Source organism: Lytechinus variegatus, chromosome 2 (assembly GCF_018143015.1).
Source record: "Lytechinus variegatus isolate NC3 chromosome 2, Lvar_3.0, whole genome shotgun sequence".
NCBI classification, from domain to species: Eukaryota; Metazoa; Echinodermata; class Echinoidea; order Temnopleuroida; family Toxopneustidae; genus Lytechinus; species Lytechinus variegatus.
Window position 1 is genome coordinate 56,119,417 of NC_054741.1, and position 60,948 is coordinate 56,180,364.

Here is a 60,948-nt window from a genome sequence, read left to right on the forward strand (position 1 = left end):
CCTCAAAAGCTGCTGTGGCTGTGATGTGAGAGTCCAAGAAATTAGCCTCGTCCTTGACAATATGATGCAAAGCCAAATGTTGTCTTATTCATTAGTACACAGCCCCGGGATCCTGCCTGACGGCTGCCTTGGTGTGAGATATGTGCCAGAGATCGAGACCGACCCTCAAAAGACTCAGGCAGACAGAAGAATAAACTGAACAGCTGATATTGTGATCAGAGATCATTTGCATACAATACACGTTCCTTGTACTATCAGTTCGGGCCACCTCGCCTCCGCGCTGGCTACATATCCTTCGCGACGTCCGGAGTGTTTGGAAGATGGGGAATTCCCTAAATAGTACAAAGGAGCTGTTGGAAGGGTACAGCTCCTTGCGCTTTGCTAGTACTTTCTTACGTCACGGTCTGTCGGGAAGGAGGCTGGGGGGGGGGTGCTCTTTTTCCATTTTGTGTAGTTCGTACCCGGGGGGGCCACTTCCATTCACGAGTGGATACCATGCGCGACCATGGGGTCTCGAAAAGCACCCTAAACACGTAATTTCCATATTCTGAAAATGCACCCCTTAACAAGTATTGGCGTGTGAAAACCTACCCTTAACAAGTATTGGAAACAAAACGATACTATTGAAAAATAATCCCTGAAATGAACCCCTAAACAAATACAGGAATGTTTTATTGTTACGGGTCCTTCGACGGGTCGTCGGCTTTACCTTATTTGGTTTAGTACGACCCCACCTTCTACACCTCGCGCAAATCGGACTCTAAACACGAAGTGTTGGGACAAAAAGGCAAAAAGGACATCCTTTATAAAACATTTTAATTTTGTTTTATCATCCCCGCAAATTAGACCCTAAACACGTAATTTTCCTAACGAAATAGATACCCTTTTTTCATTATTTTTGCGTTTTTGACACCCTTATCACGTTACGTACGTAACGTGCCCTATCGTGAAAAGGACATCCTTTTTACGTGTTTTTTTGGTCGCGCATGGTATCCACTCGTCAATGTAAGTGGCCCCCCCGGGAGTTCGTACGTGTGTGGGATGTGCGGTGTGTTTATTATTTCCTTTTCCTCCACTTTTTGTATCAGATTTCTTAACTTCTTTCAGTAAATTGGAAAAATGAATGGATCAATTGAATTTATTCATAAATAATGTAGGGCCTATAGGACGATGTTATATCGATTTTATTTTGTATTAGTTATGAAGTTAAACCTATAATGTAGGCCTATTATTTAGGAAGTTATGAAGTCAGTTTGTTTGTATTCACTGGAAGAAGCCATACAAAATACTTTTTAAAAAAGAATGTAGAATCTTTGTTCTAATAATCTATGTGTGGGTTTTTGTCTTTTTTTTTACTATACATAATTATGATCAGGCGCGCCGGAACACTTTCAGTTTTGGGGGGGCAAAATCCCGAAGGGGGCACATTATTTTTGACAGTGTGAGATACCGAAGCGATCGAGCGGGAGAGGCTGTGGGACCCCCCCCCCCACGGTAAGGACTTTGTGTAAAAATGGAGTATAAAAGTTGCGTTTCTAAGAGCAATCAAAAATAAATTTCTTGAGAATTACAGTATTGGAGTTCCTTTTGCTCCTTTTTTTTACCCCCTCTTCTGACCCAGACTGGTGTTTCTTCATGATCAGGGTCGCAGTTCCAAGCCTTATTGCAAACGAAATTGTTCAAACCAATGTAATATAGACCTTCAAAATGACTGTACGCAGCCGAGGGCCGCCGATCGAGAGAGCAAAATTCACCAAAATTGTGCACGAAATCCTTCAATTTTATTCTAGAAAATGCAAAAGCTCCCCCATCACAAGCCCCCTCGCTTTTAAGTTTCTTCGAAAATTTAGGTCTTGCAGCCCCACCCACTCCCGGATTTTTTTTTTTTTTTTGCAAACGTCCATGAATAACAAAAGCTGGGATGAACCAGAGCTAGCTGCCATCTCGATCTGATTAGTAACAGGTAATGGGAAGAAGTTTTGGAATCTAAAATACATAAGTGCTATATCATATGAGCTGAAATAATATCAGACAAAACGCTTTCCAATAATGCCAATGAAAAGGAATAGAGGAAAATACGGGGCTGTGAAAATATCTTAAGATTTTGTTTTATAGTTGAGCAGTACTGTAACGCTTATTTTTTTCTTTTATATTCTTTATTTACATTTTTATTCATATCTCGGATATTATGAGTCCGGTTAAGGTGACACTTTCACAGATGATTTTATTTTTTCATGTCTAAACATTATTTCTAAGTTGCTTTCGAGTGGGATTCACCATTTTCGTAATATGAATTATAATCCTCTACACATGATTATTCTGTGTATAATTTTCTGATAACATGTCCAATATTGAGTTGAAATGACCTTGGTATTTTCTTTAGGGCACTGTCTTGTTATCACTATCAACTCAATTTATATTTAGTTGAAAATGAAATAATTGAAACAAGTTTCTCGAGATGTTATGGTTTCTGGGCTTGACAGCTATGACATAGATCTCGGGGGGGGGGGGGGGGGGCACTTCCATTCACGAGTGGATACCTTGCGCGACCATGGGGTCTCGAAAAGCACCCTAAACACGTAATTTCCATATTCTGAAAATGCACCCCTTAACAAGTATTGGCGTGTGAAACCCTACCCTTAACAAGTATTGGAAACAAAACGATACTCTTAGTAAATATTCTCTGAAATGAACCCCTAAACAAGTACAGGAATGTTTGTTGTTACGGGTCCTTCGGTCGTCTGCTTTACCTTATTTGGTTCGGACCCCCACCTTCTAAACCTTGAGCAAATCGGACTCTAAACACGAAGTGTTGGGCCAAAAAGGACATCCTTTATAAAACATTTTAATTTTGTTTTATCATCCCCACAAATTCGACCCAAAACACGTAATTTTCCTAGCGAAATAGATACCCTTTTTTCATTATTTTTGTGTTTTTGACACCCTTATCACGTTACGTACGTAACGTGCCATATCGTGAAAAAGACATCCTTTATACGTGTTTTTTTTGTGGTCGCGCATGGTATCCACTCGTCAATGTAAGTGCCCCCCCCCCCCCCCCCCCCCCGGGACATAGATTCCATTATGTTGCTCGAGTAACTAGTGTTCACGCGCGTTAGTGATATCGGGTCCGGTCTGAGCGTTTCTGGGCGACCGCGCGTTTGTTAGACGATACAGCCAGCATCATAGAGTTATCAACCTAATCATTGGTGGACCACTATCAATTTTTTAGTCTGAAATGTATTTATTAAAATGTTGAATGTTATCACACTGTAATAAGATGGAAAAGGGGCTTATCAAAGGAACACTGTTCGTCAAAAGACGCGAGGCTTACTATGATAATGTATTCGCCCCGTCAGGGGCAAATTTTTTTCATTTTCGACAATTGAAATGACAATTATCAGGCAGAAAAGTGCCTTCGTTTACTTTTGTCCTTAAATAATTTATCATTTTTCTACTTTCAGGGGGGCACATTGGGGGGGGGGGGGGGAAATCTCGTTTTGCCCCCAAAAATTTTATTTGGGGGGGGGGGGCAAGTGCCCCCCTGCCCCCTGCTTCCGGCGCCCTTGATTATGATAATAATCCACAAGTTTGTTCAATGTTTAAAATGAAGACGTTTTACAGGCGATTGTTGAATTTGTTGGCTATCAGCCATTGTGAAAACAATGTTTAATGATTTACTTTAAAAGGAACTTGTTTATTTCCCAGCTCCTTTTCTGCATTGAGGTATCAAACTAAACAGAACTTGCCTTTTAGAAATTTACTTTTCTTTTTGTAACTAAAATCCTATCCGCCAAGTGATTTTTGGTATCTTTTCTCTTCAGATTATTTTTTACTAACTCAAGCATAAATTAGCTAGTTGAACGAGGAGACTTGAGCTAGTCTCTGGCATTTTTAACTGCCTGACAATATTTCTCACTTACATACTTTTTTGTTGTGTTTTTTTTTTGTGTGGGAAACTTTGTATGATTATATACCTCCACTGGTAATGCTACATATCAACTAGTCCTTGAAGTTCGAAACAATGAGATTTTTTTGTCTAAATGTTCTAACGTCCATTTCGGTCTAATGTCCGAATTTTATCAAACATCAAATAACTTTGTCAATATTCATTTTGTCTTAAAATGTACCTAGGTATAGGGCTTTTTTTCAGCCACAAAGCATTCATGAGTTTGACTAATGTACATACAATTTTCAGGTAGGCCTATGCACATGACTCACAATTATGATAGGCCTTATTTCCCCCCCCCCCCTCCTCCCGGGGCAGGGGGGCAGTCAAATATATTGCTGTACACACCCGTGACCCCAAAACGCGTTTAAAGGGGTGTTTTCAGTTTTGGACTCGGTCCGAGCGTGGACTCCTAAAACACTGATTTTCAAGAAAAAGGGTGGTTTTGAAAGGCTAGTCAATGGTCATTCGCGGGGTCAAACGTATTTTGGGGTATGTTTTTCCTCCAAAACTTTTTTTCTAAGACTAGCCAAACGTGTTTAGGGTATTTTTTCCCCAAGCTTTAATTTTCCCCGAGGTCGTATTGGCGACAACTTGTTTGGGGGCAAAATGTGTAAATAAAGCCCGCGAAAAACTTGTTTAGGAGGTAATTTTGAGCACAGAGAAAAACTCGTTTAGGGGGTGTTTGGAAATTCCTTGGTGACGCGTGTGTACAGCAATTTATTTGACTGCCCCCCCTCCCCGGGTTATTTTCCTATATTATTATTAGGCCTATGTACAAATGAATACTTAATCTTGGCTGAAATTGGTTGCTTTCTTCTGAATTACTCTAGACAACTGGCGCTCGTAATAGTATTCCTTCCTCCTTCTCTCATTATCTATCTACTTCAGCCCCCCGGGCCAAAATAAATAAATGAGGAAAAGTAAATCTAAAAACATGCAGAAAACAGAAAAACTCGATAGAGCCAAATGTCATCTGTCATTTTTGGCAATTTTCAAAGTTTTTATTTACAAGTATATACACTCTAAAAACAAATCAGTCAAAAATGACTAATTAATAGGGTCAGCTGGGTGCAACTCTTATACTAGTCATATTTTACTAGAACAGAGTTATTTCTGACTGGAATATATGTCAGAATGGACTATCAATGATTGCCATATAAACTGTTGCTCCCAGCTGACTACTGGTCTAGTCAATTTTGACTAATCTGTTTTAAGAGTGTATATTTCAATATTAAATAAAAACACAAATATAGCTTTATAGGAATATCCCCAAAGTGAAAAACGTGATACTTTCTTAATTGTAAAATGTGCCGATGTCGTACGAAAAGCTGTTGTTCTCACTAAAAATCAAACTGGTTCACCGTATGCGTGTAACGGGCAAGTAAGAAACCGAAATTTAACTTATAAGAAAAAAAAAATTCTTTATGTTTTCTTCATCTACTCGTTGTTGTTAATGTTATTTTCCCTCTCTATAATGAAATGAACGATTTTATTGTTTTTACTTTCTTCCTCATATAATCTCTCTTCCTTTCTGTCTCCTCTCCTCCTTAACATTCTCCGGTCCTCTTCCTTTCCTTTTTTTCTCTTTTTTCAATTGCCGCCGCTAATGGGGGGGGGGGAGGGGCTAATTTGCCCTTGGACCCGTCTATGATTTCTTTAGCTACTTCTTTTTCTTTTCAAAGTGAAATTCCTATTCTGCAGTGTGCCCCTTTTCACCAGTCCTATGATCATGTGCCCGGTGTCTTGTTTTAGTTTATCTATTTTTATTATAAAAGTTAATTAATTTTCTAAAGAAACGTTTCTTTTTTTCTAGTTTGTTCGAAGTTTTTTTCCTTTCTAGAGGGGCAGCTGACCGAGGGGAGGGGCAGAGGGGGGGAAAGCATAGGGGAAAAATGAAACAAGTCCAGGAATCGTTATTTGTTCACTCCTTCACTCGGATAAATGATGAAATTTTCTTTTGATTGTGGTTTTCTCTTTTTTTTCAAGTTTTTTTTTCCAATATAATATTTATTTCTATGATTATAGCAGTTATAGCCAGAGTTATCAATAGACAGCAGTAGACCGCCATCTCGCAGTGACATTTAGATAGTGGCTAGACTCTCACGCTTTGCAACATGGCGTTAGTTTGTTCAAGTAAGCAAATGTTTTATTTAATTATTTCACCGTCCTCAAGCCGATTCCGTAGATTTTTAAAGGATTCTTTTGGATTGATTTATTAGATTTGTATGATAATAATGATGTTATACGGTTTGCTTTGAATGGGAAATTGTGGGGAATGCGATGTTTTGGATTCTTGGTCATGTTGCCGGTCGTAGTTTTTATCTCGGTCCCATCAATGCTTTTTAACGTATGGTCGTGTTGATGTTTAGGCGCCAATGCAGTTTCGCACCGGCCGACTTCGAGATAATTTCCCCACCAGTAATTGTTCGAAAATATCTTAGCACTGTCTCTCAATCACATTTCACCTTCAAGATCAATATGTCCAGCGCTTTTCTGGTTTTACGGGAGAGTAAAGTGCCCATATATATATCAATAATTTTGATATCTAAATCTAGGCCTATATAGATTCTAGGCCTAAATATAATTATTTACTTACCAAACGGACCTCGTTCGGCTTTATGTGTGTCCATTCAGAACAACGCATTTACTACATATATTTGCAATTTGTTGGCTGAGATGTCCGATATTTGGGGGAGTGCCAAATTCGGGAATGGTGTCAAAATCAGATGTAAAAAAAATAAGAAAGTTATGACATTTTAAAGTTTTGCTTAATTTCACAAATACAGGCAGTTATGCACATCCCAGCCAATATGCAAATGAGGAAACTGATGAGTGATGGCATCACTCACTATTTCTTTTGTATTTAATTATATGAAATATAATGAAATATTTCTAATTTTCTTATTGTCCTGTGAAACAAGGTTTTATTTCCCCCTGAACATGTGAAATTGTACCTTTGTTTAACATTTTATGGGTTAGTCAATTTGGTCCTTATTGTTAAATCTGTAAAAATTGAAATATATATAATTCAAAAAAGAAATATTGAGTGAGGGACATCATCGATTCTCTCATTTGCATGTGACTAAATTGTGCAGATAACTAGTTTGTATGACATAAGCAAAATTTTAAAATGTCATATAAGATTTTCGTTAAAATATTCAGCATTATGCTTGTCTGATTTTTCGCTATTGACATTTTTCTGAGGTAGACTTGACCTATAAGGCTTAACATCACTTGTTCACTGCAACCATCCTGCCTGTGGGGAATCTACAGGTAGGACTATGGTATGCCAATGCTGTACATAAACACACACATTGAAAAATCATTAAAGACCCAGACGGACCCAAAAATGAAATTGACAAATTATATACCAATCGAAAGCTTATAAGCTACTAAATACAGCAATATATGCTTTATGCATTTTCACCGCTTCCCAGCTGAGTATTTTGCTTAAAAATTTTTCAATTATCAGGCTTCGAACCCTGCTTAGAAAATAGGCTTTATTGTGCTTTTCACCTGCCTCGAGACCGTGATGTCATGTTGTGTAAGAGGCCTCGTGATTCCATAGGTTTGTACACAGAAAAACTGGGTGATTTTTTTTGCTTTTCAGATAACGCATTTCATTCTCTTCACTTCTATCACAGAGGGATATCACTTATATTTTTTCCCACAAGCTTGAATTTATGAAATCTACCGTTTTGAACTAGTTTTTGCCTATTTTATTTCCTGCTTATTTGGTGCATATTTCAATTCTATCTGCATAGATTATGTATAACAACTTTTCCTGACATAGCAATTTAGGCCCAATTAGAGCCAAAAAAATTCACAAAAAAGGTAGTGAATAGTTGTAGGTTTACATCAATTTGAACAGTGAATAAGTTTGAGTGCCATTTTCATCTGAAAACGAAAAAAAAAATGGATTCATAACATGGAAATGGAAGAAAACACCCAATGCTTTTGTACACAAACCTATGGAATCACAACCCTCCAGACACAACGTGACATCATCATTTCCAGGCAACTTGGAGGTGCTCAATCGAAGCGTACTTTGGAGGAGAAGTTTCTTTGATTTTTATTTAATTTTTTAAGAAATGGAAGGAGATACGTGTAATATTTTTTTGGTACATTTGTATTCTATGAATCATTACCTTTCTTTTGATATATGATTGTTTTTATACCGATCAGGGTCTTTAAAATGTCACTTTTGTGACCAAAATTACTAATTTCCATACAATTGCAATGTATTTTCCATGAGTAACTTGGGAATAATTTTTTTATTCACCAGAGCGCTCAAAAACTTGAATTTTGGGCATATTTTTGTGTACGCCCTCTATTGGTGGAAAGTAATATGGCAAGAAAATTTTCATTTTTCAATCTCTATTTTTAATTAAGAAAAAATAATTTAAAGAATTAAATTTACATAAGTGCCAAGTTATATGATAAATAGCTGTAATGAAAACTGACAGTGTAAGAAAATCAAGCATTTGTCCCATATAAAAAGAGAAATTAAGCCAAACATTGCCACCATTATTTTGCCACACATGGGGATGTAACTGAGAACAAGGTTATATCATAACCTTGTTCATTGAATGAGTGCTTAACATCTGAATCATGCAACATCTGAAAGGATAAAACAAATTCTATAGATTCACATAGCCCTTGACAGGACTGTTCCTAGACAGCTGGTAGCTGTCTGTTTCAAGGAGTTTTTTTTTTTTAATTATTTTTTAAATTTCTCCTCGTACACAGATGGCTCGCTATCGTGCAGCCACCATTAGGGGACTTACAATGCAAAATCTCCCTGTAAGGGCTCTTCAATTTTGTCTTTAATGAATCAAACTTTTTAAAATTAATGCGACCAAAATGCAAATTAATATTCCCTCTTGGCATTAATTGCCAAAAAAAGGGGAAAAAATCAAGTTAAAAGGAACAAAAACAGTGACTTACCTCGTCTGTCGCACAACTTCACTTCCCTGTTTTACCCGAACTAGTACATAAATATATGGCCATTGAGTCCTCTGTACAGATCGCGCTAGAACTTCGGTCTCTGTGTTTGGTGAGTGAAGCCAACAGAGTTCAGCTGAACAACCAAGATAACAGAGACCGAAGCTTTTGGTCTAGACTGTTCCATGCTGATATTTCACAACCACACACAGTAACTATTCAAGTTTCAACAATAAAAAGCTGACATTTATCAAAAAGCAAACCCTGAAATGAATTAAGAATGTGGCCAAACATGGGAAGAGCTTTCAAAATCTTCAAATTATCAACAGATTTGAGCAGATTTTTTTGCATTTGGGAGATAAATCAGGTTGAAATCGAGTTGGATTTGAGCTAAGTTTACAATGTAGATTCTTCTGTACAAACCTGTAGTAACCTAAGTTATTGTAAATTTTGACGATGCTACAATTCGTTATGTGAAGATAAGGCATTGGCTGGACAGATAAATCTGTTTCGTCAGAGTTTTTCAACATTTTCTGATTTTTTTTGTTTGTCCTCGTACACAGACGGATAACGGCCATTGGGCTCGTAGGGGTGGAGCTCTACCGACGCCCTAACTACAGCGTCTATTTAGAAAAGGGTGCAATTTTGCACCCTCCTCGATTACTCCTAAATTTTGCTTTTTGACGGGGGGGTAGGGGTAGCAAGAAATGATAAAGATAAATTTATATCAAATACAATTAGCTTACCAAGGTGGTGAGCGGAGCCAGACGATGTCTCAGTGGAGCATATCTCTGACAGAAATAGACCTATTTATCGGTCTAGGAATTGCCTTTCATTTTATTATATCCAACAGAAAGCCTTTTTGAAGTCTTCGTTTCACCTTTGTTCCAAGCAAACATCCTTCTACATTTTAATAGAATTTTCTTTTTCTTTTTAGGTTGTATCCTAATTTCCTAAAAAAACTCCATCAATTTCACACTGTTACCAATTTTTTTTATAATCTCTTTAAGTCTCTAATGAGGTGCCTGAGGTTCCTGTCGTATCACCAGCATCAGGTCGAGTTTTTGAGAAGAGACTGATTGAGAAGTTCATCTCCGAGAATGGCACTGATCCTGTCAATGGAGAACCTCTTTCTGAAGATCAGCTGATCGAGGTCAAAGGTTAGTTACTGTAAAATCTTTGAGATTTCTCAAGAGGGTTCTTACAGATCAGCAAACCATGTGACTCTACTTTTTCTCCTGTTTTAATTTTCACTTCAGCTTAGAGTTGAAGTTGTAGTAGGGCTTTTTATGTAAAATGATGTATAGGTTACAGTAAGGTTTCAGTAGGAATGAGTTGTTTGATGAGACTTTTGCTTTGTGTTGAAATTGTGGTCTCAGGCTGTTTTTGTTAACTTGATGTGAGGATTATAAGTTTTGTGTAAACGTAGGAGTGAGTTTTCTAAGACTATATTGATGTGAGGTTCCTGTTGTATCACCAGCGTCAGGTCGAGTCTTTGAGAAAAGACTAATTGAGAATCCAGAATTGGGCTGCCCGTATTATTTTCGAAGTCCGCTGTGACACACCTCCTGAATCCCTGTTATATAATTTACACTGGCTCCCGATTAGACAACGTATTATTTTTAAGTTACTTCTCCTGAAGACCCATTTAAATTAACATATCCAACAAAAAGGAAACAGACTGGAGATAAAACGTTCACCGTTGCGTCCTCAATGGAATGGAACAAGCTCCCTCTCACAATAAGACAATCCCCAACAATCAAGTCCTTTAAGATTGTTCTAGGCAATTGCTTTCATTATAATATATCCTGATTTTTGTTTGTATAAATATGTTAATTGAAATTGTAAGCGCTTTGGGCCATTTGGGAAAAGCGCGTTATAAATATTGAGTATTATTATTATGTGCAGATGCCAATGTACAGCAGATGTCGCCAGAGCATAATGATGGAATACATGCATACATCATGTATATTTTGCCACTATGCAAAGTGGATTGACGTTTTAAGTCACATTGTTTATCATTTTTGTACTAAAATATGTTTCTTTCCCCCACCTAGTGAATCCATTGGTGAAACCTAGACCTCCTACAGCAACCAGTATCCCTGCGATCCTCAAACTCCTCCAGGATGAATGGGATGCTTGCATGTTGCACAGCTTTACACTCCGCCAGCAGCTTCAGACGGCCCGTCAGGAGTTGTCTCACGCCCTCTATCAGCACGATGCAGCCTGCCGTGTCATTGCCAGGCTCACCAAAGAGGTTACAGCTGCTCGTGAAGGTAAGCGCTTTGTTCTCCATGTAGAATATTGTACACAGCGAAATCGGGTATCCCAGGAAAGCAGAACATTTATTTATTTGTATTGGGGAAGGAATTTCTGACAGCTATGAGCCATCTTTCGTAATAGGACACCATTGGAATAAGCGAATAAAATTTCTGACATGGCTTGGCCTAAAATATGGGTTTATTTTCAATTAGTTTATTGCCAATCCGTCCAATTGCCAACTCATCTACTATCATTTCGTCCATTATCCATATGGGCAGTTGCAATTTGTCCACTAACCATTTTGTTGTCTCACCTGCGTAGCAGAGTGAGACTAGGCGCCGCTTTTTCGACGGCGACGGCAGCGGTGGCGTCAACATCAAATCTTAACCTGAGGTTAAGTTTTTGAAATGACATAACTTAGAAAGTATATGGACCTAGTTCATGAAACTTGGCCATAAGGTTAATCAAGTATTACTGAACATCCTATTAGAGTTTCATGTCACATGACCAAGGTCAAAGGTCATTTAGGGTCAATGAACTTAGACCATGTTGGGGGAATCAACATCAAAATCTTAACCTGAGGTTAAGTTTTTGAAATGTCATCATAACTTAGGAAATATATGGACCTAGGTCATTAAACTTGGACATAAGGTTAATCAAGTATCACCAAACATCCTGCATGAGTTTCACGTCACATGACCAAGGTCAAAGGTCATTTGGGGTCAATGAACTTTGGCCGAATTGGGGGTATTTGTTGAATTACCATCATAACTTTGAAAGTATGTTGGTCTAGTTCATAAAACTTGGACATAAGAGTAATCAAGTATCACTGGACATCCTGTGCAAGTTTCAGGTCACATGATCAAGGTCAAAGGTCATTTAGGGTCAATAAACTTTGGCCGAATTGGGGGTATTTGTTGAATTACCATCATAACTTTGAAAGTATGTTGGTCTAGTTCATAAAACTTGGACATAAGAGTAATCAAGTATCACTGAACATCCTGTGCGCATTTTAGGTCACGTGACCAAGGTCAAAGGTCAATGAACTTTGGCCATAATGGGGGTATCTGTTGAATTACCATCATAACTTTGCAAGTTTATTGATCTGACTTTTGAAACTTGGACATAAGAGTAATAAAGTATCACTTAATATCCTGTGCAAGTTTCAGGTCACATGATCAAGGTCAAAGGTCATGTGAGGTCAATGAATTTTGGCCACGTTGGGGGTATTTGTTGAATTACCATCCTATCTCTGTAAGTTTATTGGTCTAGTTCATAAAATGTGGAAATAATAGTAGCCAAGTATCACTGAACATCTTGTGCGAGTAATAGTAGTTTCCAAAGTCAGCAATGCTGCTATTTGGAATCGCGTGATGCAGGTGAGACGGCCAGAGGCATTCCACTTGTCTAATAACCAGTTGATCCAATAGCCATTTAGTCCATATACCATTTGGTCTAATTGGATTAAGTGTTAATTGTGCAAAATGAATGAAAATGAAGAGGATATTAGACCAACTGGTTGTGAGACAAAATGGTCATTGACGAAATGGTAATTAGATGAAGTGATGATTGGACCAAATGGTTATTGGACCTAATGGTTGTTAGACAAAATGTTGATGGATGGAATGGCATTAGACCGAATGAAAGTAGACCATGTGGTTGGTGGATGAGTTGGGAGAAGGCAATTTCCAAAATATGCACCTGATTGGTCTATTATTTTGGATGAAAGCTGACCATAATATAATTCATATTGCTTGCTAAAATATAGACATATTCACATAGTCTGACATTATGATCTCTGCTAAATATTTGTTTTTCAATGATATAAACTTGATATCTACATGCATATTGATCCTCTCTTACTCCTTGTGATTATAGCTTTGGCTACTCTGAAGCCCCAGGCAGCTCCAGGAATCGTACCAGGTGCTGCCATGCCTGCTGCTGTGGCTGTTCAACCTGTACCTGAACCCATGGAAGCTGCTGAAGCTGGCCCAGTTGGCATGACTGAAGACATCATACAGAAGGTGAGATAGCTGACTGTGATGTAACTCATTCATTTTGTTCATGGAAGATTTTTACACACAATGTGTAATATGAATCATCATTTAGGATTAATTTTTGAAAATTAGATATGAAAATAATGATCGTGGGGAAACTGTGTAATTATGCTTCCCGACCAAAAATGTTTCATTCCAGGTTGGCATTTCATAAAGCTGTTTGTAAGTTACAATACAAATGACTTAACCTAAGACTGGTGACTCTTTTGTGGCTATATGAAGTAGCTGACCTGGCACCTAAGAACATGTACCAGTCATGCGTAAAGTTGTGTATAAGTTTACAAACAGCTTTATGAAACACCCACCAGGTAAGGAAAGCTGGATAGAATATGAAAATGCTATTTAAGGTGGGTGTGGCATTTGCCCAAAGCCCAGCTCACACTATGCGATTGTTACAATCCGATTTTCAAAGAAATCATAATAAAATTTGACATGAACATTCCAATCAGTAAAATCTTAGCGATTCGAGGTCAGAATAGTTGTAGGACTTCTGAAATAAAATTCAGTGTAGTTCGAGCCTCAATGTAGGAAAAATAGCAAATTCAATTCCAAATCATAATGACGTCATCATCGGCTGCGACTTGAAGCCGATTGGGAATCTGCTTCGACAACAGAGCTTGCTGGAAAGCAAAATTATGATTTCCTTATTCCTAACATTTGTACTAACTTCAAATAAAGTGATTTTTCTTTTTGGAACTTTCACATGTAATGCAAAATGTGATTTATTAAAAAATAATGTATCGGATTGCACAATGTGAGATCGGCTTAAATTTTCCTTAAAACATTCAAGAGTAGCTTGCTGCCCTGAGAACATGTACAAGTAATTTATTTCCTAAATGCAAGAGCCCAAGGTCAGTGGGTAAATATTTGTCCTTTAGATTTTGGATGCATGTTCAAGGATGGGGAAAAATTGTGGCATGTGCGCTCTACATTTCTGTTTGAAATAAATGCAGGGATTAAATTAATCCAAGGCAATGGCCATGGATACCCTATATTGATATGCCTCAGAGACCTTTTCACTGGCCATGGATAATTTTTGTGCTATTTTTAAATTGTCCTAAAATGTAAAAATTTAAGGCCTGGAAAAGTATCTCCATCCATTAAGTATTTTTTTTATACATTCATATCATTTACACCCTTTATGTTTTCATTTTTTCACTTGTTTTGTCGAATAATGGAATTATTTTCATGCAACACATAAGCAGAAAGTTGCTAAGTGCTAAAAGAATAAATCTCACCGACCAGTTGGGGAAGGTTGATTGTAGATATTGAATTTTATTGTAGCATGATTTTTCCAATTTATATATGTTATTTCAGAAAGTTTCTTTTATGGAACAGTACCATGTATATAACAGGCAATTAATACTAGATTACAGCAAAATAAATTTGAATGCAAATAATTTTCTTCTGAAAGTCAATTCAGTTTCTTCAAGATGTGTCTGTTTTATTTATATATCTAACTTATTTTCATTAACTTTGTAATTCTCTGGACATTTGAATTTCCTCCATCCCAGTTGCAAGAGCGAGCCAATGTTCTCACCGCTGAGCGTAAGAAGCGAGGCAAGAAGGTTCCAGATGAGCTGGCTCCATCTGAGGACATCAGGAACTACAGACCGAGAGCTTCTCATCCTGTAAGTTTTCTAAAGATGAATACCAGTTGTGGTAAGGGTCGCAAAATGAGTTAGAACCGAATCCAATAAAATGAAACCTAAGTGTTTATATGTATAAATAAAAAATATGTGCCAAATGGCTCTGGAAAAGAGTTTAATAGCTAAGAAATGAGCAAAATAAGCATGGAATTCTATAAAATGACAGCATTTATCCAAAATATATTTAAAGATTTTCCCATATGGGCATTTTGATGGTAACTGACGTTACACAGTGTGTAAAATTGTGCCGTGTAATTAGTTTCTGTGAAAATGCCCATACATGCCTTTTTGTATTAGTGATCATCAGAATTATCGGTTTTCAGGTAATACATGATTTCACAAAGATAAGTTAAGTCAGAGCTGCCAAGTAGTACGATTTTTCCGTATTTCATACGGAAATCAATTTAAAATACGGCAGTACGCTTTTCCATGATAAAATACGGGAAAAAACAAATTACAGAAGAAAAGGTATTCCGTGTGTTGCTGCCCTCTACGTTCAATGAGTTATGCTTTCATCAAGGCTTTCCGATTAGAATTTTCGATATCCTGGCGAATCAATGCGGGTGACAAGTTCCGAGCGCACGCACGTAGTTTACAAGCGCAAAGCAGCGGCTCAAATCGCGATATTTTGCGACTGGTAAATACGTCTGTAAGGATGATGACGTCATCCAAGATGGCAACTTACGTTGACCGACGGAAGGATCGAAGATGACGATGTTTCGATCATAATTTGAAACGAATTAGCCGTAACTGCGGTCTAAGGTACGATATTTCTGAATTTCATACATTTTTCCGTAAATATGGATGCAATTTCTTTTTCATAATGTGATATTTTATGATTTTATGTGCAAAAAACGATCGGAAAAAACCAGGTTACCGTCGAATGTTAGATCTAACGTTACTGCTAATACGTTGTCTGTACGTACGGGCCTCCAAATTCTTCAGTCTATGTATTGGTGAGTCAGCCAACGCAGTTCAGCGGAACAACCAAAATCTAGACTGAAGCTTTCGATCTCGTGTGCGACGGTGTGGGGCGCAAAATAATGTAAGAAGTGATCGAACTTTGCCATTATGCATGCATATTTATCTCATGGTAAAAATACAGATTTTTTGGTCAAAATACTGATTTTGGGGATAAGAATACTGAAAATGCAAAATACAACTTGGCAGCTCTGTTAATTTCAATGTAGCAGAACTAGATATATTCTTTATATGGTGGCATTTATCCTTAATTTTAAAGACTTTCTAATGAAATAATTGTTACCTTTAAATTCAAAATAATGATTTACTTTCTCATCCTCTGCACAATTTAGGAATGTTTGTAATAGATAGATTTACACGGGTTGTGTGGTCTAATCATTGGAGCATTGGACTCATAGTTGTACAGTTGCGAGTTCGTATTCCCGCTCTGCCATTGTCTCCTCTTTGATAAAAAGACCAGAGAGCAAATTCTGTCGTCTATAAGGCCAGGCACTATGCCAGATTGACTAAAACTTCAAAATGGTTTTCATGTAACTGGATATAAACCAGCTTGGTGTTCACTAGCAAAGAAAAAGAAAGCTGTCCTGTCGAGTTCCTACAGGAGTTACTATGTAGCAGAAAAATAGAACAATTTATATATATAAATGTACATGAATAGTGGAGGTATGGATTATTTCTGTAGAAAATTACGGAATTGAACAAAGGTCCTTTGTCAATAACTCACTTGTATACTTTCTAAAGAGAGATAGCTGTTCATTAAATGTCTACCTATTCTTTGATTATTTAGGGTCTACACAGTGCCAGTATTCCTGGTATTCTGGCGCTTGATTTACAGGCGGCTGATACCTCCAAGGTTCTCACTGGTAAGTTCACTAACACAACTTTTTTTTACAGTACTTTGTACTCCTTCTTTAGAATTGTTTTAAGAAAATACAATTCTTTCATCTTCCAGCAATTACTTTATTTGCAAGGTTGGAATCCCTACTGTAACAGGGCCTAATGAATATTTGAACTAAGAGGATAACTTTTAACAAATAACCCTCCAAAACTTGCTATAAAAAGGAAAATAACATCGGTGTGAATTTATCATTTTGCATGTAGATCAAAGTCATTCAGTAAATATAAGCATTACATTGATCTGTAATTAATTGTAATAATGATATGAATATTCGTAATAGGCCGGCTCTATCTTGAGAAGATGCTTGTGGCGCATCAAAAGAAAGAAGTGATTTGTGCCACCTATCAGATGCTTTAAGGTTCTTGAAGTTTGAAGGAAGCAGATTACTCAAAAGAAGAAGAAGTCCCCCCCCCATCTCTTAAAGGAGAATGAAACCATTGGAACAAGATAGCTTGTGTGAAAACCAGTGTTGTAGTCAAGGCTCAAACCTCCAAGGCCAAGGCTAAGGCCAAGGCTTTAATACCCAAGGCCAAGGCTTCAATACCCAAGGCTGAGGCCAAGGCATGGAAACCCAAGGCCAAGGCCAAGGCCTGAAAACCTCAAGGCTAAGGCCAAGGCCAAGGCATTTCAAACTTACGATATACAGAACAATGAGCTAACAATGCTTAGGCCGCTAGACATCACACATGGCAAAAGTGTATGTGAGCGAGCGGACTGAGCGAATAAAGAATTTCACCATTGTACATTTAAAACAAAAATAATTTCATGTTAGATTTAGACATAATATATTATATATAATATTTTTTTTTGGGGGGGTGGTTCAGAGCCAAAAAGGCACTTATATACCAAAATGGGAATTTTTGGTGCTAACAGATACATGTATTTTCAAAATGAGATTATCAACTGCGTGAAGTAGTTGTTTGTTTTGTAGAAATTAAGTTGAGCAAAGCCTTTTTAAATTTATTTCTTATTGATAAGATAGTTATTTTGATTTAGGTTTTACTTCTCAGCGAGAGAGTGTAGCGAGCAAGCAGTTTTGAAAAGAAAATCAATTCTGAAGTTGTAAAACTCGATTGTTGGTCAATTATGAGTTTAATGACTGTTAAATCACTAAATCACTGTTGCGTGATGTTGCCGGTAAGAACCACGATCTCAAACTTCTGGACATGTGTAATAAGACATGAAAATTAAATATTCTGAGCTGTTTTTGTAATCATGAAAAAGATGTGTATCTAATTAAAGAAATAACGCTAGATAATGTACAGATCAGAAAAGGAAGCATTTAAGGACTGCATTTTTAATAGGATACATAACTCACCAATCAAAGTAATGCGAGCACAAAGTGCGAGCTAAAAAAATTGTGATATTCCAACCTAAAAACTGGACATTCTAAGCATGTTTTGTGTGTAAACAGGAATAGAATGAGTTAAATAATTGATGCAAGTGCAGAAAGCGAGCCAAAAATTTGTGATATCCCAACCAGAAAACACCATTCTATACATTTTTGTAACCATGAACAGGATTACATGTAGTACTGTACTAAACAATAACTGATGTAAGCATGATTCAAAATTTGTGATTTTTAAACCTAAAATAAAATGTATTATTTTTACTGTTAAAGAAGGTATTTCTTTTTGAAAAAGGGCAAAATCATTCTGAAAAAGGCATTTTTGACTTTGGAAAAAGAGGCATTTTTTCCTACAGGATTTTTTTTTTTTTGGGGGGGGGGGGGACAAGAGAGCACAGAGCGCAAGCTGAAATTTTCAAATGCTGACTTGAAAATGTGTCATTTTTAGGATTCTTGCCAGTTTTCATGTTTTTTCTGCTTACAACCACTTTCAAATTTCAATTCTCATTTCTTGTATCTTCTACACCTATTTTACCTAAAAAAACAGAATAAAGAATACTTACAAAATAAAGTTATATTCAAAAGGATACAAAATAAATGGGGTGCACCCCATACCCTTAGTTGATTATTTCCTGAAACATTTAATTATTAATAATTATTAATAATATTAATAATTATTAATCATATATCATTATTTTAATTAATCATTATTTCTTGAACCCACATTGACACAAAAACAAATATGTTATTTCATTGAATTTTTTCCCCTTTGTTTTGTCAATCTGAGACACTAGACCCAAAACAAAATGTATACAATTTAGAAAAGATGTACTGCCTATCATTATTAACTAATTCTGCAGTATGATCTGCCTTAGCAGCCACCCCCATCTTTCTTACGCCCTTACATGTTTCTCCTTACAATTTAGAAAAGATATGCTGCCTATCATTAACTAATTTTGCAGTATTTTCTGCCTAACCAGCCATGCCCATCTTTCTTACCCCCTTACATATTTCTCTCCCTTATCCTCTCTCTCTCTCTCTTCCCATTCCTCTTTCTTGTCTGTTTAGAAATATATCAGACCCCCCCAAAAAAAAATGAGAGAGAGGGAGAAGTTCCACCACCAAGAATAAACTTAAAATAGGGGGATAAAGGAAAGGAAAATGTGGAGTAAATTTGATATTATTTTCAATACATACTGTCACAATCTTTCAAAAAAAGGCTTTTTTTATAGCAAGAGGGTGACAAATTTTGTTCGCTCGCTCGCTTCAATCGCTTTCAACTTTTTTGGCAGAAATTTTGTTCTATATGCCATGCTTGGCCCCTCTAAATTTTTGGCTCATCATGCCATTGACATAGCCAATTTGGATATAACAAAATTAAAGTCTGTGTTCAAGTTTTCCAAATCTTTTCAGAATATAATTAAGACTTAAATCATTCTTGTTGGCTAAAGAAAATAATACAAGGAAAATCCTAATGGAATAGAAATCAACCTTGTTATAAATCATTCCTTAGAGTTAGCTATGTTTAAAGTATGAAAGTTGTCAAAATTGCAGTCAGATCTGTCAGAATTATTCCTTTCATCAAAGCACTATAATCTTGATCATAATCATTATCACTGTCATTATTATTAATATTGTCATTATCATCATTAGTCATGATTACAACACATTACCAATTAATAGTTATTTTTCATCACTGCTGTTTTCTTTGTTACAATGTGATGATAATTCTTAATAATGATGATTTAACAATTACAATCGATGACACAGCTAGTACACTTACTGCTGTTGCTACTGTTACTGGTAACTGGTAGTTTTGACCATTAGTGTCATTAAATATACAGAACAATTGAAACATTTATAATTACTTATATAAAACAAATGAAAGTACAAAATACAAAATGCCTTGAAAAAGCCTTGAAAATGCCTTGAAAATGCCTTGAAATTTCAAGGCTCAAAATCCTCAAGGCCAAGGCCCTCTCAAGGCCAAGGCTTGAATGTTCAAGGCCAAGGCTTTGAAAAAATAGGCCTTAAGGCACCTTAAGGCCAAGGCCGAGCATCAAGGCACTACAACACTGGTGTAAACAGAAAAATCAAAGAAATAGATCAACAAAAGTTAGAGAAAAATCGGACAAATAATGAGAAAGTTATGAGCATTTGAATATTGCGATCACTAATGCTATGGAGATAGCAAATTGGCAATGCAATAAAGATGTGTGATGTCACTTGTGAACAACTCTCCTAATTACTTTAGTATATATTTCACTTGAATTGCCTCTTTTATCACATCTATCCATAGATCATGTGTTCTTTCTACATGAGGGCATGTATTACATATTTTTTAAGAATACATCATGGATAAAGAGTTTGTATCATCATTAGAAAAATCAAAAAGAGACATTTTGAGGGTATTTTATAGTCCACCAAAGGGAAAGTTGTTCATCAGTGACATCACACATCCTTGTCGCATTGCCAATGGGAGGATCTCCATAGCATTAGTGATTGCAATATTAAAATGCTCATAACTTTCTCATTATTTGTCCGATTTTTCTCAAACTTTCTTTATTCTTATTCTTTGATTTTTCTGTTTCTACACAAGTCTATTTGTTCCAAAGGTTTCATTCCCCTTTAACTTTCTTTCTCGGATCTGCAAATTATTGTGAAACACATCCAAATTAAGTTTGTTTGAGGGGGGCTGTCCAGGGGCCTGTTGCATGAAAGAAAACTCTTGCAATTTTTTTTTGCCACGGTTTTAAATATTTTATTGTCAATAGCATAATTTTGTTTGCTAGTGTTTTTGTTTATTTGCTACAGTTTTTTTTTGTGACAAAATTTTTATGCAACAGACCCCAGGAAATCATGAACAAAACACTAAACCTCCCCTCGCCATCACCAAAATAAAGATGCCCATCAAATCATGTTGTATATCTCCTTTGATTGAAATATTTTTACATTTCTCAAGGCAGGTTTTGTTTGTCAAATATACGTGTCCTGAAAATTATGAGCAAAAATGAAGAAAAAAGACGGTCACTCTCAAATTAATAAATAAATATCAAAACATGTCAAAGCTCTGTTAAAGGATGGTTTGGTGAACTACACATCCATCATTCACACTTGGATTTGCCATCAATTTCTGATTTTCATTGCAGGAGGAGCCGATAGAAATGCTGTGGTATTCAACAAGGATACAGAGCAAGTGACGGCCATCTTGAAAGGTCATACTAAGAAGGTCAACAATGTCATCTACCATCCTACAGAGGTATGAATTGCAAGGGAAATGAGAAAAAGATGAGAAAGTTTGACAAATTCCATCAGAAAAAGCCAGTTATGGACTGTCAATGTTTTGATTTGTTATGTAATATACAAGCAGCCCCCCCATTTCAGTATATATAATTTATCTTTTTTTGTCATTTGCCATAAAACAAAGCATTAACAATACATCAAAATAGGCTTGATGAAGACGGAAATAATATGTAATCTGTTAAGTAAAAGTGGAACAATTCTTTATGCAGAGATGCTAACTTGAAATTACAATCACATAATATGTGCATATTTTTTCTTCCTCAAGGAAGGTGTAGGAGTTGGGTGTTTCAAGAAATTATTTTCAATCAATTGCAAATATTAATTGCATATTTGCAATTGATAGGACAGTTCAGCTATATCATATCAAGTCAACCTTTCTGTTACATAAAGCAGACCCGGGGGGGGGGTCACAAAGAGTTAAGTGTGACTTAAAGTCATACTTAAATGCTGATGCGCTCAGGATATATATCATGGAACCTTATTAATTAATTAAGATACAATAGACTTAAAGTGAATGTCCTCTTTGCATGATTAGAGGAATGAGACGATGCATTATATAGCCTACTGCTCGCAACTGAGAATTTAAGTGCGAATCTATGTCACACTTAAAATCTTTGTGAAACATCCTCCAGCAGTCCATTTGAAATTAATAATAATAATATAGGGTATTTATATTGCGCACATATCCACCTTGTTAGGTGCTCAAGGCGCTCCTATATTACCCGGCTAAGCTAGGCGTTCATAGCGCACACAGCTTTTTAAGGAATTACTTCCTACCGGTACCCATTTACCTCACCTGGGTTGAGTGCAGCACATTGTGAATCAGTTTCTTGCTGAAGGAAATTACGCCATGGCTGGGATTCGAACCCACGACCCTCTGTTTCAAAGTCTGAAGACTAATCCACTGGGCCACAACGCTCAAATGAGATATTTATGATTTTGTTTTTCTTTTACTATCAATCTATTGCTATTGTTTTTGCACCGCTGCCTAAGTTACTTTAATTTGGCTTTGCACAGGTCTTTCACCATTTTCCACATTTATTTTTTCCGCTGACAGGATGTTGTCTTCACCTCTTCGCCTGATGCTACCATCCGTATATGGCTTACCCAGAATGCATCTTGCACCCAGGTTGTACGCGCTCACGATGCCGCTGTGACCGGTCTCAGTCTCCATGCCACTGGAGACTTCCTACTCAGCTGTTCCGAGGATCGTCACTGGGCATTCTCTGACATAGCAACAGGACGTGTCCTCACCAAAGTCTCTGATGATTCTGTCGGCCATGGTAAGATGGGCGAAACTTGCAAAACATTGCAGTTTTCTGCTTTCATTTCCTTTAGATTTGAGTAAATTAATGTATTTATTAATGACCAGGAGGTCGGGGTTCGAACCCTGGCTGCATCAGACCAAAAGACGTTAAAAGATGGGAGTTGCTGCTGCCCTGTTTGGCATTCAACAATTAAAGGTATAGAGCCTCATTGATCTGGCGCTGCACAGCAGCTACCAGCCCATGATCAATTGGGCAAAACAAATTTTCTGAGTATTTCATTTCTGGTGTCTATTTCGGAAATGAAATATGGATTTCAAGACTTTTTAAAGATTTTAAGATTTGCTATAATTTTAAAATGTTTATTGAATATTGATTTTGTCAGAAAATAGTGCCGACTGAAAAAAACATTATTGATGATGAGGTTAAAAATAATTGATGTCGTTGATTTTTACACGTTACTGTTGTATAGTTTTCTCAAAAACCTGCTTGGGATCAAATGATTGATTCTTTTAAAAACTTTTGAACAATGCATTAGTGAAATTTGTAGTGGGGTTATTAATTTTGAGTATGTGTGTGTTGCTAAAATCCCAGCTCTGACCTGTGCTCAGTTCCATCCCGACGGTCTTATCTTTGGGACTGGAACCGCTGACAGCGTCATCAAGATCTGGGATCTCAAAGAATGCACCAACGTTGCCAACTTCCCTGGTCATTCCGGTCCCGTCACCGCTCTGGCCTTCTCAGAAAACGGTTACTACCTGGCTACGGCAGCCGATGACGCCATTGTCAAACTCTGGGATTTGCGTAAGCTCAAGAACTTCAAGAACATCACCCTGGATGACAACTACGAGGTCAGCTCTGTCTTTGTTTTTTTTTTTGAAGGGTGATCCGATCTTGGTAATGAAATGATTAGTGGGGAAAGGCGAATATTGAGAAAAACAGAGTAATTAAAGTTTGAATGAAAGCAGACTTTCGGCTTGTTGTGGAAAAAGTTACAATCAAATATGTTTTGTAAAGCAGAAGCATGCATCTAGGACTTGCATATGATTATCTGAGCAAGCCCCTGGAATGGATATATTTATGCCTGGTCAAAATGAGATCACCGTAACAAGTGTTTATCTCAAATGGCAAAGTGAGTAGTTAGGTAGATTGTTAGGCACTACTCTCCTGTTTGCACTGTTCTCATTAGAAATTATCTTTAAAGACAGTTCTCTCAAAATAAAAGAGTTTTTCTCTAAGGCCTGTATTCATAGGAGTTGGTAGAGCGTCGGTCCAACAACCGGGAGGCTTGGAATTCAAAACCATCAGACTAGATCCTGTTTGGAATGGAATCCTTTAATTTTCTGCACACAATAAAGAGAAACATTATATTCATATTTACACTACCAGTCACAATTCTTTGACTCACTATTACCTGTTAAAACCAGGGGCCCGTTTCTCAACACCGTCTAACTTCTTGACTAAATCGGAGATAGTGAGCTACTTGTCCGCTAACCGTTTCACGAAGCCCTCTTTACCAAGATCGGGTACAACAACCTCACTAAATATTTATGACACCTCCGAAACTGTCATAACTTCTTTCTCAATGACGTAGTGGCATCACGTGGGTATACTATGACATGCAAAAGTGCCTAGCAGTTTTAAAATTATAATCTTACGTAATCAATCATAGAGGTTGTAATACATCACAAAACAAGTGGGATGATGCATTCAATGATAATTGTAATACAAAGACACTATAAAAACAGTTGGTAAAACACCAAAACCATTTATTTTGAAATAGTGAAATAATTTGTTTGATAAAGATTCTACCACGTCAGGCCATCCATAACTGGACTTGTATTTGATGTTTTCAGACCCCTATTAACAGGTTGATAAATTCTATCTTTAATTTGTGCATATAATTTGTAAACTATATCGTATGTTTCTGTATCAAAGATTAAAAAAATGTTTCGTTAAACTTTATTTTGATGACGTTTGACTGTATAATTATGATCTTTTTACAAAGAAAACCGTAATGGTTTACTTTCGTAAACTATTAAAATGGATATCCCGGGGGTACCCATCTCAACTTCCACAAGTTATTTTTAGTCATGAAATGAATTATTCATAATTTAATTTTCTCAGCAATTGAATGCTCCATTCTTTATGGTCTGAGTATGTAAGATCCATAATTCTCCTCTTCTATTATTTTGAAAAGATCTATTTCCCAATTCATCACAATATTTGCAATTTTGTCATGATTTTTCTTTTTGAAAATTATACTATTTTGTTACTAAGGCTACGTCTCGTCTACTCTTTTTACCGATAGTATCGATATCAAGGTATTCCAGTTAGGAAGCCTTTTGTGAAACAGGTTTAGTAAGATTGGAACTAACTCCGTGGTTGGTGGATAAAGATATGACTAACTTGTCCAGGTATTGAGAAACGGGCCCCAGAGAGCAATAGATTCAGGGGACCGAATTTATTCTTTGGTTATAACAGGTAACAGTGAGTCAAAGAAGTTTGACTGGTAGTGTAAATTTTCACGCCAAATATCTTTCTATTTCAGAAATCTATATTTTCATACAGGTATCAGTTATTTATATTTCCATATCAGATATCTGTGTTTCTTTATCACATGTACATTTGAACTTATCAGTATCATTATTTTGCTCCCATCAATCATTTTAAGTGGCTTGTCTTGGGATCTGATATTTCCTAGTCAAGTTGATATGTATCCTTTTCTGTCCATGTAGAGTGGTTTCCCATGGGAGATTTGTCAATATTACTGGTACTTAACTTTTATTAGATAACCCATGTAATAAAAAAAAATATATATTAGCTTTGTGGATTTCGGCTATATTTTACTTTCAGATGATTGGGAAAATGATATTGTAAAAGTATGAAAACAGGATAATAAAGGTTATTTCTTCAAGTTACATGTATTGCTGGGGTGTTAAAAAGTTTATGCAGGTGACTCACTCTACATAGGTCAAATCTTTTGGGACCAGAGAATTATGTTTGACTCGGTGAATTTTGACTTGGAAGAAATTATAAAAGCATGTTATGCATATTCTGGCCCGAGATAACGCTCTGAGTTAAGGCAATTATTCGACGTGTGGAAGGTCGATGGAGTCTACTGTACGTGTATCACAATTTTTTTTTATTTTGAAGGCAACTCTGAAAAGCCATATTCTAGAATTATGACAATGGTGGCATCGCCCTGTTGTCTGATGATAGTCTCCTGATTCCTATAGAAAAATCCTTTCAGGCAAAAATAACATTGCTACTTACATTTATGTCTCTAAAATCAAGCTTTTCCTGAGCTGTCCTCCAAATTTTCAAATATGATGATGTTTTAAAACCCCATCAATGAAACACCAATGGGTCATCAAAAGCAAGTCAAGGATCATTTGTTGTTTTCTAAAGTTGGCTAATGCATTAGTTTTACAAGAATGAATATTTGTCATTTTAAGTAATGGTTACTACCCTAAACTTTCCTCATGAAAATTGATCAAAATTTGGGTAATACAGGCTGTATACAAGCTATTCAACCTTCCTGATGATTTATCAGGTTACAAGCTTGTGTGTCCTTTTTATATTCTGTCATGAAATTTCATTTAAATTTTCTACTCTTAAAAAATCAATATATAGTTTCGGTAAGTAGTTATGTGGTTATCTGTTAAAACCACCACCTTGAATGTATTGCTCATTCTCATTGTTCAAGTTCAGCTGTAAGTCCATCTATGATGTGTTTTAATGAATCAATATTTTTAAAAATGATTTCTCTCATGTTCATTTGACACGAGCTGATGATCTTGTCTGCTTTTTATTTTGTGATATCTTATGTTTCATTATGCCTACCATCTTATTTGATCTTATCTGTATTTTCTTATCCCATCTTATCTTTAATATCTTTAGATCAAATCATTGACCTTTGACCAGAGCGGTTCCTACCTAGCCGTAGCAGGCACTGATCTACGTGTGTTCCTCTGTAAACAATGGCAGGAGCTAGCCGTCTTTACAGGTATGAATCAACTTCATTCAGATATACCGATGATATGATCATCAAACTGAGGAATAGAATTTAAAGTAGTGCAATAGAGTAAAACTCTATGGCCCCAATTCACAAAGGTGGTTTTTAAAACCACCAGTTGAACCCATGGTTTATGCAAATTTCCTGTATGAATTATGCTTATTTACCGCGTATATTTAAAAATGTCCAATGCTGTTGAGCGCTTTCTTCAAAGTACGCCAAATTGACGCCTGTTGCCATGGTTGAGTACGCTATTTTACTCCCGAGTCCTCTGTTTGAAGAGTGGACTCATGAATAAAATAGCATGGATAACCAAGGCAATAGGGGTGTATCACATACAAGTATTACTTTTAAAACAAATGTGGCACTATGCTGAACTGGCAATTGTTTCCCTCACCAAACCTTTGTCTGACCGGGTTGGTGTTTTATTAAAGCTGTTATGAGTGGCTAAACGAACAGCCATTGATTCTTTCTTGCAAATTATGCACACTTAGTTTTCATTGATTTAGCGCCTATGAAAGGATCACCAGTCATCCATTAGAGTCATTGTAACGTACAAAGTGCTTTATGAAACACCCACCAGAACATTCAGGCCCCATTAATTAGAATTTAACAAAAATGTAAATTGTGTATAAATTAGTGTATTACAATGCATGAAATTTTACTAAACAGAATTTGAAGAAAAAAAAGAAGGAGAATTGTTGCTAACTTCTGCTGCTGACAAATCTTCGTCAATTGGTGCACTGTGACAAAAGCATGCATCAGCATTGGACATTTTTTGATATACGTGGTAAATTAAGTGTAATTTATACAGGAAATCTGCATAAACCATGGACTCAACCGTGGGTTTTTAAAACCACCTTTTTTCAATTCAATTCAATTCAATTCTGGTTTTATTGTGAAAATGGTACATGACAAAAGTCCGAAGACTAATATCATATTTACAAAGTAAAAATGTACATGTATATTATTAAAATAGAAATTGAATTGAATTGAATAATAATAATAATAAGCATTTATATAGCGCCATCTTTGTGAATTAGAGCCATTCTTACTAGGAGTGATTTAGAACTTTTGGGAAGTCTAGACATGCTAGCTTGAAATTAGGCTAGTTCCGATCTAGTGACCAATCAGATGTGTACATACGAGTACCTTGTTTACAGCTCGTATGTTTTTCTTGTTTTTCAAAGTCAGCTGGTTGTACTCAGCCGCGATTCAGCTAATCTCCATCGTAGGCTTCACCTCGTCTTTGAATATTATGTGTATCACACGTCACTTGCATTTGCTTGTTTCTGTTACAAGCTACTGAAAATCACACGTTGGATTGGTGAAGAATAAAATTGTAGAATTGTAGCAGTTGCTGTTGATGATACGGTTAATGTACAAATCCCATGGTGGAGAGTAAATGAATTAGATGTCCTGGTTTCATCAGAATGAGAATCAACAACAATATTTAAATAAATGCAAACATATTGAAAACATTGCTTTCTCCTGTGGAACTGAAGGGTGCTGCCTTCTAGAATTGCATCTTGACAAAATCCTATGCAAGCCTGCAAACGAGATACAAAATAAGAGAACGGTAGTCGTATTAACATGATTCTTTGTCACAGATGTTGCATCAGAAATCTAATGCTGCTTGGACACCTCAAAACTTCATTGGACCCGTCATATCTGACCATTATAAAGGCAATAGTGCGGATGGTATACAAAACTGTTTCTAAAATCATTCCTTTCTATATGAGAGTGTACTTCGATGTGAAATAGAACTAAAATAAATCTGATAAGTTGATAACTGTTTTCATATTTGCAATTTATCGGTGTATTAGAACTTACCAGTAGATGTGATAATAAGTACATGAATAAAAAAGTAAATAACTAAATGGGCATTATAACCACGTTCCATTCATGTATTTTTGTGTTTGTAGATCACACCAGCACGACTACTGGAGTACGCTTTGGGCAGCACTCTTCATTCTTAGCATCATCCAGTATGGATAGGAGTCTCAAGTTCTACAGCCTATAAGGGTGATGCTCACATTTCATCGCATCCTGCTTTTGTTGGCTATTCTGGTATTTGTCTTCAGTAGAGTATATCCAAGTTGATGGTAGGATGATTATATTGTGTGAACAGCACTCATTTTAAGAAACGTATTGTAATACTACATAATATTTCCAAAAAGCATCACATGAATCAAGCATCTACTAAGCTCACTCATGTGTAAGGTACTAGACAGAAAAACATTGGTATCAGAATTTAAACTAGTAGCTTATGAAATAGGAGTATTGAAATGTATGGAAGAATGTGCATTGTATTATATAAGCCTGAGTCGAATCGATTTTAAAATCGGTGTTCGATCGATGTCATCGAACACCGGTGCAGATTTTGCAAAATCGGTGCATCGAAAAAAATAATTAAAAAAATACGTCGGCCGGCCGATTCGTTTGGTTCACACAATCAATCAGCAAAATATCAGTAATGTCCAACTTGACTACTACTTACTTGATTTCTATTGCCCCAAAAATGAAACCGATCGTGTGATTATGATGCCTATTCACCATTAATTTGAAGTTTATTTCGATCATAGTTCGAGTCTTACTCGTCTGCTCATGCCGAGATAATTTATGCACGATGAATTCATGAATGGAAGTCATGGCCATCGATCGTGCATGCGCAGTACAGTTCTTTAATCAAACCAGAAAATGGCCGGAAATTGACGCGATCAACGTAAAATAAATCTTGCTTCATGAACAATATTCATATCATGACCACAGAACATTATTTAATCGTAATATTTAACAATAATTTGCATATGATAATCATTAATATGAATTTAGAGCTTGATGTGAAACGTTTGTATTTCGTTTCAATTTTCAATGGCGGACATCTCATGACGATCGACTTGAGTGCACTTGTCTAAAAAAATAATTATCATGTCAGGATTGATTCTCGAACATTGTCTATTTGTCTCCAATTATGCAAAAACTCTTTTCAAGAACGTAATATCACCATATAATAACATTTTACATGACAAAACAGAGAAAATTGCGTTTGATATTTTTTTTCCCCATCAATTTGAAGCTAGTTTGTGCCCAACTTTGGGCTCTGATTTCATGGATGGAAAATATGTCATACGTCATCGAATACGCATGCGCATTGTGTGCTTCCTTTCTCGGAGCTCGGAGACGTCCAGAGATGGAATAACAATAGAAATAATTCCAGTATTAATTCTTCCATATGAACTTAACATACTTTGCTGACATCGTCAATATTCTTAGTATGACCATAAAATCTTGTTAAATCATAATAATTTATATGAATTTAAGGCTTGATTCGAAACATTCGTTTTTATTTCGATCGCATGCTGTTGTGTCTAAAAAAAATGGATTGTCATTATCAGGATTAATTCTCGAACATCGTCATAACTCATATTCCACAATCTTTCCTCACAATCGTTATATCAGCATTGAATAACAATTCAAATGACCATCCAGGGAAAATTACGTATTTATTCCCATAAATTTATTTGGAGCTCATTTTGGATCAACTACACAATCTCAGGCAATTTACAGCGTTCTCCGTTGGTTGCACTTGTTTGCTGGCGCTGAAATGACAAGCACGCCTGTCGTTTCGGGAGAGTGAGTGTGCGGGGCTGCGGACGGGCCTGGTGAATGCGAGTCTGGACTGCGAATGCTAGTTGACCGAAAATCATTCGGATCGACTCTGCGTGATTCATGTCTTTATTATTGTTTCATTTTAAACTTATATGTTGTCATCTGCAAATATCATTGTTGAAGATATTTTGGGAAGAATTCTGCATTGGTCCCCGGCCTTTTTTTTGTGTTTTGTGATCATGGTAAATACAAACGAACTTTGCTCTGTCATCTGCTAGTGCAACGTACGCTCACCCGGCCGGCCAACGCCAGCGCACACCGTCAGTGCATGCATAGCGCATCGACGCGACGCGGCCGGAGCAAAAAAAAGACCAACTTTTCCCCGCCTTCAATATTCGATGCATCGATGTTCGATCGAATTAAAGCTGTCGAACACCGGTTTTCAAAATAATCGATATGACTCAGGCTTAACTTAGTATTATAGCCTATTTTTTATGAACTCATTCTTTCATTCTCAGAAATAATCCATAAACAATCCATGACATGCTTTTGCGACAATTGATCAACACATCAAACCAACGCTAAATCTTATCTCATTCCTCACCCTTATCGATATCCTGATATTAATCTGAACTGAAAAATGTATCACTACCCCAATCCTAGTTCTTTATTTTAAGTTAAGACCAAAGCAATTGTCATTGGAGCATGATTGTATGGGTAAAGCATAATTAAGTTCATGCGTTAATGGTTCTTATTTTGCTTCAAGCTGTAATATATAAACAGTGAAGTATTATTTCTTCCTGGGGAGCGTTTCATGAAAGGAGTTGTCGGACGTTTTATCCAACAGTTGCCATAGTAACTCTGCTTTTTAGCCAATCAACATCGAGGAAAGTTGTCAGATCTGACATCTTATCGGACAGTATTGATGAAATGCTCCCCCGATTGCTAAATGATACAAACTCTAGGCATTTTACATTGAATGATAGGGAATGTTTATAACTATTACAGATCATTACTCATGAGATATTGCTGGTAGCTGAATAAATTGTTATTGTAAAGTAATCCGCATGGCTTTGTAAATAAAACATAACAAAGACCTTTGGTATTTTAAAACAAAAGAGTATGTCATGTTCAATGCACTCATCATTATTGATTTGCTAATTGCCTTGAACCTCTCCATTGTGTAAATATATATAGTCATTACACGCATGAAGGAATGATTTACCGTTTGCGCCTTACTGTAGTCTGTATCTGCAAATTGTTTTTGTTTTCATTAAGTGTCTGAAGGGTCTAAAATCGAATAACATGTAAAAGTTAAAAGTGCAGTGATGATTTCTTAGATATTCAAACTAGTCTCAAATTTTTGTAATGTCATGAAATTCATCAGTTTCACAATTAATTCCTTAGATATTATACTAACATTATCTCTTGATATAAATTTGAAAACCTATTTTGAACATTCCAAATTGCCCATTAAAAGCATTTATCTCAAAATGCATGTCTTTCTTTTGAAACCATAGCTTGGACAGCAGGGGTCTTGTTAATTAACTATGAAGCAGACAATTTCAGTTTCATAGGAGGTACATTAGGCAAGCATTTTGTTATCTTTCTGTGAATTTGGCATGGTTTACATGTATGTATCATAGCAGGTAAGAGACGAGTGAATAACCGGCAAGTTTTACCGGTTACTGGCTTGAGCTGACAGCCTTGGGACAGATCAAATGAGTTATGTAAGCCTACACTTGCATTTAAAGTGGAAGCGTCGTGGTGTAGTGGTTCTGACTCTTGCCTTGCAGTCAGAGGGTCGTGTGTTCGAATTCATGGCCTAGCGTCCTTTGGCAAAGCGTCAATACACACTTTGCCACTCTCTAATATATCTGTAAAGTGCTTAAAGACGTCATTTTGATGTATTAAGCGCTATATAAAAGTGGACTATTATTATTACACTATCAGCAACAATTATATGCTTAAAAAGGATGAGACCCTGTCTTACAAACAACTGCAATACATTCAATCAAACTCAAATGGAGACTGATCACATTTCTTATCTCTTATTTGCGCAATTTGAGATAAGTCTCATTTGGAAGACGGGGCCTTAGAAGTGTGATGTCCAAGCCACTCCCCATGTCAACTGGTTTGAAATTTTGCAATGGTTGGTTGCTAACAATACAAGTTGTAGCTTTATCTCTCTGATACATAAGTGGGCTGGTATTCTATTGGAAACTATTTAATTTTACTTGGCAAAGAAATTAAGTTATTTTGTATTTAGCTCATAGTATTTCCCCCCAAAAAAGCATTGTGATGTTATATTGTCAAATATGTTTGTCTCTAAAGGTGGTACTTTTAGAGTGGTACTGCATAAATCTTTACCTGCCAATAATATTTCAAAATAATTGGCATCAGACTTGTCTAGAGTTGTCCTAGATTTAGGGTAATATACTAAAGCGAAATCATTCACTGAATACCAAAATTAGCAGTGTTTTATCCAAGTGAAATTCCAAGTAATTGAAGCCAACATCAGTCCTGGAGTGTGCTCTAGATTTTTCGTTCCGAACCATGGCTATGCCGTAACAAGACTGTGACATTGGTACAGTACTTTTTGAATTGTCAATTCTTAATACTTTTTTTCAAATACATTTTTGTACTGTATATTCATTGTTGTAGGCAGTTATAAAATAGAATTATTATTACTTTTTCTGTACATATGGATTCAACAAGCTCTGTTGCATATTTTTTTTTTCCAAAGCGATTTTTCTAATCAATGAGATTATTATTACTTGATTGCAAAGTATGTACTTCATGAACCTTGTATCCTCTGTAGACTCTTTTGTTTGTTTGTTTTGATAGCTTAATGAATATGGAATTATTTTTGTAATGATTGTATGGACTTGTTTGTAACTAGTACTTTTTGAATGTTCATGAAATTACTCTGCCAATGTGTTTGGTAGTGAAGTGGACCTATTGCAGCAAGAAATGGGAAGACTTTGCTGGGATGGACAATAAATATATAAGATGCTGCCCCCGACTTCTAGGGTTGCTTCATAAAGCTTTGGTTAAAAGTTAGGGATGACTTTTATGAGTGACTGGAATATGGCAAGCCATGTGCATTGCCTAATTAATCAATGAATCAGTCACAAATTGAGATGATAATGATGTTCATTTCCAATAATATTTGTTTTAAAACAATGTTTTTGTGCAAAGTGTATCGACATGACATTTGATATAGAATCGCTTGAAAACAAGTCACATTTTTTTTATTATTGGGAAAAATTTGGAATCTCTTGTCGCACTTGGTGTTCAAGTCATTTGTTTACTCCGAAATAACTTTACAAATGATTTCATAAAACAGCCCCTTGGCATTATATTTCAATGGTCCTAGCAGAGAGAGAAACAATTAAATCTTACTATGTATAGACTTCTCGAAAATGGAACACGGTTATTGAATTTGATCATTGAACGTATGTTTCCTTTTTCTCTGTAATGTTATCGTTTTTTGGTTTTTGTTTTTTTAAATTATGTATCTGTACAGTGTATTTAGGAACGAATTTCACACAAGCCCTTTTGTTCCTGCAATTCAGCCACACATATCATAGTTCAGACTTTTCTGTATTGACCTGTGTTTCTGGACTTGAAGGGTTGAATCAATTATTTTGTGTAATTAAAAAAGTTTGTGGCACCATCAATGAAGATGCTGTGTATATAAACTGTTTGGATCATTGTACTCTATCAATAAATTGCATTTCCATTGACTTGCATTTTCCAATCCCCACTTTCACCTGTGTTATCCTTGTTTGTTAAAGGACAAGTCCACCCCAACAAAAACTTGATTTTGATAAAATTAGAAAAATTCAACAAGCATAACACTAAAAATTTCATCAAAATCGGATGTAAAATAAGAAAGTTATGACATTTTAAAGTTTCGCTTATTTAAAAAAAAATAGTTATACGAACGAGCCAGTTACATTCAAATGAGAGTCGATGATGTCAATCACTATTTCTTTGTTTTTTATTGTTTGAAATATGAAATATTTTTATTTTCTCGTCATTGTCATGTGAAATGAAGTTTCATTCCTCCCTGAACACATGGAATTCCATTATTCTAACATTTTGTGCTTCAGGCAAGGAGGTCCTAATCATCAAATTCGTAAAAATTGAAATATTGTATAATTCAAACAATAAAAAACAAAAGAAATAGTGAGTGACATCATCGACTCTCTCTTTTGGATGTAACTGGCTCGTTCATATAACTATTTTGTTAAAAATAAGCGAAATTTTGAAATGTCATAACTTTCTTATTTTACATCCGATTTTGATGAAATCTTCAGCATTGTGCTTGTCTGATTTTTCTCTATCGATTCAAATCAACATTTTTCTGAGGTGGACTTGACCTTTAATCAACTACCGACTTCTCTCCCCATTTAAACCTCCACAGTTTACCACATTTTATATAATCTCTTTTTTTCAAGGGGAAATCCACCCCAATAAAAGGTTGGATTGGATAAAAAGTGAAAAATTAATCAAGCCTATCGCTGAAAATTTCATCAAAATCAGACGGCAAATAGGTACGACATTTTGAAGTTCGCTTAATTTCACAAAACTGATATATGCACATCGTGTACTGACTGCACGGAAAGGTTGGTAGCGCAAACAGAGGCCCTGTTACAAATGGTAATGTGGCAGCGATGCCTAATGTTACAACAATGCATTACTTACACATTGAAATGAATGTTTTGATTTCACAATCCAAATGATGTGACTGGGCTTACTGTTAATCCTCTGTTTATAGGCTAACAACGTTACTGGTCGGTATATAAAGGAGGGAACAGATAACATCACACACTCACTATTTCTTTTCTATACAAAGTACTTTAACTTTTCCCCTCATAATGGGAAACAAAGTTCCTTCCTGAACATGCAGGAATTGCCATTGTTGTAACCGATTAAATGAGTTTCCTTATTGTAATATCTGCAGAAAAATATCAATTTTCTGTAATTCATAAAATGAAACATGAAAGAAATATAAGTAGTGTGGGATATCAACTCTCATTTGAGTAAAAGCCAAGCTGTGAAAATAAACTTCAAGATGACATTGCCTTATTTCATATTTGATTGTGATGAAATTTTTCAGCAAATGCTAATTTGACTTCTTTGGTTATCTAAAAAAATCCAAGGTGGGTGTGTATTCTCCTGGTGATATTGTATCCCAGAATGCAATGTTCAGATCAAGATTAAAGAAACCTGATGATAAGCAGCACTCCTATGCCATTTTTATTATTAATATTATTCTTTTGTTATTCAAATCATGTTTAAGTTGGGGGTGGACTTGACCTTCAAGAAAAAAAAATTTATGAAACCCAGAATTAATGAACATTTTCAAGATAGATATCATTCAATGACAGGAATATTTTAATACGTGACTTCAATAGACATAAAAATAAAATTCATGTCATAAATATTGATATGATACATTCATATAAAAAGAATAAATATGTTGGTTACATACATATACATACAATTACATTTTGTTCAGTTGCATTCATATGAAATAAGAATTATAATGGTTTGAACACTGATTTTAGTCCTGTTTATTGGAAGATTAAATAACTGCTCGCAAGAATGATATACAAAGACAAAAAAACAACAACAAAAGATATAATCCCCCAAATGCTCTAACTCAAAATAAGAGGAAACATGTTAAAAGAGATATTACAAAAATAAGTAAATTTCCTGGACGACCTATTTGTTTTAAACGCCCGATTTGAGATTTCTGCTAAAAAGGAAAATCATGATGGTACCGAATCAGTCTTTGTACAGAGCTTCCTAAACAACAAAACTTCCTCTTAATAATAACTGCTTTTGCATGTGGATTTCATGGAATCTCAGGTACTAATCCAAGAATCTTATTTTTATGGTACTAAAAACATGTTCATACCCAGTTTCCATTTTAATACACAAACTCCCTGTTCATATACACCACCTATACATCCACCTATCCAATGTTACAGATATGGTCATTTAATTTGATGGCATACAGTATACATATGTAAACAGAGGTTAATCACTGATATTATCTGCCTCTTGCTTTTAACACTTAGTTTGTTTTTTGCCATTTTACAGAAAAGACCCTATACAAAATATTGCAATATCTATATTTGAAACCATAAACTGCATCCCACATAAAGCTGTAAATTTTTTTTATTCATGCATACTTTTTAAACCATTTTCTTTGTTGTACAATGATTTCCTTTGTGACTGAGATGAACAATGCTTCACTTTTTACTTTTGGTAGATGACGTTATAGTGGACAATTGGAACATTACAAAATACATGTAAATTGGAACATTACAAAATACATGTACACTATTTTTTGTAATTTAGAATTAGTTTAAATATGATTATTACTTCAGTGATGACCAACCCATATTTGTGTTTAGCATTATCTGATATATTGAGAGAAATAGAAATTATATTATGTATACATGTATCTATATGGACAGAAATCTCTGCACAAAAAGATTTGTCTGATAACTATATCCAGATGAAAGAAATTCAATGAAAAAAGGGGGGAAAATAAATTGTGACATTCAATTATATAAATGAAGTAAAAGTCAAAAGATTTTCAATAAAGATTATTTTACTTCTAAACCAAATATTCTTCAAAGGGATAAGTTTGATTGAAATTGACTTATTGGGGATTAGCATAAAGTAGAGATGTGTTGCTGATACCTGTAGTTATATTTCCTCATTCAAAGCAGATGATATCTATATATTTTTTATTCTATTTACATCAAGTATGGTTGTATAACTGATTACATTTGTAACATCAAAAAGCAGACAAGTTTTCTATATCAACATGAATAATTTTCATTTGAAAATAATTTTGAAAATTGCAGACGACGAGAGGGTTGGAATCCTATCATAATTTGTGATATCCAAATTACGCAAATCATTCAGTAAAATGTTGTTACAATCCTATTATACAAACTGTATAACTTTATTTTGTAGTAGATATATTCCTGCCTGATAAGCCTGTAAAATGGTATTGAAATTATTTTGTTTCTTGATTCATTTTACTAGAATATGAATGGACATGAAAAGACATAAGTACAATATATTCATGTAAATTACAGATTTATAACAGCAAGTACTTTAGCAATAAGAATAACACATCATAAAATTTATCAAAAAGTACTCACATCATATAGAAAATGAATAATTAAGATATTTCATCTTTTTATATAGATAAAATCTGAAAGTATAACATTTTAACCAACAATTTATGTTTGAAAATAATATCCATAGATATTTCATCTCTATATGTTTGAAAATAAAGAACTACATAAGATGACTATAAATGAAAATATATCATCTATGATCTAAAAAAACTAATTCAATAACACTTGAAATTAAAACCAAGAACTGCTACACTATTTGAAAAAGTCATAGAATAACAAAACATGAAAGAAGACATAAAAAATGCATAGTATGAAAATGTTTATCCATATTACCAGTTCAAAACGGTCAAATAATAAATGACAACATAAAGACTTTCCAGATCACACATGTTGTACTTCAAAACCTGAAGGAGAAGAGTGAATATAAAATCGCTTTTTCTATACAATTACGACTAATACTGTTCAGTATCTCACTAGTAAACCAATTATGTACTACTTTAAACGACAAACAAAACAAACACTGACTGATAACCTTTCTCAACATTTTTCATCAAACAAAAGTGACAATGATTTTTTAAATATACAGCCTACACATGCATTAAACAAATTCTAATGGTTTGTCTTAACCCACTGGTGACTGATTGATTTTGCAATAAAACATGTTTTCCATAGATTCCAGCCCGGATATATGCCAGCTCAGCCTCCAACGTGTTAAGAGTTTTTTTATTGTAGAAATGAATACTGTGGAAATATCAACCATCAAGCGTTATGTGCAAATTTCTAATAACATAAATGGAGAAAGCTCTGGAATATTTGAGGAAATGATTTTGACACAGATGACTTTAACTTCATGGGTGATTTTATTGCAAAAACAAAAATCAAATTCCTGTAATCCATTATGAAATGAATTGTATTGCCTTAAAGAAATATACTTAAAATCACCAGGTATATGTATATCAAAATATATCATGCCTTTACTTTCTGAAATCATGAATTTCTTGTGGACTGTAAAAACCAGTGGCCTGTTTCATAAAGAGTTACAACTGTTGTTACTTTGCCACTACGGCAACTACCATGATAACCTTGATTTTGATTGGCTCCTGAGCCCTGTTGCCATGGTAGTTGCCATAATGGCAAAGTTAAAACAGGGCCCCGTCTTACAAAGAGTTACAATTGATCCAATCAATCGTAACTCAATGGAAATCCATTAGTGTCGTAATTTTTTATATAGGAAATTTGCAAAATGTCCTTAGTAAACAAAGGAAAACACACCAAATTTTCAAGAAATCATAAATTCATGGATATACATTCATATCTAAACATTTTTTTGAGCAAACATGCTTATTATATGTTGACTTTCCTGGCTTTCCTTAGTTGCAATTGATCGGATCAATTGCAACTTTTTGTAAGATGGGCCAGAGTTGTATCTCTTTATGAAATGGACCACTGGCCGAGACCAGAGGGCCCTGTAACATAAAGCTAAGCGATTGATCATGAGTGGATTTTACGATTGATTGACTACTGATGATCAATCATAAAAAAATAATCAAATGATCGAGGCTTCATGTTACAACACCCAGGCTCCATTTTCATAAAAGCTGGTGGGTGTTTCATAAAGCTATTCGTAAGATAAGATAGGAATGACTTTTTGCACAACTGTTGATCCTTTCTTGTGCTATGTGATATCCGTATGTAATGGAGTTATGACCTAAGAACATGTTCCAGTCATGCGTAAAGTTGTGCATAACATTACGAACAGCTTTATGAAACACCCTCTGTTCTAATAACAAAATAAAACATTAAGAGCAAACTGAATTGAAGCTTTATTAATTGACAACAATTTGTCATAGAAATTTTCCCCTTAATATCATTGAAACTTTTTCTTTTTCATCAATAAACAAAGATCAGTTACGGCTTATAAGCTGCTGTTATAAGTCCTGAAATCATGATATTTGATCGAATGGGAGCAAGTTTCTCACTTCACAGTATTTGATTACAAGCTTTATGAGCATGGACTTGCATTTATATTCTCAGAAGATTGGAAGAGTAGCAGGATAACCTGGAAGAAATGCTTGAAGTCTTGGAGAAGTAGAGCCAGAAGACCAAATCTTGATTTGATGAAACCACGTTGATCGTCTTTACACATCAAGGATTATCATTTTTGCACCTGCCAAGCAAAAAAAATACAATATAGCATTTATTTTAGTCAATACTCAATTATGAATGACTTAATCAAACAAAATTCCTGTGTAAAAAAAAAGAAAATCCTCTTGGAAACTTGATACAATGGAAAACATCACTTCAACAACATACAAATCATACTATCAAATATAAGTTATGCGATCTGAGTAAATCATGTAAATTGTATTTCATTGTAAATATGAAAAGAATCAAATAGTAAAATCAAAGAATTGAATTGAATTGTATGTTACAAATGTTTCAAGTTGTTCTTTTCATTTAATGTATTTTGCAACCAAGTTTTAATTTTCACAGAACAACCAAGGCTATGAAGAACTAATACTGGAGCTAAAATGTCAGATCAAACTTTGAAGTTGGCAATTTCTTCAAAACAAAGCTAAAGATCAATATTAATGGGTCTACGTCAATAGAGTTAAAACTTGGACAAGTACGATAAAGAATATAAAAGACTGTATACAACCTTACGAAAAGTTCATGAAAGACCTTCGTATGACCTCTTTACTTAATTTAAGGATTTCCTATTCTCATTGAATAATCTTGAATCATAGCTGAGCCAGGATATATCATAAATATATAGCCCTTATATAGTTCAAACATAAGCTATACATGAAAAGATATGCCCCCCTTAAAGACAGTTCATGATGTGAAATGACTGTTCACATAGACAGAAAAAAATGATTCACGTTGTAAAAGTGTGTTCACATAGCAACCAATGTCTCAATTGATGGTCAAATATATCTCATGATATGCAAGATTCAAACCCAAAAGAAAATAATGACTTATGGTAAATTATGATATCCCAAAGTTTGACAGTTTCTAGTCATTCCTTTTTTTCTTTATTTTTCATAGATGTAAATCATTATTTTCTTTAGTGTGAATGAATATTTACTCATACGTCTTGGACCAAGCTAATAATAGGATTTTTGACATTTTAATCCAACCGTGGTCGGTTGGTCGTTAATAGATGTGTCATACAGGTAAGCACAGGTAAATAAGTATAAAATGATGAGATGATTTGACAAGACAAGATAGTTTAAAAATATTGCTTCCTCTCTTTCCACTCAGTTTTGCTTTTCAGTGCAATGTTGATCTATTACATAGTTCATAAATACACTTCTATTGGATCTTAGCATGTTCCACTATCATTTTTTGAAAGGCATTTGCACACCTAGATGAAATAATCTGCCGGGCTTCTGTTGATTCATTTTAACCATTATTTGAAGACCAGCCTATATATTCAATGCTTCCCATTCTCGATTGTCCTCCAGTATTTAAATTTATTTACATGTATTTTTGTCTGCTTTCTTTCATTGAACCTTGAGTAATTTACAGGAGATTTGTGCATAATATACCATATCATTATTTAAACATTTTATGAAAAAGTAACAACTACTACTACATAGAGTTTTCATGTTTTCATGATCACATGCAGTGTCTTCTTGTTGCTTCTCAGATTTATGACAATCTGGCTGCAAGAATTGCAAGAAATTCATCATTATCATAAAATATGCTGAAATATGGTTTGGAGATTGTTAATCAGATACAAAATTGTCACATATTTGGTACAATCATGCCTTTTTGGAGCCCCACCCCCAAAATCAGCATCCTGTTCATTTGATGCCTCCCCCCTTGGGTATGTTATTAATATGTTATCATATTGAGTTTCCCTTTTTAATTTTAAAGACATTGTGGGTCTTTATAGAAAACAGTAGATTAAATCTTTTCTATATAAAATGCCTTTTCCTTACTTATCTATGTTAATTACAAAAATCCTTTTATGTTTAATTCTTACATTTTCTAACGAGCGTTCATACTCTCCATTTCTCCATCATGTCTTAATATCATCAATATAGAAATAAATATATGAAAAGGGTGTGCCCTGGTTTGTCATCTGTTAATGTACAAGAAGTCTGATTGATAATGAGCTAATGTGCAAGTCATTAAGTTAACCCAAACCGTATTCACCTGTCGGATGACCCCACCCTAGACGATTCCCCTGGGGGGTGGAGGGAGGGCCGATGTCATCTGGAGGCTTCTGGGGGTTTTAGCTCAGAGACCTGTTCTGGGGTGACAAAGAAATGAAATCATATACTTAAGGGGTCACCTTTATTTGCATGAGATTGGTTTTGGTTACAGAGGAGATAAGTCTGACGATTTAGGAGACTTGATCAACGTTGCCTTATCTTTCATTTGTATAAGATCTTTTTTTGATTGCAAAACAATGATTTGATTAATAAGGGAAGATTATGAGTCATGTACCAGTGCTTTCTTTCTACTTACAATGGGGTCGATAACCTCTTCTTTGTTTCGAGCTGATTATAATTTTTTATTATTTAGGAGTGCATGTAAATGTTGGATGTAAATCTTAATCTCTCTCTATTTCCCGAACTACTACTACTCTTTTGTCTTAAATCCCTTTTCTATTCCCTCTCTTCCACTCATGTTTTTTCTTTTGGTTTAATCACTTTATCCTTGCATTTCTCATATTCATTGCATAATCAAAATACACATCCTAGCACAAATAATACATTCAGTGCACGAATCCCATTTTTAATATTAAAAAAAAATGTGGTAAGAACAATTTTCAAATTTTATTCTAATCTTTTAATCTTTTGTCTTAAATCCCTTTTCTATTCCCTCTCTTCCACTCATGTTTTTCTTTTGTTTTAATCACTTTATCCTTGCATTTCTCATATTTATTGCATAATCAAAATACACATCCTAGCACAAATAATACATTCAGTGCACGAATCCCATTTTTAATATTAAAAAAAAATGTGGTAAGAACAATTTTCAAATTTTATTCTAATCTTTTAATCTTTTGTCTTAAATCCCTTTTCTATTCCCTCTCTTTTGTTTTAATCACTTTATCCTTGCATTTCTCATATTTATTGCATAATCAAAATACACATCCTAGCACAAATAATACATTCAGTGCACGAATCCCATTTTTAGTATTAAAAAAAAATATGGTAAGAACAATTGTCAAATTTTATTCTAATCTTTTAATCTTTTTTTCATTATCATAATCAATATTATTATTATTTCTCTTGCAACAGTGACATTTATACCTTTTTTTCAATATGCATAAATATTAGATAATGGTACAACACGCGTTTTATGACATATTCTTTCATTTTATTTGCCAATGAATTGAAAATGAATAATCTTTTGATTTACCAACCCTTAAAAGGCTTCAAAACCAAACTAAGGACTCTGTTAAGATCATTTTTTTAATAAACAAGTGATAAAAGGACTTTGAACTATTTGGTACACATCAGTGACAAGCTGGTATTTTCTCTTACTTGAATTAAAGGGTTTATTCTGCCTAAAGATGATTTTGATAATGAGGAAAAGCAAAGAAAATATCAGTGAAGGTTTTGCAAAAATCCTCCAAAGAGTAAACAGGCAAACAGGAATATCATATAAGAAAAATACCGTTCATATTTTATATATACAATGTCTTATGCTTTCTTCTTTGCAAATTCTGCAAAGGCTTTATGAAATAATATTTCTTATAACGTATATCCATAATTTGAAGGCAGGTGGTTAAAATAACTTGAATACGAACTGTTTCACATTCCCATTTCAAAGGTGACTCTACAATGCATCCCCCCCAAAAAAATGGTCATGGTTGATCATTAATCTATCACAACAACCTTAACTTTTTTGCCTCTTAAAAACTGACATAAATTTGAAGGCTAATTCTAGCCCAGCTTAATTTTCATACCCTTTGTTTCAGTGAGCAGTGCTCGCTCAAGCATGCATAGTTTTTCAACTTTTTGGTGTCATTTGAAAGTTGACTTTATTGGCTTCCATATATTCCCCCAAAGCGATATATTTCTATTTGGCAGCCATTTCAGAAGGGCATATATATTTTTTGGATGCACTGTATACAGTCTCTAACCAAGTACCAAATAATAAACAGGAAATCTGTAGAACAATCAAAGATACTTTTATGCACTTTTGATAGACTATCATTTAGGAAACAAAATAATGTCAAATTAACCTGATATATGATTCTTCTTCTCCCAGAGATTTATTTCATAGATAATTTATCAACCTTTGCACGAGAGATTGTTTTTGGTTGAATATAAGATTAAGTTTCTACATTTTAAAGATTTCTCTACTAATTTCTTACTAACACATGATAATTAATATACAGGTGTGTGTGATATCAGGAAAATTGATAATTCAACTGATAATAGGAAATAAATTGGTCATGAACTCAAATAAAATAGGATTTCTACGCCAATTGATCAAACTGCTTGTCATGCCCGGAACAGAAATCCGCTCAAATTATCCCCACTATGTATTCAACATGATGCCACAATAAATATCATTAATTATTTTTGCTCTGGATCGCTGTGAACTGTATTGCGTCATTTCTGAGGTGGTTAAATGATCAATGCCTCTTTAAAGAGCTTCTTATCCTCCTCAGACAACAAGCTTATCACCATTCTAAGGCTGTTTTAGCACTTCATCAAGCAAACCTGATCTTTGGACCGAGAGTAAACAGATTTGAAATATTTGATCAGTTGTGATTCGAGCAAACGTTCAGAGTTAGGCGTATAGTTGCAGGTCACTTTGTTTCTGAAACTTTTGTGGGCAGCACCAAGTTTTTATCCCTTCCGTTCTGTTTGCACTCCATAACTGTTTGTCGTAATCCCTGCTTTAATCTAGAAACCTCTCTCTTTTGGTACATTTATGCAAATTTATTTTTCAGAAATAAGGTATAGAACCACTTGTAAGCTCTTGTTGATTCATGTAGCAAAGTCTTTTGAGAAAGCAAAGTAGGAGAACACACATGACGCACCAAATGATAAAAAGAGTTCATTTTTAAGGTAATTTGGAGGATCTTTTCCTTCTGTTTGCCAAAATCCCATGAGAATTAAAAAGAGAAACAGTGTTTGAAGTGTTTTATATCATTGATACAATGTGGTTACACCCTATTTCTAAACAGAAAAGTTTATTAACATTTAGACTGCATACAGGTCCCCCCATCACAACATCACTCTCATTTTTTTTCAAATTGACTTCTAAAATGTGAGTGTTTCTGTTTAGGATCCTTAAACTTCCTAAGAGGGGAAAGGGATGCAATTTGCATGTACTTTAAAGGGTAATTTGTTGGAAGTTGTGAAAATAGCAGAAAAATATTGGTGAAGGTTTGAAGAAAATCAGAATTATCAGAATTTTCATTTTGGGGTTTGTGACATCATAAAACGAGCAGCTGCCCGTAATGAAATGCATGAATTTCATTTTTTAATGGCTCCTGATGACTTACATTTGTTTTCTTTTCATGAGCAGGTGTCAAAATGGTTTGTCTATTGATATAAAAAAGGTGCAATCAAAACCATTTTCAATTTTCTGAGAGAATGACATTGCATTGATTTTTAAACATTTGCTATGAAGGAATGCTGCTCATATATGATGTCATAAATCAAATAATCAGAATTGTAATAACTTTTTAATTATTTTATGGATTTTTCTCAGACCTTTGGCAATATTTTTAATGATTTTTTTCTGCTATTTTTACATTAGACTTTCTATCAGGGTGAACTTCCCCTTTAATTTTGCTTGCAGTCCTAAATTAGGCATATTTAATGTTTTATGTAGTGTGCCCTCTTTCTATTACTAGCTGACAAACCAATTGATGATGATGGGAGGGGGGGGGGTGGCACTTGCAGCCCCTGAGCCCTATCTTTCTACATATCTACCACGGTTTAAGATTACAACAAAATTCCTGGCCAGCATATTAGCCTGCCAATAACAATTTCCAAATAAATGGATGAATTCACTGTGGGTAAAAAGGAAGAGACAGGCAGAACATTAAAATTGGGCAAATTCCGACATGTCCACAATAATGTGACATAATTGAGGGTTCAAAAACAGACGTAGTAGGGGATCACAGTGGTTTCAGCTGATGGGGTCTTGGAAAACTTTGGTGATGATTGGAAAGGTAGATTCCAAGCAAATCAAACTAAGAAGAGATCAGCTGTCAGTTTCATTTGATATTCATTCGATAGTCAAGGACGTTAACAAGTTCTGGAGTAAATATGGAAGGTATTTCTCCGTAAAAATGTCATAAATCTAGTGGTGAAGAAATGGGTTTCACGCTTCTGAAGATTTAAAACTCAGTTTTTAGAGTTGTGTTCCAAACAGAAACATCTATACCTTGTTCTTTTAAACATTTATAATTTGTTCTTTTAAATCACTTACTAAATGCTAAATCCATTAGGCTCTTACACAACATCAATCAATTCTGTATGAATAAGAAACCCTGATTGAAATCAGCGAGTAGGTCTGGAGACAAAGTCTATCACATTTCAAATTCTTTCAACTTCAAACATTTAATAGAGGCTGCAGATTCAAACCACTTTCCTCAAACACAAGTGGCATTTCAAAGATTTCTTTTGAGGGGGGGGGGGGAGGTGTCTGGAAAATGTGTCTATTCGAGGGGAACTGCCGCTGAACTTAATATATCTGTAAATTATCACTTATAATAATAATAATAATAATAGGTCCATTTATATAGCGCAGTTACTATGTGCATATACTCTACTGCGCTTTGATAATTGGTATCATATTATTACCCCGGCTGTAGCTGAGCCGCCATATTAATAGGCGCTAAAGCGTTCAATATACAGTAATCCAATAGCACTTTTAGAAGGAAATATATATAGTTGTAATCATTTTTCTTATCAACCCTGATGGACAAACTACAGTCATCCATGGCACACATAAAGCAGTATTAAGGACGAGATCTTGATACCTGGGGGTATACAGTATATGCCCGTATGTAATACTGGAATAATAATTCAAACCTTGGAATGCACCTTTAATGTGATGAATTAAATGACATATTTTCTAACCGTCTTGGCATTCCTAAAACTGGCGTAACACTACAGGTGTCCATAGCACTGCATTCCAGTATTGAATAGTTATCCTTGTTCTATGTCATCATTCCTCCCAACTAATCATGATGAGAGCCTGTTTTAAAATAGTCGGCTCACAGATCTGATAAATAGGTTAAAGCTTTCACATAAAATTTGTTCTTATGATATTTATATAAGTAATTCAATAAAACATTAAAAATGTATATTAAGATAAAAATCGAATTCAATTAATTAATTCATTCATTCTATTTCTAAAATTGCTAACTCATCTTATGTTTATAACTTCACTTTTGTAACTCTTTCATTGAATTTTCACTTCTTGATATCAAAATGTAATTTTGATATGTATTGTCAATGATAATGCTTAACAAAGTAGAATATATTATCACTTCAAATTCCGGTACATAAAGGGAGTCTAAAAGGGGGGGGGGGGCTACACCCACAACCGCCACTACTAAATGAAACAACATCATGAATATGCCTAACCTCTCTTTCAAATGAACCCTAAACACTAGTTGGGTTCATGGCTACCATCATTTATACAAATATGTCAGGAATACCTTGAGCTATACCTGTGGTTTAGGCTTGGTAAGGCATCTTCATACCTCCCTTGTCGAGAAAAATACTCAAAACTTATAAGAACTTGATCATGCAGGCCTCAGATATACATGCATTTAGAGCTACTCTAGAATCGGCAGAGGAATTTTCTGTAGTTGATACAACACTTTTGTGTTCCTGTACCAGCAAAGGTTGTAGGCCTATGTTGTCATTTCCTCGAATAAAAGTTCTTGAAAGTTGTTTCTATGTACTGCAAATATCTCCGCAACCAGGACAAAATCCGTGTAAGAGGTCCTCATAATTTTGAAAATTCTCCACTGATTTTACAAGAGGATGCACCTAGATCGAGTACTTTATTATTAGGTATTTTTCATGATTGTGGAGATATGAAAGCAGTTCAAAGCACCTAGTGCTATCATTGCCTCCTTATCAAGGAAAAGAATTTTCCAGAAATATGATAAAAAGAACAACTGTTAACTTAAAAGCTGGCCCCCCCCTGTTGGAGCACAGATCTCCACGGTTGGAGAAAGCCTTCTGGAGATACCATAAGGGGGTATGGATGGGGGTCAGCTGAGTGGAAGAAGGGCGCAGACACAGACAGACTCGGGGCAAGTCACCGGCCTAGCTACCAGAAGGATTTCTCCTTTAGTGACCCCATCGCTCTGAAATACGAGACAATCCAATATTTGTGGTGGAATTTTCTGTGCCGCTGGCGTGCATCGAAGGCAAGCCATAGCCACTGGTCCCTGGGTAGAAGACAACTCTTCTATCACTCACCCCTCTCTCTCTCTATCTCTATCCTCTCCCTTCATTTCTCCTCTTTCTACCACTCACCTTCACTTGTGCTCTTCCGGTCTCCATTCCATCTTGCCAACTCCGTCATCTCTCGCTCTTTCCAGTTCTCTCTCCTCTCCCTCCAACAGACACCACTTTCTCCAATCACTCACGTCTTCACTATCATTTTGATTCCTCCTCTCATTCTATCACCAACTCCCTTTCCCAAACCTCTTTCTTTCTATCAACCTGTTCAAATGTGTACTTTTAAAAATCTGTAAGTATATTTTATCAACTTCTTTCTGTCCCTCAGTGATTCTCTTTTCTCCCCATTTCCACAACCCATAGTGTTCTCTCTCGTTTTTTTTTTCACTCTTTCTCTCACTCTTCTTTCCCTTCACTCCATCACGCTTCCAGTCCTACCAGTCGCAGTGACATGGGGGTCAGCCAAAGCCCTAACAATGGGAATAATTCTTCTCGGCTACCGCAGAGCTCCCAGCTCCGTTCAGCGATTTGACATTGCATGACACAAGCTGGGTTAAACGCCAGACAGGGAAGGCTTGAAGTAAACTAGCCACGAAGTAACGGTATGCAGGGTATTCTCTTCGGCCTCTCGTCACCCGGTTCATGGATTTGTTTTAGGCATCCTTCGGGGAATCAACATCCAAAAAGTTCAAGAAAAGTTTTCATACTTTGTTTTTCCTCTGTTTTTTTTATCACAGAGTTAAAGATGTATCTCTTTCTCTCTTCTTTGTTTTTTTTTCTGGATTATTCTTTCTTCGCTGTAAAGTATGACAAAATGTTCTTTCTCAAAAAAAAAAACTGATCTCAAACTCAAACTTATAAATATCAGGGTTACACCTCAAATTTTCATTTTTTGAAGTGGATGGAAAGCTTATCTTTTTGGCTAGGAGTATTCCAAATCTTTCTGTTTTTTAACAATTTAAAGGCCTTTTAATTCAATATGCTTTTAATTGTCATCATTGGTACAAAAACTCAAACAATAACTATCAATTTAAAGAAATAGACAAGACTTGTGGACAACATAGGAGTTTATCAAAGAACCCCTACTATTTTCTGTACTTAACAATCCTTTATCGTTCGTTTGTCCATACTTCCTCAGTCCTCGCGGTTTATATTAGCAGATGCCGAATTTGCATTTTTATTAATTTATATAGTTTTCTGCTGAATTAACTTTTCTCTGTGCATGTACCAACTTTTTTCTTGATATTTATTCAGATTCAAATTTATTTTTTTCACTCATTTCCAAAAAAGCCCCCTATAAATATACTTACTTCGTATATATATAATACTCATCTATTAAATTTGCTTGAAATAAAAACTTTGATTGCAATATCTTATCTAGTGCATCTGCTTCCCTCCATGTTAAAATGATATAAATTACCTTCCTCCAAGATATAAAAAAAATCCTTCATGAAATTTGATTGAATAGATCATAAGGTAAACTCTGAATTTCACTTTCAAAACATTATTTTACTGGACATCGATACAATATGCTCTGTGCAACAAATGAATATTGATATTGAGGAGGAACAGTTCATTGCTTTCCATTGAAATATGAATGGTCATCTCAAACAGTCATATTTCACTGCATTTGAATGAAAGGTACCAATCTCCAGATATATAAGAAATAAAATTCTATAATTATTCATTGCACAAACTTCAACATTAAGATAAAAATGACATTCATTGGAACAAATCAAACAGGTTATTCACTGATGAGTTGTAATTCAAATATATTTTCATCAGTAGACTAATTGCATGTGATATATTAGTAACAGTGTGGATGATATGATTATAAACATATTTTGGTGGATATTTTTTTCTATTCTATATAAAATTCTGTTTGGGTCCAAAATAAAAATTATTGCATACTTTTTTTTCCTGGTAAAAAACATTTCTCAAGCTAGGGCATTGGCTGAAAATTTCAGAATAGAGTCTTTGCTAGTAGCCATCTGCTATATGTGATTACTTAATAGATTGCCCATTTTTAAAAGAACAATAAAAAAAAAAACAAGATAGGGTGCTTTATATCTTCAAATATAAAATTCAAATTTTCACCCAATGAATAATCATTAGATTGAAGCTTGATACAGGCTTTAAAAGAAAGCATAAAACAGCATTTACAATCGTTTTTAGCCTATGCACTAAAAATAAATTTTCAACTCATATTTCCCCATCCACTATAAAGGAAACAAACTGTGCAACAGGTTGCTTTTGAAAGTATAAATAAATACTCTAGAACATAAAGACATGAGGCAGTTATTAAACAAGAATTCCAATTTAAGACAAAGTGACTCAAGGGCGGATTCTCTATGGATCAGACACAGATGAGAAAACAAATACCATCCTAGATACACAATCATTTTAACCTTAAAACCCGGAGGAAATGTTCCAATCTTTGAGTCATGCCTTACTTCTTACATCCAACAAAGAATTTAATCAAAGAAAAAGAATTAAGATTGTTTGGAATTCTGCGACTTTTACAGGTCCTTGATGGCGGAAGTGTTGCCAATTTTGTGTTAGTCCACCGTTTCCTTCCTGGATTAGTCATTAGGTTTCCGTTTAAGACCTTACAGTAGAAATACTTATAACTTGTCTGGTCAAATATTTCTGATTTTGTACTTTCTCCTCATTTCATGTCTCAAACTTTGAGCTTGGTAATTTGGATTTTTATTTATTTCTCACCATCTCAAAATTTTCTTGTGGTCATATGTTCCTACTGCAAGTGAAAATTGGGCACCCATCTTTCAAACAAAAATTTTAAAAGGGGGAAGAATAGTGAACATTATCCACTATACTACAATGATAAGATGATATGCAGGTTAGAAAATGCCTCCTTTTATATAGAAATCAACTACATTAAAATGAACTACATGTCCCTGGAAATGTTTCAAGATGAATTAATACTTCAACATCAACTCATTCCCTGAATCTTGTCAAAATTTTATCAAATCTGAGTTTCAAATCTACAATGCTGACATATTTATATTTTAATTGTTTAATTCTAATTGCTTATTTGTCGGGATACTTATATGGATTTTGTATTTCTTTTGTTAGAAGTAAGAAAAAAAAGAGATAAAAGCTGAAACTTAAACTACAATATCTCCAATCCTCTTTTTCTCCTTGATCATTTTCTTTCATATTATCTCTTTCTTCTCTCAGTTGTGTATTTCTCAATTTTTTTTTTCTGTTGATTAATTACTGACCATGTTTCCTATCCCTATATCTGATCACCTTTCTTTCACTCTCTATCTTTGATTCTTCCTTCCATCACACTCATCTCCAAACCATATCATCCTTCCTTCCTTTTTCTTAATTCACTGTTGATTCAATCGCAAGCTTTTCATTGTCTGTCGATTGACAGACACTTTGCACCTTGCCAGAGCTCCAACACTGGATTAATCTTCCGGACTAAATTAAATGTTTCCTCGGCGAAACGAGGGGAGGCGGGGTGAGTAAGCGACAAAGTCTACAGCTTTTGGCTAATTTTGACTTGTGACTGATTCAGAAATGATTAAATGGAATTATCAGGATAGGATAAACAGCTTAATCAACTTATTTTGTGTCACTGAAGTGTTTGTTTCGCAACTACACTGGACCAAACAGGATAATATTATCACACTAACTTTTGATTAAAAAAAAAGGTCTCCACCAAGGTTGAATGCAATTAAAAGCTCTTTTTTACCTCTTCATATTTTTATGAGCTAATGATTAATCAATCAATAAAATAATGGACGCTAGTTTTGAGAATGCTATGATAGTTAATAGCTTTCTTTAAAATTAAAAAAAAGAACAAGTTTCACAAGAAAAAAACTTACAAGAAAAACAAAGAGAGAGAGAGGCCGCTGGTGGGGGGGGGGGGGGTTGTGGGGGTAGTGGTAAAACGAGTAAATCAGAGCATTAAGGATGTCTTATTACCTCCCTTACCTGATTGTGTAATTACATTATTCTTGTAGAAGTTGAGTTTGTTTTGGAGAGCTTGCCTTGAGGTCTGATCTAAATTGATAGAATCCTTCCCGACTTCATTACTTTCTTCTGGTCTCATCGCTTCACCTGCTAAACAACAAAACCAGACAATAAATTCTATTTAGGTCAAGGTACACTTTCATCCCGCAAACGTTACGTAAGCATAGATATTTTCATCACAAATTTCATATTTCTCAATATTTTTTTTGTTTTGAATGGATGAAAAACAATTTCTAGATGACATCAGGTTTAAAAATATTTGGTAAAGAATCAATCAAAGTGAATTATTCTTGAGCACCTTCTAACAATCCAACCTTGCTAATGAGTGTAATGGCAAAGATTTTTTTTCACCCAATATTTCACATCTTGAAACTCAACTCAGTTTGATTTGTGTCTGAGATGACTTGGACAAGGTTCTATTAAAAATGTGTAGGCGCTATGGTTTTCGACAGCATAATTTTATAAGCGGGAACATTTGGTAAAGATGAGGAAATATGGAAAACAATCTGCTTGGGGACATGTAAGAAGAAAAAGTAAAACACGACTGCAAGGAAAAAATATAAACATTGAAATCACATGATACGATCGCAACATTTTACGATTATAAATATAAGCACACTTTACTTGAAATAAAATCATGCTTCACTTTCGATAACATCGAAACAAGGAATATTCTCATTTTAATATGTTAATGTTTACAAGTTACACATCAGCTAAGAGTAACAAAGCTAAGCAAATATTGATTCCTCCCTCAAAGTTACTATCTGGGTCATGATGTCCAAGGGCCTTAGGTCGCTGAGGTCAAAGGTTAAATATATACAGGTCAACAGTCCATAGGGTATTATTACGCCTTGTATTTGGGTCACTAGTCTACTACTTTGCATTGATATTTGTCCTGGTTTCAAAAACATTTGAATAGAAACGACTTCTGCGTGCCTCCTATTTCATCTAAATCGATGGCATTAGTAGGACACAGCAGGTTCATATTCTGAACAATCAAGCTCTACAATAATGATGCTCATTATGATGGTGATGATGACAATGCAATGAAAACAATGAGAGTAATGATTTTCTACTACTACTACTACTACTACTACTACTACTACTACTACTACTACTACTACTACTACTACTACTACTACTACTACTACTACTACTACTACTACTACTACTACTACTACTACTACTACTACTACTACTACTACTACTACTACTACTACTACTACTACTACTACTACTACTACTACTACTACTACTACTACTACTACTACTACTACTACTACTACTACTACTACTACTGCTGCTGCTGCTGCTACTACTACTACTACCTACTACTACTACTACTACTACTACTACTACTACTACTACTACTACTACTACTACTACTACTACTACTACTACTACTTCTACTACTACTGCTACTACTACTACCTACTACTACTGCTACTACTACTACTGTTACTACTACTACTACTACTACTTCTACTACTTACTACTACTACTACTAAAATTTTACTTGCATATTATGTAATCAGCACATCATCTGCTTCTGAGAAATTCATTGTGTTATAAACATTTTTTTAAAGGTTTTTTTCTATGATTCTTTATTGGAGTTTAAAATAAATCTCAATGGAGGTATATGATATTAGATATTAAGTGGTGAAAGTTTATAATCTACTGGTACAATATTTCCGTAGAAAACACACAAAAAATGTAAAGAGATAAAATTACAGATATAAGTACAGTTGCATCCTATTCAACCACAAATTGTAATTTCATATTCAGAACTAATATTAGAATTGTTATTGTTATTATTATGTTGTCTTTGTTATGATTATTAATGGTACCCATAGTAATAATGTTTTTAATATATTCTATTGGTAAAGAAAAAAATATGTCACCCCACCAAAATACAATTACACAGCTTATAACATGATATAAACAAATTAATTATATAAAAATGACAAAAAAAATGATTCTTAAGAAATAAAATGACAAAAGGTAATATACATCCTCTCAAGTAAAAACAAAATTACAAAACAGAAATCATTGAGACTGTGAAAACACAAGCAACAATATCCAATATGAAAGCATTCAGCATCTGAAGCAAAACTGAGTAAACTAACTTTCATGAATGGAAACACGGAAATCAACATCAATTGGTACAAATCTGCCTGAAATTATCAACTTCCATCTTATATTTTCAAACATCCCCATGTAGGAAGAAGAAGCCCTCCTGGTTCTCTTTCCTGGCCGACTTTCACTTGCACTTTACAAGAAAAAAAATATGATAATAGGAAGTGGATACACATGTATCTAATTATAATTCCCCACCAGACTAATTACTAATAAAATAATGTTATGTGTTCTATGACTTTCCGACATTTCATTTTCTTGTGGCTTGTCTGGTAGACCTTTGTTTAATTGAAATCATCTTTTCTTTGAGATGTTATTTTTAGACTAAATATTTCAGTAATGACTGTTATTATTTATAAGTGCTTCATTTTGGTATAAAGCCTCCCCTCCCACAGTCTACCCATGTGTTTCAACAATGTTCTTCCAAGAAATTCTCTGCTACGAAAGAGAAATTGAAGTCTCCGTGGGAAATAATGGAAAGGAGTATTAACCTATCTCACCCTTCAATTTTATTTAAATCTGAATTTTAAAACAACTAATCTTCTCCTTTCTTCATTTTCCACAGGACACATTTTCTCCTTTTCCACTAACCTTCCTCCTCCTCCTTCTACTAACTCCAACGTTTTTCATATTTTTTCTTCACCTCCTTCTCCCTCATCTTCTTCTCTTACTTCTTCTTTTCTTCTCCTTCTAACCTTCCTTCTTCTTGTCCTCCTAGTTCCTCTCTCTCTCTTCTTCTCCCATTTTTTCTCCTTTCCTTTTCTTCTCTCTGTATCTCTTTTCTTGGATAGAGACAGAAGGCCTTAAGTTAGTATGAATACTACTAGTATACAATACCTATCTGGCCCCAAAACATATAGATATATATATATATTCCTGTCACTTGTCAATAACTATTTGATGAGTGCTCCTGGTAGATTAATAGGCATACCCAAATGGAAACTTGTTATCATTATTAATTAATAACTTCACACTCTTCCTTTGCTCAACATCAAGTTTAAAGAAAATGAACACTTGCCAGCATCTGGTTTAACCTATTTTCAGCTTGCCCTAGTTAATTGTCGGCTTAATTTAGGTTTAAATAAGGAGGTTACTTAATCCCATTAATCCACTTCCACAACCATCGTCCTTGTAATGGAAGAAATATCATAAGCTAAATGAGCTTAAAAGCACAAAGAGGAAGTACATGACAAAATCCATTCAAGAATCACAAATTTATTGTGGTACAATCATGGATCTCTATTGATATTCCCATGGTACAATGAAAAAAACAACAACTCAATTTCTTTATTGCTACCCCCAAATATTTTCTGTAGGACCTAAAACAAAATTACAAAAAGCCAATGAAGAGCAAGATAAACATATGAGAGCAAGATGTAGAATTCTACCCATCTGGATAAATCGTAAACAAGGTAGAAAAGAAATCTTGTCTTTGCCGTTGAATCATAGAGGTGTGAAATTCATGAGAGTCCTCTTTGTCTGCAAAAATTGAACAAAGCAAAGAATGTATCAAACGCCCTAACATAGGTAAAACAATTGACTGTTGGGCCTGAATATTGCCCATATTATTTGGCCTAAATATTGATAAAAAAATCAAACTGAAATTCACCTTTAGTCATAAGTTAGGGATGAGACAGATGGAGGGGGGGGATGAGACGTTAAAAAAAATGTTTGAAAATATTGCTAACCCCTCTCCCATGGGATACAGGATACGTTGCTATAATCTCACACACATATTTTTACATCCAATCGAAGACGGTTTATTCATGCTTCATTCAGTTTCATATTTGATATTACTTTTAGCTCCCATGACTGGACATCTTGATTTTAATGTCTTTTCTTGTCAAAATAATGAAGACACAAACAGGAAGCAAGACAGAATACAACTACAAAAGTAAATATACAATTGTCTGAAACTGAATGAATCTGAACATTTGGGAGTGGCGATATGCCTACTACCTTTCACCAAAACAAAAGGTTGGGAGCCAAGTAAAATCTAAATGAAGAAGACAGAAAGAAAACAAAAATAGAATTGATGAGAATTGAAAACAAGTTGATATTTGGGTGTGGCAATTCAAGTTACAATTTTTTTATTTGTTAGCACTTTGTTTGCATTTTATATATGCAGAAGAATTTTATCAGATTTTTCTAAATTTCTGTAAACAAAATTTTTCTGAATTTATAAAGGGAAGCTAATTGTCAAAGTATATATTTTACTACATTATGCATTATTCACAAGTCATACATGAACAGAATAAAAGTTCTGTGTTAAGTAATCAAATAAACCTTTGTAGAACACAAAAGAATAATAAAAAACCCTCTGTTTTCGAATTTGAAAAACTGTTATAACAACACATGAGTTGTTAGGTGCTCAGGTGAATGGACTATGGCAAAAAAAATATACAAGTAGCTTTCTAAAGAAAAAAAAATGATATGGAGAAATAAAGGTGGAAGATAGAGAGGGAGGAAGAGAGAAGACGACAGTATAAAGCCAAGTAATCACATCTCATATAGGCCTAAATTCTGGTTAAACATCACACTATTTCTTAAATCAAGAAATTTGCAAGACCAATGCAATATAGAAAATGCAGAGACACCGTTTTTCTGTACCAGCAGGCAACAGTTTCATAAAGCTATTCGTAAGTTACAAATGACTTTACTCACAACTGGTGACTCTTTCTTGTGCTATATGATATATCCCTATGTAGCTAACTTATGTATAAGAATAGCTTTATGAAACACCACCCTGGTAGTGATATCAATGGATTTATATATTTATAACAAAATAAAAACAGTAACAAAAACTAACAATTCTACAAATATAAAAAAATACGCAAAGTTGTAAAATTGTAAAGTATTCATGATTTTTGTTCACTCTTGTAAAATAAGTAGGTCTACTCCCCATAAATACTGACAATGAAGTCTGAAATTCCTAGTAGCCTCTCAATTGATATCTACCAACTTTTCAGCTTGACTACTGAGCTGCACAATAATGGCTTTTATGTGAGGATATATACTCCCACGTTTTTCAGTAATTTGTGGTAATTTCATCACAGCAGTTCTCTGCAAACTGTGGAAATTGTCTGGCGTATCTTTAACATTTTGTGGTGGAACTCTGAATGAGTAAACTCAGCCAGAGTCTGGGGCATTAGGGTTCTAAATGACGTGTTTACACCCGTCATATCAAGAAAATACCTGTGAATGATACATTTACACCGGATGACCATGATAAAGATGTTGTTTTCACAAGCCAACAACAAATATGCATTTCTATACAAATAATGCACATTCCTATTGCCTCACAATAAAAGTTCTTGTAGTTTTCTTTTACAAGTGCTGCAAATATCTCTGTGACCTTGGAATCCCTGCAAAAAAAAATAATTTCAAAATTTTGAAAAGAACCTAGTATAAGGTCTTTTCTTTAGAGATATAACAAGAAGCTTTCACACTAGCATAATTTCTGGTATTTTTTATCAAATGGGTGTGTCAGAACCTTGCCTTCGCTTTCAAAACTTTTATTTTTCTAGGGGTGTGATATACCACTGCCCAGCTGTGTATATAAATAATGGAGTTACATTACAGAGAAAAGGGGTAGGTCTGGAGGTCAGACTAGCTAGGATGCCCCCTGCAGATAAGGTAGTTTTAGTCTATATTCACCAAACTTTTTCAACAATTTATTGAAATTTCATGAAGTATTGTGCCTAGAGTTCCTTAATCACTCGGCTCGGTTCCATTGAAATTCAGGAATAAACTTAGAAATGTGATTCATAGTCCTCCAATCTGATGTGCCTACATGGTCTTTTGGTCCCAGACCATGCAGACTCCAAAGAGATTGTGCCTGAACACAAGTCTAGACGCAGACCCCTGGTGGTTCTCTGTGGGTTAGCTAAATAGTGCTGAGCTGCCAATCATTTTGAGTGGCGGGCTGTGATCAATTGCTTCCCTGATTGGCTACGGCATGTGTAGGGGGCTGGGTGTAGGTAGTGATTGGGACTCATTAGCGTTGATAGTTCTACCAGGTTCTTCAACTCTTGAGGTGTTTCAGGGAGCGCGCTACACAGGGTCCACCTCAGCATCCAAGAGTTACACAAAAGAAAACTTGGGTTGATTCCTTTTCCACCATCCTGTCTCCGAAACTTTTACATCTTGTATCAATGTTTTCTGGTACTAACAATTCAGGCCCATAGCCAGGGGAGTCCAGCTGTTTGCCAACAGCAAAAAAAAAGAGGGGGGGGGGGGTAAAAAAGAAAAAAAACAAGCAGATGATAAAAGGAAAAAAAAAGAAAATACAGAAAAGGGAATAAAACAAGGGGAGGGAATAATTGGAAAATAACACAAATCTTTAAGGTCATTATATATAAAAAAAATTCGCTCGCACTTAAATTATCTCAAGAAAATATGGCGCTGAAATATTTCAATTTTTAAAGTCAATCAAATATGCACAAATCATTCTGCTCGTGATCCAAGTTTCATGAATTTGTTTCAGCGAGAAGCACATTCTGTTCATAATCACAAAAGAGTAGAACGTTAAAAATTTTCAGCTTGCGCAATCATAAGACTGCTTAATCAAAAAATTCTGCATTCTGGGTTTGATCTATGGTTTGGGTAATTTGGGACTCCCGATGCCATAGAAGTTTGGTGCTAACATCACCAGTAGTTAACCTTAATAGTGACAAACATCAGTAAGCATGGATGATAATGACAAAGATGGCACATTGTAGGGTGTGCGGTTATCATGTCGGGCAATTAATGTACATGTCGTGCATGGTCAAATATTTTCCCCTGATTACCGTGGCGATGAAAACAGGAAGATACAGGTATGATGATGTGGAAGGGTGACTGCCCTTTAGTCAGGGAGGGAAAAAGAGAGAAAGAGAGAGTGTGAGAGAGAGGGAGAGAGGGGGGTGGGGTGGGATGCACTGACAATAAACAGACTTTTTATTGGTAATGACTTATTGGTACCATACCATAACACTTCTGTAACCCCACAAACAGTACACAGACTACAATATTGTAGATTGTATGCATTTGCTTGTGACACAAAAGTGGAAATGCCCATCATACAGTGGTAAATAATGCTGAATTCATGGAGTTATTCAATTAAAGTATCCAATTTAAAACAATGCATCATTGTTTTCTTACAAAATCCTGTATGCTGTTCAAATGTGCAATTTGAATATCTTTCTATTACCTTATTTTTTAACACAATTGTTTAAGTTGTAATTTTTTAAATAAATAAAGGTGCCTCAAACCAAGTAATAACCATTAAGAAGAGCTTAAAAATAACAAGTGGAATGCCTCTGGCTGTCTCACCTGCATCACGCGGTTCAATATAGCAGCAGTCGACTTGAATACTACTCTAACTCGCACAAGATGTTCAGTGATACATGGTTACTCTTATGTCCACTTTTTATGAACTAGACCAATAAACTTACAGAGATATGACGGTTATTCAACAAAAAAACCCAACATGGCCAAAGTTCATTGACCTTACATGACCTTTGACCTTGATCATGTGACCTAAAATTGGAACAGGATATTCAGTGATACTTGATTACTCTTATGTACAAGTTTCATGAATCAGATCCATAAACTTTCAAAGTTATGATGGTAATTCAACAGATACACCCAATTCGGCCAAAGTTCATTGACCTTTGACCTTGGACATGTGACCTGAAACGCGCACAGGATGTTCAGTGATACTTGATTACTCTAATGTCCAAGTTTAATGAACTAGACCAATAAACTTTCAAAGTTATGATGGTAATTCAACAGATACCCCGATTCGGCCAAAGTTCATTGACCCTAAATGACCTTTGACCTTAATCATGAGACCTGAAACTTGCACAAAATGTTCAGTGATGCTTGATTACTATTATGTCCAAGTTTCATGAATCAGATCCATAAACTTTCAAAGTTATGATGGGAATTCAACAGATATCCCCAATTCGGCCAAAGTTCATTGACCCTAAATGACCTTTGACCTTGGTCATGTGACGTGAAACTCATGCAGGATGTTCAGTGATACTTAATTAACCTTATGTCCAAGTTTCATGAACTAGGTCCACATATTTTCTAAGTTATGATGACATTTCAAAAACTTAACCTCAGGTTAAGATTTCGATGTTGATTCCTCCAACATGGTCTAAGTTCATTGACCCTAAATGACCTTTGACCTTGGTCATGTGACATGAAACTCTAATAGGATGTTCAGTAATACTTGATTAACCTTATGGCCAAGTTTTATTAACTAGGTCCATATACTTTATAAGTTATGATGTCATTTCAAAAACTTAACCTCAGGTTAAGATTTGATGTTGACGCCGCCGCCACCGCCGCCGCCGTCGCCGTCGGAAAAGCGGCGCCTATAGTCTCACTTTGCTTCGCAGGTGAGACAAAAATAGCATTTTATTATTTATAATTGTTATAATCTAGAAATATATCAATACATTATTCAAACTATGTTAAACTCTACTTTAATGGTAGTGACATGCTATAAGATATACCCTCAAAAAGATAAATCAGGAATTCAGGAATCGCTCAACAACACAGTTTTATAAAAAAAAAGAAGAAGCAATGACCTTAACAGATATTCATAATAAGAAATAAATACTAGCTGATAAATTCACATTAATATCCACAAACTATATCAAAAGAATGAATCATATATGTATGTTTGCTTGTGATTGGTAATGAAACATATCCCAAAGAGAAGAATATTGTAATGACAACATCCTAACAAAAAGAAAATTGCAGTTGTATTGGGTAAACATAACATGAGAGCTTTATAAAGTGAATCAGGAGTCTGTTTTGTATTGTCTTGGATGTTTACATGAAGCAATTAGTGGGTAGGTTAACATGAGGTTTTTCTTTTTAACTGCAATAATAAAGAATTCAATTGAGATGTAATGAGAGTTTCTAGGTCACCGGA

General features: G+C 35.0%; 2 protein-coding genes and 2 long non-coding RNA genes across 4 annotated transcripts in view; 1 reads left to right on the top strand and 3 right to left on the bottom strand.

The window, feature by feature from the left end:
• Nucleotides 1–300, bottom strand: part of LOC121408428 (uncharacterized protein CG3556-like) — a 14,323-nt gene extending 14,023 nt beyond the window's left edge. Inside the window, exon 1 of the mRNA XM_041599907.1 lies at nucleotides 1–300. This exon is cut by the window's left edge and continues 11 nt beyond it. The gene's annotated coding sequence lies outside the window, so the exon portion shown is untranslated.
• Nucleotides 301–6,006: 5,706 nt separating this feature from the next.
• LOC121408429 (pre-mRNA-processing factor 19-like) lies at nucleotides 6,007–28,794 on the top strand. Its single transcript, XM_041599908.1, has 11 exons — nucleotides 6,007–6,085; nucleotides 9,907–10,056; nucleotides 10,954–11,172; nucleotides 13,037–13,182; nucleotides 14,730–14,846; nucleotides 16,633–16,708; nucleotides 21,241–21,350; nucleotides 22,452–22,677; nucleotides 23,254–23,510; nucleotides 26,563–26,668; nucleotides 28,603–28,794. The coding sequence occupies exons 1-11, from the start codon at nucleotides 6,067–6,069 to the stop codon at nucleotides 28,698–28,700; spliced, it is 1,524 nt and encodes a 507-aa protein (XP_041455842.1). The 5' UTR covers nucleotides 6,007–6,066; the 3' UTR covers nucleotides 28,701–28,794.
• Nucleotides 28,795–30,767: 1,973 nt separating this feature from the next.
• On the bottom strand, nucleotides 30,768–35,371 carry LOC121408431. Its single transcript, XR_005969036.1, has 2 exons — nucleotides 34,678–35,371; nucleotides 30,768–34,075 (listed from the first exon to the last, which is right to left on the bottom strand). It is a non-coding gene; the product is annotated as an uncharacterized LOC121408431 (long non-coding RNA).
• Nucleotides 35,372–39,208: 3,837 nt separating this feature from the next.
• Nucleotides 39,209–51,967, bottom strand: LOC121408432. The gene is made up of 3 exons (XR_005969037.1): nucleotides 51,843–51,967; nucleotides 41,629–41,725; nucleotides 39,209–39,631 (listed from the first exon to the last, which is right to left on the bottom strand). It is a non-coding gene; the product is annotated as an uncharacterized LOC121408432 (long non-coding RNA).
• Nucleotides 51,968–60,948: the final 8,981 nt, after the last annotated feature.

Excerpts from the sequence above, each read along its gene's own strand:
- LOC121408429 (XM_041599908.1), top strand. Across the intron at positions 16,709-21,240 it reads TACCTCCAAGGTTCTCACTG|GAGGAGCCGATAGAAATGCT; the intron begins GTAAGTTCACTA and ends TTTTCATTGCAG. Across the intron at positions 26,669-28,602 it reads GGAGCTAGCCGTCTTTACAG|ATCACACCAGCACGACTACT; the intron begins GTATGAATCAAC and ends TTGTGTTTGTAG.